This window comes from Natrix helvetica, assembly GCF_964273705.1.
Source record: "Natrix helvetica genome assembly, chromosome: 6".
NCBI lineage: Eukaryota > Metazoa > Chordata > Lepidosauria > Squamata > Natricidae > Natrix > Natrix helvetica.
Genome location: NC_138553.1, coordinates 29,880,008 through 29,952,096, shown reverse-complemented (window position 1 = coordinate 29,952,096; position 72,089 = coordinate 29,880,008). Strand labels below are relative to the sequence as shown.

The window sequence follows — 72,089 nt, the reverse complement described above, 5'->3', positions numbered from 1 at the left end:
CAGACAAATGGAAGTAAGGGATTGGCCTAAATAAAACTAAATATATAAAACATGATGTAATAAACTGCTCAAGCAAGAACTGTTTTTAAAAGGCAGCTGGAATCCATAGAACAGGCAAAGCCATAAATAGAACATAGGTAGGTAGTAAAAAAAAAATCCAAATAACACTTAAGAGTAGAATAGCTAAGAAGGCCTTGAGGCCTTGAACTAAAAGATCAATTGTTGTGATCTGTCTATACCTACAACAGTGACATGCGGTGAGGTTTATGACTGGTGAGGCACTGACACAGTGCTGAGTTTCAAATATTTTTAGACTTGTGGACTTCAACTCCCAGAATGCCACAGCCAGGCATGCTCAGTTCCAATTTAAAGCAACAGCATTTGTTTTTCTCCTTTGCTCCTTCTTTCTTTTTCTTTTTCTTCTCCTTCCCCTCCTTCCTCCCTCTCTCCCTTCCTCCCCCTCTCTCAAACACAGACACACACACACACACACACACACACAGAAGTTGGATTGGACTATCTCTCCTACCCCTTCCCTCTCTCACTCACTCTCAAACAAACACCCCCCCCCCACAAAAGTTGGATTGGACATCTTTTCCAGTGGCTTATTTATTATTATTATTTATTTTATTTTATCAGACTTATTAGTCACCCCCTCTCCCCACAGGGACTCGGGGCGACGTACACAAGCAAAGGTCTACGGACTACAAAGAAGGAGGTAAAAATAAATAAATACAATAATCAGAGAAGTTAAAACCCCAATAAGAATAAAAGTTTAAAAGCTAACATTGACAATTAAAATTAACCAAGGGGTGGAACAGTTGTCGAGATTATGCCAGGCCGGCTAGCCGAAACAGGTGGGTCTTCAGTTTACTGCGGAAGGAGCGGAGATCGGTTGTTGTCCTGATGTCTGGGGGGAGGTCGTTCCAAAGGGTGGGACCCGCCACAGAGAAGGACCTACTCCTGGGCACCGCCCTCTGACAGTCTCTAGAGGACGGCACCCGGAGAAGGCCCTCTCTGTGTGAGCGAATGGGCCGCAGGGATGTATGGGGCAGGACACGATCCCGCAGATAACTAGGCCCTATGCCATGGAGCGCTTTAAAGATGGTGACTAACACCTTGAAGCGCACCCGGTAGGCCACAGGAAGCCAGTGCAGCTCGCGCGGGAGAGGTGTTATATGGGAGAACCTCGATCTCCCCATGATTACCCGCGCGGCTGCATTCTGGACCAACTGCAGTCTCCGGGTGCACCTCAAGGGGAGCCCCATGTAGAGAGCATTACAGTAGTCCAGACGAGACGTCACCAGCGCGTGAGTGACTGTGCGCAGGGCCCCCCGGTCCAAAAGGGGACGCAATTGGCGCACCAGGCGAACCTGGTGGAACGTCCCCCTCGCCACGGCTGCCACATGATCTTCTATAGTCAGCTGGGCATCAAGGAGGACGCCCAAATTGCGTGCCCGTTCCACCGGGGCTAATTGTTCATCCCCGATGGCCAGCGATGGAATGTGCTGGTTGTATCGGGGGGCCGGGAGCCACAGCCACTCTGTCTTGGAGGGGTTGAGCCTGAGCCTGTTGTCACCCATCCAGACCCGCACCGCTTCCAGACAACGGGACATCCCTTCGACGGCCTCGTTGGGATGGTTTGGGGTGGAAATGTACAGCTGGGTATCATCAGCATACAGGTGGTATCCCACCCCAAAACCACGGATGATCTCGCCCAGCGGTTTCATATATGTGTTGAACAGGAGAGGTGAGAGGATCGACCCCTGAGGGACCCCACAAGTAAGGGGCCTCGGGGTCGACCTCTGCTCCCCTGCCAACACACATTGCGTCCGGCCAGAGAGGTAGGAGCGGAACCACTGCAATACAGTGCCTCCGATCCCCAACCCCTCCAGACGGCGCAATAGGATACCATGGTCGATGGTATCGAAAGCCGCCGAGAGATCTAATAGGACAAGGATGGAGGAACAACCCCCATCCTTTGCCCTCCAGAGATCATCCACCAACGCGACCAAGGCCGTCTCAGTACTGTGACCGGGCCGGAAGCCGGACTGGCGCGGGTCTAGATAATCATCTTCCTCCAGGTGACGCGGGAACTGTTGAGCCACCACACTCTCAACAACCTTCGCTAGAAAAGGAAGGTTGGAGACAGGACAATAATTTGCTAGCTCCTCTGGGTCCAGGGAAGGCTTCTTGAGCAGGGGTCTCACCACCGCCTCTTTCAAGGCGGTTGGTAAAAGGCCCTCACCCAACGAAGCGTTCACCAGCCCCAGTAGCCAGCCTCATGTACCCTCCCAGGAAGCCAGTACCAACCAGGAGGGACACGGGTCCAATAAACATGTGGTGGCTCGCAGTCGCCCGCGCAACCTGTCCAAATCTTCGGTGACAACAGGGTCAAACTCCTCCCAGCGTGGAATCTCAAGACTAGCCTCGGACGCCCCCTCTGGAACACTGGGGTGGGTCCACTCCCTCCGGATCCGATCAATTTTATCCTGCAGGTATTCCCCAAACTCCTCTGCCCTGCCCTGCAACGGGGGATCCCGCTGTCCCTGCGACAGCATGGAGCGGGTCACCCGAAACAGGGCGGCAGGGCTGTTCTCTGCGGACGCTATAAGGGTGGCACAATACTGACGTTTGGCCACCCTTATTGCCACAAGGTAGGTCCTTAAGTAGGCTCTTACCTGTGTTCGATCGGATTCGGAGCGGGAGGATCTCCACTTGCTCTCTAGGCGTCTCCTATGGCGTTTCATCGCCCTTAGCTCCCCATTAAACCAGGGGGCCCGGGTCGATCGTTGCCATCGGAGAGGCTGCAAAGGCGCAACCCGGTCCAAGGCTCCGGCGGCCGCACTATTCCACGCGGCCACCAGGTCCTCTGCAGCTTGAAAGCAGCTCCTCTGCCATCCCCCCCCCATTCCCCTGCTGCCTTTCCCAAACACCTCCACCATTGCAAATGCAGCCTGCTGTCTGGGTGGGAAATGCCTGGAACACAATAAAGCCCACCCATCACCTCCTGCTGGCCGGCTGGGGTGAGAGGAGAGGCAGAGAAGCCGGAGGGGAGCCGAGCCGAGCCTTCCAAAAGAAAGAGGCTGGGGGGAAGTGTGTGTACTACAGCATGGCTCTTTGCCTGGCTTCCTGCCTCCTCCTGTGGTCTCCTCAGTGCTCGCTTGTGCTCTCCCTCCCCAAGTGTAGTTTGATTGCAGGTGGAGCCACATTGCCTTTTCAAACTTGTAATCAGTGAAGCTGGGCTAGATTTTTATATAGTTTTATCCAGCTGTGTGTGTGTGAGAGAGAAATGAATGGGGGCCTGGGGAGGAAGTCACTACACTTGGGGAGGGAGAGCACCAGTGAGGTTAAGCAGAGTCATCCACGGTGAGGCAGCAACTAGCTCAGCTTTTTCCTTTTACTTTTTTCATGATGAAAGTGGTGAGGCTCTGCCTCACTTGCCTCACCTGACTGTACGTCACTGACCTACAAAGATCAGAATAATGCAAGTAATGATGTTCCCTGTAATACTTTGTGGATATGAATGTTAGAATTTGAAGAAGCAGGATAGAAAGAAAATTAATACTTTTGGTGTTGGAGAGGCTGCTTAGTGGATCTAGGCAGTGGTAGGATTCAGCCAGTTCGCACCTATTCGGGAAAACAGGTTGTTAATGTTCTAAGCCAGCGATGGCAAACCTTTTTTGGCTCACATGCCATAAGTGGGGGGAGCGAGGGGGGTAGTGCGCGGGCGGGCCCTTAATGCAATGCACGACCCCCCGTGTGCATGCGTGCACTACAGGCACGACCCCCCTTTTTTACATGCTTTTTTGCCCTCCCCAGGCTCTGTAGGCTTTATAGGAGCCTGGGGAGGACGAAAACAGCCTCCCCCGCCCCCCGGAACCCTCCGGAAGCTTCAGCGACCTTCAGGATGCTTTCCTGAAGCCTCCGGAGTAGTCAAAACGAACCTCCGGGCAAACCGGAAGTGACTTCCGGTTCACTTGGAGGGTCGGTTTGAGCGCTCCGAAGGCTTGAGGGACCTTCAGGACGCTTCCCTGAAGCCTTCGGAGCAGTCAAAACGAACCTCCAAGTAAACTGGAAGTCCGTTCCTGAACTTCCGGTTTGCCCATAGGGCCGTTTTTATGCTCTCCGGAGGCTTCAGGGAGCTTTCAGAGGGCCTCTGGGGGGGCGGGGCGGGGAGGCTCTTTTCACCCTCCCCAAGCTCCTATAAAGGCTCTGGAGCCTGGGGAGGGCGAAAAATGGCTTTTAAAAAGGGTGAACTCAGCGACAAATGGCTCCACGTGCCACCTGTGGCACGCGTGCCATAGGTTTGCCATCACTGTTCTAAGCAGTTCGGAGAATCGGTTGTTGGAAGAAATCTCCTTCTGTTTTTTTCTACTTTGCAGGGCTAATCCTGTAAGGAAAGCAGGAAGGAAACATTCTGGTGTTGTTTCTAGCCTAATCTTTATTGCCCTGCTTACAGAAACTGCCTCTCTGGTTAACCCTTATTACATTGTAACATCGATGTGAGTGATGTTGAGTTGGCAACGCCCACTGAGTCACATGACTACCAAACCACAGCCACCCAGCTGGTCATTAGGGCAGAGAACCGGTTGTTACATTATTTGAATCCCACCATTGGATCTAGGTAGTCCTTAGCAGTAGCTTTCCCTAAGAAATTTAGGAGGTTAATGAAGTTCTTCAGAGGAAGGCCTTCTGTGTAATAAGCGTTTTGCTTTTTATCACATTGCTTTCATTTTTTAAAATTACTGTTGTGTTTTTCTTTCCAGGTATGTATTCAGAATTTAAGCTCTCTCACTTATGCTTTTGCCCAGTTGAAGTTGTCCAAATAACACTTTGAGTGTAAGGTCCTTAAGAAAGTGGGTTCGTTAAAAGTTGATTTTTTAACCAATACTAGAGGATTTTCAGCAATAAGAAACATCACTCTATTGGATAAAGTAACAGACAGACTTTGCTTTGCCAAAAGGCTGGTTCTGGTTTCCCACTGGTTTCAGCTGTTCCTAAGTCTGAGTGTTTGCTCTTCTTTCATTTCTCCTATTAAGTCAGAAAGTCAAGATGTTTTCTCTCTGGCCATTTTCTTTGCATCTTCTGCATGTGTTTTGAAAACAAAGTGCTATTCATATAGGTTATTGATTAAATAGCTTGTGTTCATTTTATTTGTTTTCTATTGCTCATGGTCATATTTTTCATGCCCCCAAACTCAAAAACAGTTTTAATCTAAACTTTACTCATCTTTACCACTCTCATTAAAACACTGGAAATAAGGAGCAAAGAATATCAAACTGTTTCTTCCCTATCCCAACTGTTGTAGATCTTGGAGTTTAAAGCAAATATCCTTATCTCTGCGTTGTAGAAGCAGAAAATACTTGTATAAATGCCCCACCTCTGTTTTCCACATTATATGTTCATGGGGGGAAAAATCTAGGCAGTTCCCTTTCCTCATAAAATTAGCCCAAACTCAGTAACTGGGACGCAGGAAATCAACTAGAGGGTCTAAAATACTAGCAGCATCAGCCCTCTAACACTATCGGTTTCTTGGGGTTGAAAACTTACTTTTTTATTTATAGCAATTCTATTTAAAAATTGCAAATAAAAAAGATAAAAAACTAATACTAAAAAATAAAAAATAGAAAAGAAAGAAAAAATAAGAATATACCAAAGGAAAAAAAAAGAACTATATAAAGAAACTACTTCCCCCTTCATCTCAAAAAGTATAAACAATTTATCACCTCTTTTTAAAATATAACAAATGATCTCTTGTTCCTATATACCATTTCTTATCTATAAAGGAATCCTTAAAGCCTTGTTTTGTTCAGTAAAAGTCCATTTGGGTTTACCAGAGATAACAATTATTTAAGCCTTCATCAAATTTAAATTTCTTCCATTTACTTTTAACACTTTGATTTTTAGTCCATTTAAATCAGGGATGTCAAACTCGTGGCCCATATGCCAGATGTGTCATGCACTGGCCACCCCACCCCCATTTTAGCGAAGGGGGGGAAAGTTGTGATATGTCACATGATGACAAGGTGTCGTTGCGAGTTTGACACCCCTGCTTTAAATCATTTAATTTCTTTTCATTGAATTGTTTGTCTCTTCTAACAAAATTCTTCAAAGCTTTAACTTTGGATTTTTCTAAATCCAACATAGGAATGCTATCCTGGTCACTCTTTTGCTTTGTTATTTGTATATCCATTTTAATTATGAAGATTTTAGCTAGTTTCATTTGTATGCTCAGTGTAACATTTTTTCCCATATAATTCTTGTAGCCTTGCGTTTTAAAATCCATTTTCTTATCCAGTAACATTTGCTTCTGTTCCATAACATCTTTTAAACACAGTCTATCCATAGAGGCAAAAACCCTTCAAATTTCTTGGTCCATTGTCCAAAATATCCTTAAATTTGTCTAATGTTATAATGTTGTACTCAATTCTATATTGTTAATTCAAATTTAAGTGCTCTTTAATTGTAATCTGTAGCTCTTTTTGGTTCCCTCTAGTGTTCAACCTTCAAACTCTCAATCTTTGATTTAAAAAAAAAAGAATTCAAAACAAAAGCATTTTTCCATAATCCCCAAATTTTATTTCAAATCCATCTGGTCCCTTAGTTTATTTGGATCTTTTCAAAATCAAAGTTCTAATCACACGTTTGCTGTTTATTTAAAAAAAAGTCTTTAAATTTGTAGTTAAAACTTTTTCACTAAAGACTGAAGGAAACTCACCTAGTGCTGTAACACTTGTCAATCCAAGACTTCCTAATTTTTGAAAAGCAGTGACAAGAAATATCTAAATGTGATTAAAAAAGGAAGTATCTGAACCCAGTGTTCTTTTTGAAACTGCCGACTGCAGTTTCAGCAAGATAGTTATTCCCTCATCTCCCAGATTCTAAATCCACTGTTTGCAATTTTTGCACAAAGAACAACTGTACGGAGACTTGCGAGTGATCTCAAGTATTCTTCTTGTCTGGAGAAGAATTACAATCTACTCACCTGTTCTTCATTCTACCATAGTCATCCCCATTTCTTCCCAGTAATGCCAGGACTGGTAACTTAACAACATGTATATGGGAATTATGTTCCTTTATTCTCTATTTCCCTTTTCCAAACTAAATCAATTTTTAATGTTTTAATATATAATATATGTAATATAATATGCACTATGTAATATTTCTTCCTAAAATGTCACTCCTGTACATGCCTGCATGGTTACACTGCTATCTTTTATAGTGCTAGAATTTTCAAAAGATTAGTTTGTCCTACTGCTTTTGCATTCAGTATTTCTGGAGGGAAAATCTCTCGCTCCTTCTTTCTATCTGCCACCCAATTCAGTTGGGAGGTCCCAAGTGGTTTTTTATTCTTCCTCAAGCCAAAGTTTTTTTTAAAAAAAAAACCATCTGAAAAAGCTAGGATATAAGAAGATTTATCCTGAATTGTGGTAGCCCCTCAGAAAATCCTTGGAAAGAAGTGATCAGTTGGGAGGGAAAGCCATCCCATTTTCTGTAACTTTGACAGACTGGTTCCATTTATTCTAACTGACTTATTCTGCATTCCATTCTTATAGTGAAATTATTCCCATTATTAGGACTAAAAATGTATATTGTTTTCTATGTAAAAGTATCTCAATATTCTGACCTAGGCTTCCAGAGAAAGCATAAATCACAATCTTAGTCCCCAAAACCCTCTTTTATTTATACGGCTGTAAATTATGGTCATTAACAGTACGCAAGGCTTCGCTAACAGTTTGTGACGGTTCCAACAGATGTCTGCTTGAGTTGCCACAGTCTTTCAGGAGAAAGTTGATAATACCCACCTTATCTCCCTTGGAATGCTGCCAGAGACCTAATTGCCAAATGCAGAGCAAGGCTAAACTTAGCACAGAGTCAAACAGAACTTTTCAAAACTTGAATCAACCAGATGAACTAATTGCTTCCTGCAAAAGCTCATGTCTGGTTCACTCTTCTTTTATGTCTTATGGAAGGGGCCAATCATCTCCATGCCTTACTCCCAAGTTGATCCTGTTTTCTTAATTGTTCTTGCTGTCTGGCAGCTCTGCGCATGAACAGGCTCCCACTGCAGACTCCGGAGGCTCCAGAGGCAGCAAATAACTACCAGATGGCCTTGGCCCCCTCTCTACCTCTGATGCAGAGCCCTCATCCAAGCCTTCCCCAGATTCCAGGACTGGGCCATGTTCGTCCCCAACCTCCTCACTGTCCGAATCTGCTGCCAGCTCTGCTGGCTGCTGGTGGCCCACAACACTCAAAATGCCTCCCCACACCCAGTCCATGGAAAAAAAACTGCCCTCTACAGAACCAGTGCCTGGAGCCCAAAAGATTGGAGGCTGCTGGTTTAAATGGTTCTTCTGTCTTGGGAGGAAAGATAATATGAGGCAAATATATACATCAGACTTATATCAGCTTGCCTTTTCTGACTATCCAATGCTCATTCACTCCCTGAAGGTACATTTTGCTTTGAGAAAGGACTCTCTTCAAACTCCATGGGCATACAAGTTGGCTTTAAACATACCGAATCTAAATGGTAATGGTTCATTAATGAAAAAAAGTGTCTAGAGACTAGGTAGCATCACTGAATGCATAAGTTAATTTCAACAATCAGTGCCAGTCTTCCCCAACTTGCTCCCCTCCAAGTATTTTCTGATTTAATTCCAATATCCCTTACTGTTATTATTGAGGAAGCTGTTTTACCATATGCTGAACAGAAGTTAGATTAGTTTTTTTTTAAAAAATACATAAAATCGATTGAAACAGAATACCAACCTTCATGTTCCGTTAATTATACATCAAGTAGCAGTATGTGGCATTCATATTGTCATTTTAGCAGTGGAAGAGATCAATGCGTATTAACTGAAGTTACAGCTATCAACTGCTTAGATGGTGATGTGAATGAATGCTTTATATTTTCCTAGTTGTAATTCTCTAATTCTAATTCCAGTTGAGTCAGCTTAATATTATGGAAAGGTCTTGACAAGGAATAAGGAGAAACTTCAATCATCGCATGACCTTTTAAATGTGAGGGACCACAAAGAAATTGCTAGGAGAAAATGTGTACACCAAAATGCAGGACTTTTAACTGCAGACTTGATGTGGCCTTCAAGGCTCCTCACCAAGCTTCCTGAGACCTGAGCAAAAGTATATTTCTTTCCCCCATTTTCTACTTCATTCCTGGAGCCTTCAGTTTTTCATATTTTCCCTTGCAAGTCAGATTGATTCATATCTTTCTGTTTTTACAGTGTAAAACAGAATTTGACACTGGAGATTTGGGCTTTTTCTAATCATAGTAGTTCCTGAGGGGGGAAATTTGTAGCAAGGAAAGTTTGGAGGAAGAGGGATCGATTTTGATACCAGGTACTCTGGGAAGCAATTTACCCTGAAAATAACCTTCATCCCTACCCTCACTTTAGTCTTTAGAAAAGTAAGTTCTGAAAACTGTCCTTAACACCAATAAGAATTTAGCTACCTATTATCTCAAGCTGGAAAGTGGCATCAACTTCAGCTTGGGACAGGTGGATGAAAAGATCATTTTTCTACTTTTCCAAGGAGCTACTAGTTCTCCATTTCTACACCTCCCCCATCCCCACAACATTAGCAGCAGGAAAGGTTGGCGGAATGGGACTATTTTGGGGAACGTCTCCTTAGCAACGGCTGCTGCCACCGTCTGTGGTGGTTTATCCTTAGGTGTTAAAATATTCTATGCTTCTTAATAAAGAAAGCAGCTGGTAAAAGCAAAGTTGGAGGTAGGAGGGATTGTCTACCCGACCACTTTGCCCAGGAGCTTCAAACCTTGGAGCTTGGAATTCTAACAGAAAACCCTTGCTTAAAAACAAGTATAATGTAGAGTATGAATAATGTTTTAAGATAGAATTTGTTTTGGCAATAGTTTCATTAAGGTCTTCATCAGGAAGCAGACACATAGCCTCCTATTGGTGAAAAGTCTCAGTTTTGTATTTACAATTCAAGTGGTTATAACCCCAATAGCAAGTTACAGGTAAAATATTTTTTTAAAAGCTTCTTTATGTCTGTGGAGAATCTCAGTCATCCAGGTTGACCCAAAGGTGCTTTTTCAAGAGGCAACAGGACTTTCTGATTTTTCTTTCCAAGGAGCTTCTTGAATGGGAAGCAAAACGTCTTCAAAGAAAAATCAGAAAGTCCTGTCGCCTCTTGAAAAAGCACCTTTGGGATAAAACTTCTTTACTTTTTTTGCTTTATCTTCTTTACTTCTGTTGCTTAGTTAGATTTGTAGAAGAATACATTTGTTTTGGAATGGAAGAACTTTATGATGAATTATTTCCTATTGGGGGTTTCTGATTAATTCTTACAGATTAACAATGAAATCCAGCAGATTAGGGACACAGTGGCTGAGGGGCTAAGACGCTGAGCTTGTTGATCAGAAAGGTCGGCAGTTCGGCGGTTCGAATCCCTAGTGCCGCGTAATGGAGTGAGCTCCCGTTACTTGTCCTAGCTTCTGTCAATCTAGCAGTTCGAAAGCATGTAAAAATGCAAGTAGAAAAATAGGGGCTATCTTTTGTGGGAAGGTAACAATGTTCCATGCACCTTCAGCATTTAGTCATGCCGACCACATAACCATGGAGACATCTTTGGACAACGCTGGCTCTTCAGCTTTGAAACGGAGATGAGCACCACCCCTTGAGTCAGGAATGACTAGCACATATGTGCAAGGGGAACCTTTACCTTTACTTTAGCAGATTAAGAAAATCTAAAAAAGAAAATACATACTCAGAAATGTATAGTAAGTGTAATCCTTTTTACATTCTGGATGGAATGTAGAGCAGGAAAGCAAGTCCTTAAATGAGATCTGGAATTACCCTGAGGTAGAAGAAGAAACTTTCCCCACACAAATGATGAAGACAAGAGCCCTTAGGAACTTCAGGATCACACACAACCTCCCTATGCTATCTCAAGTTTGTTAAATAGTCTCTACGTATGTTTGTAGGCAGAGGAGTGTATCCTGATTTCTGGATTGCCTTACTTTTTCTTTTTAATATTCATCCTTCAGCTAAAATAGCTTCTTAAAGCAATTTCCAATATAGTTACAGTAAAATATGACATAGTATCACCATAAAATATGAAAGCTTAGAGAAATAAGAATGCCTTGATCATTCACTTAAAGTTAATAATCCCAACCCATGCTAACTGGTGGATGATAGAAATTGTAATCTAACACATCTGAAAAACAGCAGTCAAGAGGACGTTTATTCTAATGATGAAAAAGAACCAACGACACATCCTGAAAAAGGGAAATATAGTGTTTACCTCACCAATGAAAAGGCCTGGCCCACAACCTAACCAGCTGAGTTTCTGAAATTAAAACATATGGAACAAGATGTTTTATGAGTATTGTATTAAGCTGAGTAAACCCATATAGAAGACAATGTTTCAGGTAGCATGACTTCGGGTTTTAAAGTATATAGATTCTTATGGATAATCACTAGCATCTTGTTTTACATCAGTATGTGGTTAGAGTGGTCCATGCAAGATTCATCCTGAGGCTTTCAACCACATAATGGCATGGAAATTGGAAACTTACAGGTTACTATGCCTCATATATGTAGCTATGCTGGAATTCAATGAGCACTTTACTAGGGAGAAAGTTTTAACTTTCAGTGTACAAGACACTGAGTCTTACTCTCTCAGTGTACAATATGTACAACTTTGAATTTCAAAATTGATTAATTAATGCAGGGGAATTTCTAGTCCTAGAAGCATGATTACAATCGTAGATGGGAGATGTGCTAAAAGTAATTACATTGAATGGGCTTGAAGATCAAACAAATCCGCAATTACTTTTTAGACCTAAGATGAAGATATAGAAGAAAAAGGATTGAAGAACAGAAACCTTAGTGACGGTTAGAGAACAAACAATACACATTGCTCAACATTTCTGAAAAAAAAAAGTCTTTTTTAAGCAGAAGAGAACATATCAGGAAAAAGTTAGGAAACTGTATAATGTAAATTATGCAATGCCGTAGTACTAGTATGCAAATTTTTTTTTTCTAGGGGTGAAATCCAAATGAACATTATCAACTGATCTCTCAGAGGGATTGGAGCTCTTCAAGATTAGTTCATTTTCTTCTGCAAAGGCTCTGGACTGGCCAGTTTATAAGTGCTGATTGGTCTAGTGCAGTGTTTCTCAAACTTGGCGACTTTAAGTCCTGTGGACTTCAACTCCCAGAATTCCCCAGCCAGCTATGCTGGCTGGGGGATTCTGGGAGTTGAAGTCCACAGGACTTAAAGTCGCCAAGTTTGAGAAACACTGGTCTAGTGGTAAGTTGATATTCAGTTTCTTTCCTAAAAATCATATGTAAATATATAAAATATACTAATACTAAAGGGCATTTTAAAACCGTGTACTACATGGCAACTTCTTGTATCCTGTATGAACACTGCCTAGAGCAGTGGTTCTCAACCTGTGGGTCGGGACCCCTTTGGGGGTCGAATGACCTTTTCACGGGGGTCACCTAAGACCATCGGAAAACACATATTTTCAAAAAAATACGGAAAACATAAAATAATTTTATGGTTGGGGGTCCCCACAACATGAGGAATTGTATTAAAGGGTCGCGGCATTAGGAAAGTTGAGACCCACTGGCCTAGAGTCATATCGCATGAGAAAGACAACCATATAAATAAAATCTACCAACTGGTGGCAGAAGCTGATCCATGAAACTGTCTATGTTCCTGCTCCGGCTTCTTTTAAGAAGAGTTGGGCAACCATTTGTCTGAAATGTTATTGATTTCCTGCTTGAGCAGGAGGTTGAAGGCCCCCAAGATCCCTTCCAACTCTGTTATTCTGGTGTAGTTTTAGAGATTGAATGTTGAAATATGGAAATGTTACATCACTAATTGATTCCTCAATTCAACCATATATCACTCCAGCCACTCCTATTGTCTCTAACTGGGCATCATATTGGCAGGACACTGGTATCTGCAGCCTTAACAAATATAGTGGGCATCACATATAAATGAAAAGTATGAATGTGCAAATATTATATTGAAAAAGTATTATTTCAATAATGATACCAAATGCAGTAACTAATAGCTATATCTGAAAGCATATGCTATAGAAATTACTATGTGGATATATACATTTAATGCATGGGTATATGGTATTTGATCACTTACAACGTGCATATGACAGTACCAGTAATGGAGCCAGGTTTGCATGGCTCCATGTTAGTGAAACGTAAGAATTGGGTAGGGAAGGGATAGGAGAAATAGTGAAGAACAAGAAACAAAATTTAAAATTGCAAAAAGAGGAGGATCAAAAGGTCTTCCATCCTTTTCATGATTAGTCAAAAGTTTTCTGACATCTACACATAAATTAATTATAATGTTGGACTACAATCATGTGAGGTTTGCAAGTTGGCTTGCTTAGCCCGTGGTTAGGCAATCAATCCAATCAGGGTTCAGCTTCCAATTCCATGCAGAATTGCTCTGGCCAATCCTGAGTCTTTTTTCACCACTTTACTCTAAAACAGATAATACAATTTACAACATGCCATATTCTGTACAGAACTACTGTATGCAACAAATATTTTCACAAAAGCTGTTTGGTTATGGTTGAGGAAGCTATGAAGAAAAATATCTGCTCTAATAACATCCTTGGGGCCCAATTTGTATTCTATATTATTCATGAGGTAAATTGAATTTTCTGTCACAAATACCAATTGACGGGTTAATTCTGGGTCGTGATGTCACATTAAGGCATCCAGGGAGAAGGTTCTGGAAATGCAGTAGAACTTACTTTTATCTCTGCAGACTCATGTTGCCAGTCAGAAAAAATAGGAAAACACAAGAATGTATCTATACATTTTCTGAAAGAGACACCAAAGTTCTTCAGGCCAGAGCATTCTGTGCTAAGATGCTTGGGGCTTTACACTTGGAGCTCTATGCATTCCCACTACTGCTTTCCACTGCTTTGGATTGTACTCCTATCATTCCCCATAGCTGCATCTGCAGCTTGTATCCATGGTTTTGAGATCACACACAGGGATGGGTTAAAGTAGTGGAAGGCTGTTGGATTCTAGTGGAGTTGCTGACTTCTTAGTTACAGACTGCACAGCAATCAGATAACAGGAAGCAAGCAATTTGAAAAGAAGGAGTGAAAAAGAAAAACAGAGAAAAGCAAGAGGAAGAACAAACCCTGAAAGAAAAGTGTGAATGAAACAGCAGGAGTGTAAAAGAGAAGGCAAAAGGGTAGGCGGTGAGGAGGAAAGGAAAAGAAAAACTAGAAATAGTGTTTGAACAGCCTAAGACTGGGCTGAAAAATTGCAAGTGGGAACTCCTAATAGAGCATGTTAAAATCAGAAACTATCAAACGAAGAAGGGAAGACTGAGAAAACAATGAAGGAAAGTTGGAGGAAGATCAAGGGCAGAAGAAACTATAGTGAGTTACTTGGAAATCTGACAAAAAAGATGGACTTAGAAAGGGAACACTTTTAGGGGATAAAAATGAAACTGAATGGGATACAGACATTGCTCTCTTCTCCTTTCCCTTGTTAGCTGGATTTTGCAGGACTCTGATGGAATAAACTGGCTTCAGAACAGGTAAGAGATAATTCGTGGCACTTATATACCATGTATTTGCTTTATCCTGAAGTTGATGTGATTTCAGTGCCTGTTTGGGTAAAGAAGGGTACACTGTATGTCTGTGTATTTGTTTCAGTGAAAGCACATAATCTATTGTTGGCTGGCATTCTGAGCATCGTTGCTTTTGTTCTAGCAAAAGCTTAATAAGGGGTGGGGGGTGGGGAAGGCTCTGGTCCATTTATAAAAACTTACGTTAATAGAAATCTTGGAGATGCTACACTACTTAGAATGTTATTTTAAGAATATTTGTTTGCTTTATTTGTATGTTTCCAACAAAACAACAGTAAACCATGTTTTAATACAAGTTTGTAAAAAGATGAGTTCTACATCTCTGTTCTTCCTGTCCAATCCTGGACAGTTGTTCTTTGGTACAGCTTTCTAAACAGCCGTTTTCAAGTTATTTTAGAAAGTCTGAAATCATTTTAATAGGATTAGCCGAGATTAAAGGGTGTTGGGTTTTTTTTGGCATGGGGCTCATAGGATTTTCTTGGGAAGACCAGGTCAAAAATGTCGATTTACTCATAGAAGATAGGTACTGTATATCAACATTCTTTCTTGGATTAGAACTAGCCTGAATTCATCTTCTTTCCATCTCTCACACTGTGGTGCCAAACATACAGTCACCCATTTCAATTTTTTTTTTATTTTCTTACTTTAGAGCAACCTTTCCCAACCTGGTATTATCCCAGATGTGCTATGATTGCAACTCTTGAATTGATTCCAGCAATCTGGATGGTACCAGGCTGGAGAAGGCTATTTTGTGCTCTGAAAATCAATTACTGAGCTGTTTTTAGTGGTGGTAAAAGTAATTCCTCACATGTGATATCATCTAAAATAGCATCAACTGCCAGTGTTTCTTTAAAGAATTCAAAGGAGTCTTTTAAAAAAAGACATCTTGAGTGAAGATAGTGGGAGTACAGCATCAGTGGTCTCAGATTAAGTTCTGGACTATATTTCACTAATATAGCAAGAAACGGAGAACTAAATATAATTTGCTAATTTAAAGTATTTATTTTATTTATTTATTGCAACCATAGTTACACCTCCCTTCATCCTTGAATATAACAGAATGTAATGTGAAAGTATGTTTAGAATCATAATAGGATACAGAATTAATAGAAAAACTGATAAAAGGACCCTTAAAACCAAGAAGTAGCAAATGTGATAAAGACACAATCAGAGTAATCCTTTAAAACAGCTAAGCAAGCAAAAAAAAAGTTTTGAGCTGATGTGAAAAAGAATGCAATGCAATGCCACCTTGGGTGTCAAAACTAAGATATTTTTTCACTTATAATTCAGGCTACTTAAACTGGGCAGTCTTATATAGAGACAGACATTCCTTCAGATCTTTGATTCTCAACTCTTTGTGCTTTAAAGGTAAACACTACTTGATCTACAGTAAATAGTTCCAAAAACGCATTATAAAACTACTGTTTTTAATGAGAAGGAATCTAAAAACTAAAAGATGCCTTTGGAATCATCTGCTTGTAACAAAAATAATAGTGGCTGTATTCAGCCACAGATGAAGATTCACAGTGTTGTCAAGGGCAGTCCCAAGAAAATCCATCACAACAATCTAATATGGCCAGATTATTTCTGCCCAAGCTAACTGGGCAAACCAGACAATGCTGGTCAAAGGCAATCCTCACATGTGCTATTTTGTCCTGTGGCACCTTTTTAGATTTGTGTGTGTGTGTGTGTGTGTGTGTGTGTGTGTATTTAATGACCCCGTAATCCCTTAATTTGGAATTAAATTGGATAATTTTTTCTCTTGACAAGACACTTGTTTCTTTGTTGATTGATCTGATTTCCACCCCTTAGCAATGTAAGAGACACTTTTAGCGGCTTTCAAATAAGGTAAAATACAATATATTATCAAAGTCTAAAACAATAGCAATAAAATATAACCTAAACTGTGTCACATAAAACGGGTGTTTGCTAATTGCCTCTTGCTAAATAGCTGGTATGTTGCAGGCATGGTCAGATAATTAGGATTCAGATCTTGGGGCTGGTTATCTTATCTTACATTGCTGGCAAGTAGGAGACTATTTAATCATCTATCTAGTTTTATATAAAGCTGAATAAATTTAATTGTGATTTTTTAAAAAAGTCCTATGGAAACTCATAGTACAGCTTTCCACAATCTGTGCCTTCAAATGTGTTCACTGGCAAGACTTCTACAGTATATGCATGGCTAATGTCTATTGTCTATAGACATGTTTGAATGTATGCATTTTCCTTGTATTATGGAGATGCACACTCTAAATGTTTCATTTTTGGAACTACGCACAACTGAAATGTTTCACAAGTAGACATTCTCAATTTTGAATTTTGCATATACTACAGAGGATTAAATGACCAAATTCTCATAGGTAAAACCATTTAACGTTATTGATCGTGAGGCTCCATTTAAAAATTATTTAAGCTATGAGGCATTTTATACAGTCAAACACTGAATGCATTTGCTTCTGACGTATAATATTAATTATATGTCTAAGAGGGAATTTGGCCTAAATATAATTAGGGTTTCTAATTGTGGCATATTGTGAAAGGAAATGGACAGTATGCCCATTTAACACAATGTTATGTATAATAGCATTAAGTGTTCATAATGCAGACAGAGAAAATAAATGAAAAGTTAATGATATAAAATTGCATGGAGAAGGAGAAGGGGAAAGAGAAGGAGAAAAAAGAGAAGAAGGAGGAGGAGGAGGAGAAGGAGAAGGAGAAGGAGGAGAGTAGTGGTTGTGGAAGTATGTTTTGCTAACAGAACAAAAGAGAAATTAGAGAGAAAACTTATACATGCACTATTTAACCTTATTTGCTATTCAGCAATCTATTTGCTGAAATGCCAATCAATTACATTTTGGCTTGTGACATTAAAAAATGGATTGTGTTATCAACCTGCAACTTGGATTGTTATCCACATAAATTGGTGGCAGCTTCCAAGGGATACTAAAACTGGCATTGAATAGAGTCAGTGGAAGATAGAACTTTCATGTATCATCACAGTGGAGAACTTTAATTCCTCTGTGATACTTCTGTAGTTTTTGAACAACTGCAGTTCTTAATAGCATTTCATATTGCTACGGAGCATGTGTATGTCATAACACTAGGACATCAGGCAATATCCTGCCAAGTTTCATTCTGCTCATCTTCTCCAAACATCAAAGAAGGCCTGCTAAGGATTTTGCCCCAATGAGAAGTGGAGGGGACTTCAAAAAGGACACAGGTGTAATAGCCCCCATGCTATGGAACATGGTGTTGCTAGAACTGGAATTAACAACCATCCTCCTTTAGTTTAAAAAGGCCCTTAAAATTATCATCTTTCAGAGGGTCTTCAGACCCTAGGAAAATTGAGGAGCACATAAATTCTAATAATTGCAATTGTTTGGACTGTTTTTTGATTATTTTAAGTGCTGAAATTATTCTATTTGTTTCATTCATGTGCTTTATTCAGACTCAGTTCAGACTGAAGTAGTTTATACATCAATAAAATAAGATAAAATAAAAGTACAATAGATAGCAATAGCACTTAGTGTTATATACGGATTCATAGTGCTTTTACACTCCTCTCTAAGCATTTACAGAGTCAGCATATTGCCCCCAACAATCTGGGTCCTCATTTTACCCAGCTCAGAAGGATGGAAGGCTGAGTCAACCTTGAGCCTGGTGAGATTTGAACTGCGAACTGCAGCTAACAGTCAGCTGAAGTAGCTTCAGTACTGCATCACCGCAGCCCATGCAAAGGGACTGACCCAAACTATACTCTGAAAGATTGCATAATTATGCACATTGATTTAGGAATAACCCTATTGAATACACTATGGGGTTTACATCAGAATTAATGCACATTGTCAACTATTTTTCTCCCTGTGGAAATAGACTAGAATAACAGAGTTGGAAGAGACCTTGAGGGTCTTTTAGTCCAACCCACTGCCTAGGTAGGAAACCCTATACCATTTCAGACCCTATACCCTATAGTATTTCAGAGAAATAAGTTCTCATTGTTCTGGTCCATAAAGGGGATCATAAATGTATTTTTAAAATAAGCATGTATGTATTTGTGTGGAGGTGTAGATAAAGTTCAGAGACTCTACCATCTATTGATGCACTACTTTATATAAATTCTAGTTCTCCTACATGCATATCTATTGCACATGCTCAACCAATTATTAAGAGGTTCATACAGTCATTAAGTAAATCTGGCTTCCCAAATTGTTCCTTGCTTGTGGGACGTGAAGCTGGAAGTTGCAAATAACAATTGCATGATCCTGGGATGCTACAACTATCATAAATACACGCCTATTGCCAAGCACCCACATTTTGATCACATGACTGTAGGGATGCTGTGATGGTTATAAGTGTAAGGACTGTTCATAAGCCATTCTTTTCAATGCTTTTATAACTCCAGATATTTGCTAAACAAATGGCTGTAAGACAAGGTCTACCTCAGTGGTGGGATTCAAAGTGTTTACTACCGGTTCTCTGGACGTGGTGTGGCTTTGTGGGTGTGGCTTTGTGGGCGTGGCAGGGGAAGGATCCTGCAAAATCCCCATTCCCTCCCCACCCCACTAGCCTGCTTTCCATCTCCATTCTCCTGTTCAGGGCAACATAAGAAGATCAGCTGGGAGGCAGTGGGGGTGGGATCACCCTATTTGCTGGTTCCCCAAACTACTCAAAATTTTTGGTAACAATTCTCCAGAACCTGTCAGAACTGGTTGAATACCACCTCTGGTCTACCAGTATTTCCTCTATTACTCTCCCATGAGAGTAATGCCATGAAACCTTCCTTTCTGTTTAGAAGCATTCCATATCATTTCATATTTATATATTTATTTATTGAATAACTCCATATTTCCCTGGGATCCATCCTCAGAATTATCTTGTGGAAAAAGTTGAAGTAAGAAATAGTGCCAAGCAAAAAAAAATTCCTTAAGAGTTTGCAATTAGTTTCCCCCCTTGAGAATTATCTTTATTTCAGCGACCAGGAAGGAGATGTTGGCCTACAATACAAGGGCAATTTCTAGATGGAGGAACTGTCTGACCCTCCAGAGCTTATGTAAGAGAGGTTGAAATGAAGAAGAAAAAAATCAGGTGCCAAGAGAGGATTTTAAAGGTCCTCTATGTTGGAAATGGTGCCTTCAGAGGAATGAGTCATTGATGCATGAGGCCTTCTCTATAGAGCTTCTGACAATGGTAATAATTACACAGCAGAGAGAGAACAAATATTTTAAAGAGTAATTCTGATGGGGATGGAAAAAGGGAGGTTAGTGAAAGGAGATGAGATGAACACGAGAAGAAAAAATGATAGAAACACAGAAACATAGACAACTGGTGGCAGAAAAGACCCAGTGGTCCATCAAGTTTGTCTTTTAGACTTTTTCGTTCATTTCTGTTTTCTTTTTAATTTATGACGGTAATTTATTCATTATTTTTAATAATAAAGAAATATGTTTATTTATTTATTTTAATTTTTGTCGGATGATAGGCGTGTTTAAACCCAACCATGTTTAAACTCCGTTACTGATTATTACTGACGCACTACCTACATTAGACATTGGTTCCAACTACTTTTTTTGTGAAAAAATACTTTATAACATTACTTTTGAACTTCCCTCCTGCCATTTTGAGATTATGTTCTTAATTTTTGCTTAATATTGAAAATACTGCCTTCTAGAAGCTTATTCATATCCTTAATATATTTAAAGGTTTTAATTGTGTCTCCCCTTTTCCTTCTGTCTTTCACGCTGTATGTGTTCAGTTCAGAGGTGGGCTTCAAAAATTTTAGCAAGGGTTTCTCTGCCTGCTTGCTGAGTCGGTGTGACCATGGTGGGCGTGGCCTAGTCCGCCTCCTGCACCACGGTGGGGGGGTGGGGTGTTTTTGCCCTCTCCAAGCTCCAGAGGTTTTCCTCACCTCTGGGAGAGTAAAAATGGCCTCCCCAGGCTCTGGAGGCCCTCTGGAGGCTGGAAACAGACCCATTTCCAGCCTTCCCGAACATCCGGTAGGCCTGTTTTTCGCCCTCCCGGACCCTCCGTGCGCACCCTGCACTTACCTGCATCCAAAACGGCCTTCGTGGGGACTCCTGGGAGGGGCAGAGTGGGCAGGACCAGTCAGGAGTGGGATTTGGGGGTTCTCCGAACTGCACAGAATCTTAGCTAGAGGTTCTCAGCAGCTCACCCTTGGTTCAGTTCCTCCAATCTTTCTCGATATATTTTGTCCCTCAGAACTTGACTTGCATCATTTTTGTTGTCCATCCCTGGACTCTTTCAATCTTATCAATATCTTTATTTAATTGACGCCTCCAGACCTGGACACCCACACTGGTTATTTTATTTATTTATTTATTTATTTATTTGCATCCACCTCTATTATTTTTATAAATAACTCAAGGTGGACATCCCAACATACTTTCCTCCTCATCTTTTCCCCACAAGAACAGTCATGTGAGATGGCATGGGCTGAGAAAGAGTGACTGGCCCAAAGTCACCCAGCTGGCTTTCATGGTTAGGGCAGGACTTGAACTCGTGGTCTCCTTCTTTCTAGCCTTGTGTCTTAATCACTAGATCAATTTGGCTCTTCATTTGCTACAAAAATAGATACCTTTCACATTGAAACATTAAGCTGCTTAAAGTTCAGGTGAACTCCAGAATGACTTGGCCCTCCATTGTGTATTTGTATAGCCATTATTCTGATTGACATCAACAAAATAAGAGACCACATAAGATGCTCAGGTCTATGTACGTCTTTTGGAATTCACAGAACTTATTAAGGTTTTCTCCACCTCTGTGGAGCACCCATTGTTTTAATGCAGAATAATTCATATTATGGAAACCCAGACATCTGTGAATCACATAGAACAAGTTCATATCCAGATAATACAAAGTGACTAATGATGCTAATGATAAAAGGCTGAGTAGAAGCACAACAAGCATTTATTCCAAACAGTAATTTTTGATCCTCCTGCCCTGTATTTTACCTTATAATTGAAGTGCAACCAATCAAAAATGAAAGGAAAAGGCACAATGACTTTTTATGTTTCCTTCCTCCCATTTCTCTGCTACCACCAACACAGAGAGGGAGAGTCTCTCAATGAAAGATGGTATTCGTGGCATAATTTTTACTTGTTCAGTTTTGCAGGTGAAAACCAAAACTGCAAAATGAACATTTGCTCAAACCTCACACATAGCTGGACATTATCTGGAATATCAGTTTCTCCGGAAATGAATCTTATGTCTGCTACGTTACTAAGGAAGTCATGCTAACTACAAAACAGCTAATAATTACTTTCCTATGCAGGTTCTGAACTGACTGTGTTTTAACTTTGCCTGGTTGTAGCTAATTCAAGCACACAAAACAGGGAATATGACCATTTTTTTTCTTATAAATCAGTTCTTTATTTGTAAATGTTCCCAGAATGCTCCATATATATGTATATGATAAAAATATCTTCGCCAACCCACAAATGTCTGTCACCAGATTATGCTAATAATAGCAAGTGAACTTATTGTTGCTTCTGCTGTATGAAATTGCTTTCAACTGCAGTTGACCAGACTCAATTTAGAAAATCAGATCCAATTTATCTAACAGTAAATCATCCCTGTTTTTGACAAGTTCTTTTACACCAAGGGTGAGAAATCTATTGTTTCTCCAAATGTTTGCAATTTAAATTTCCATTTTTTTATTGGTTAGGTTGGATTGGATTGATAGCAATTAAATTTCAAAACAGAGAATGATAAGTGCTTTGGTGGCCCATCAGCATATTTTGACCTTTGCAAATTTATTTCAGGAATCATACGGTACAACCATTGGAAATTATATGACTTTTTTGCCCTAGCCTAGGAACTTCCACAATGTTAACACTTTCATTCCCCCCAAAGCTTAGAAGCAGTTTGAAGAAAAGCTATCATTGCATTTTCTTCTTCCAGTTTGCAATGTTGAGAAAAAGCAGCAAAAACCATTACCTCACCCCAGACTCCTACCAGTTCTACAGCAATAAAAATCCCCTTATCTTTAATCCCCAATAAAGACAGACAAAGAGATTCACATCCCTGCAGTGCATGCCAACTCCTCTGATGTTGAAAAAGGAGAGAGGAATTGACAAAGGTTTGTCAGTTTCAGACTTGCTTTTTATTTAGGATAAGTAGAAGGAGCTGCAAAGATATCAAACTATTCTTTCTGTGATAGGACCTAAACTGCAGAGGTCCAGAGAAAGGATAAGGCAAGAGTTTCCTCCAGCAAAGAAATGAAGTTACCATGGCTTAAACCAAATCTATGCCACAGGAGAGAAATCAATTTTATGGCTTTTTTTTTTTAACTTTGCCAACATTGTAGGAAGACAGACATCTGGAGCTGCTTTTGAACTGGCTCTGAATTCTGGTGTGAAAGAATCATTACTCACACAATTCTGAATATTCAGAGTGTTAAATATATATGGCACGAAAATGTTCCTTTTTTGCCTGCCTTTTGCTTACCTAGTGTTAAAATCTCAAGTCCAAAAATTTTCTGCCTTTCACTGATATAATCAATTAGTGTGTTAGTCTTCTTGTGATTAGGGTGTGAATAATAATAATAATAATAAATAATAAACTTTAATTTATAAACCGCTCCCTTTCCTAAACAGGACTCGGGGCGGTGTACAGTCATATTAAAACAGTATGAATACAAAATATAGATATACTTAAATATACAAATAGGTAAACGGAGGAGGTAGGATATGCACTGTACAATATTTAAATTAAAAAATACAAATAAACATTAAAATTACCCTTAAAAACTACCCAATAAGATGTTTGCCAGGAGGTTAAAAGTGGGACTATAAATCAGTTAAGCCAGCTAATTGGAACAGGTGGGTCTTAAGCTTCTGTCGGAAGGAGCGGAGGTCGGTAGTAGTTCTAATATCGGGGGGGGGGGGAGGTCATTCCAGAGGGTACATAATACATAATTTTATTTGTGTTTTCCAGCTTTATAATATATTTTTTTAAAAGATGGGGATGAAAGCTGTATTCCAGACTCTGCCAATATGATAATGATTTTAATACTTTATTTTCAATTTTTTTCTATCAGTCATGAACATAGAATCTGTTTTTCCCCCCTTAGCAGCCATACTCTCTATCCTGGTCACCTCATAGTCAACCACAAACCCACACGATCTTTGTTGGTTTGCCACAACCAGTTTAGACTGCATTGCCATGTATATAATATTAGGGTTTTTCTCCCCAATAGGTGTTACACTTTACACTTCTTAACAACTTTACACCATTCCTTCCATGTGAAAAAGCCATTTTCTTTTTGTTTGTTTGCTAGATAATATTTCTCTTGGGTCATGTTCCACCCTGACTGAAGTACCTGGGTATGTTTATGTGGTTTTCTTTTTAAAAAATAGTACAAGAGCAATTTGTGACAGCATTATCTGAAATGTTTTAATATTTCAGTTATATCTTACAGCCTTGAAATTTCCTGGTTGTTTTCAATCTTAGTATCAACTAGATCTGACCTACTTAGCATTTTCTTTTTTCTTTTTAGTTCAGTCAAAATTAGTCAAGTGATACCATCGTGAAATATGGCACTCTTGGTCATCTCACAGTTCATCCCTCTATTCTTCACATCACTTATGAATACTTTTTAAAGCAATGGTTCCAGTTTAAGTCTCTGAAATGCTCTAAATGTCTTCCTTCTCCCACTAGAAGCACAACTGAAATCTTGCTCTCTACTTTCATTAGAGAGTAACAAATTACTGAGTCACTAGACTCAGCCTCTTCTCTTAGCCTAGGTCTTTGTCAAAAGCTTTATGAAAGTCCAGCTAAACTGAGTCAACCATGTACATATGCTTATGTTCATGTTTTAACAAATTTTAAATTGCAGTCATATATTATATTAAACCATCATATTTATGATTTATACATTGATTTATTTAATATATTCTGCCCCATTCATTTCCAACAAAGCCTGCCAATGATGGTTCATAGTATAAATATAAAAACTGCAAATATGTTATAAAGCATCAATGTATTTTAACTATTACAACATTTATAAATAATAATACTATATAAGTAATAAAGTATTCATGGCTTCAATCCTAAAATATCCTAGTAATAATTTTAAAGTAATATATTTTTGATGGGGAGGCTTGTGCTTAAAAATAAGGGTTTTTTTAAAGGAAAAAAAACATGACCTAAATTTCTAGTAGGAAGAGATTCCAGAAATCTACTTCCACCTTTGATAAAACCTCTCCTAATTGATTCTAAAGGAGTCTCCCTTTGGATTAGAAGCTCCAAGAAAGCCATTCCACCAGATATACAGGCCCCAGGTCATAAGAATTGTATATATCAACAGGCATTTTGAATTTTATAGATAGGGAAGCGTGTATGAACTCAGCCAATTATAATTGATTTAATATACCATGTTCTATTAGCATGGATTAGTGAGATGTTCAAGAAAGCAATGTGGTAGTTCCTAATAAAATCCATTTGTAGTTAAAATGTTATATTGCTTACCATTGTTTTTGATTTAGGATGATGGTGGGATGCCATACTGACACAAATACTGTTTAATTACACACACACACACACACACACACACACACACGGTTTAACACATTGTTTAACAAATCTTAGATTAAAGAAGTAATATTTTCCCAATTGCAGTGCCATCTCCAGACTTATAGCACCTTTGGGTAGTTTTTGGAAGCACAATTGGCCAATGGGAAGAAAGTGCTGCGCCTTAGTTCTACCTCAATGGCAAAAAGATACGAGCAATGAAAATTTTACAAGATGAGAATCTAAGGCTACTTCAGTTATGATACAGCCATTACTCAAGATCATTAAATCCAGGGTAAAACACAATCGCAATTGTGCCTATTTGCCTCTCCCTTCTTCACTTCATTGAGCTTTACTTGTTTGTGTGGAGGGAGATGAGTTGGTTTTATAGCTAGTGTTCATCTGTGCTATCCTCAAATTGGTCAGGTGTGGGGTTCCCACTCCTCTTTCATGGGTCCCTCATCCCGTTGCACTCTGAGCTGACAAAATTCATTTCATTTCATTTCATTTAATTGGATTTGTCAACCGCTCCCTGTCCCCTAGGGGACTCGGGGCGGTGTACAGACAGAATAAAAACATTGTAAAAAACACTATATACAGCAATTACAAAGCCCCATAAAAAACAAATTAAACACAAGTCTGTACAATAGTGCAAAGATTAATTAATGATTAAAACCAAATTAAAATACCCCAAAATTTAAAATAACCAGTCAGGAAAGTCAAGGGATTAGATCATGATTGCAATTGGGTCAGGCCAGCTAATTGGAACAGGTGGGTCTTGAGTTCCTTACGGAAGCAGCGGAGATCAGCAGTAATTCTAATATTGGGGGGGAGGTCGTTCCAGAGGGTCGGGCCCATCACAGAGAAGGCCCTACTCCTGGGCGTCGCCCGCTGGCATTGTTTGGCGGACGGCACCCGGAGGAGCCGCTCTCTGTGAGAGCGAATTGGTCGCAGGGATGTATGGGGTAGGATGCGATCCCGCAAATAACTAGGTCCCGCAAATAACTAGGTCCAGAATTCCTTAACAGCATTCTGTCCCTTTGATAGAAAGAAAACAAATGCTTGTCAGGAGTCCACTTTACCATCCTCCTTCATAATCACTCTAGGTTTTTCCTGTGAACCCAGCGCAAGCTGTTTTAAACCTAGGCAGGTGGTGGATTGAAAGGTTAGGTGACTATCATGCCTGAAGGTTGAAAATAAAAAATTCCAGGAAGTAAGGAGAGAAAAAAAGAGAGTTGAGTTTGTAATGTTCTCCTGCACCCAAGGCAAAGAACAAACATCTCTTTGTGTTCATTGCTAAAAGCATAACAGAAATGGTATTGATAAGATTTGGCAAACACGAAAGTGGAAAAACAATTTTTAGGAATTAGGAAACACTCCAAAATAAATTATCCTGGAAAAGTCTATGTAGTTACTAAAAGTTGACTCCAGCTTGATGGCACCTTGATTGATCTGCTATATGGAGGAAAGGGCAATGTTATTTCTACCAATGGGACATATTTTCACCCTCTATGTAATTTGGCAAACATTAGAGATAGTGAGTGTCCTGCCCCTTATTTTGGCTTACTCTGGCTGGCACTGACATCTTTATTTCTGCAGGAGAAACAGAAGAAATAGATCAGGTCTGCAAACTTAGAATAGATTCTCCAGCATGGGGGAGGTATGAGTTGACAACTCAACATTTTAAGTAAGGATAGCCAAAAACTGAGATTTGGGAAATTTAAAATCTAATATAGTTGAACCGCATTGGCTGAAGAAAAGTTGGGACAGACAATTAGCCTTATAGGGAGTCAAACTATTCTCCAAGGCACCTGAGGGTAGAACAAGAAGCAATGGGTGGAAACTAATCAAGGAGAGAAGCAATTTAGAACTGAGGAGAAATTTCCTGACAGAACAATTAATCAGTGGAACAGCTTGCCTCCAGAAGTTGTGAATGCCCCAACACTGGAAGTCTTTAAGAACATGTTGGATAGCCATCTGTCTGAAACGGTATAGGGTTTCCTGTCTAGGCAGGGGGTTGGACTAGAAGGCCTCCAAGGTCCCTTCCAACTCTACTATTGTATTGTATTGTATTGTATTGTATTGTAATACAAATTCCATTCACTTGTAGATTGGGTATTTGCAGCCCCTCTCTCCTGAAGCATCTAGAATTCACACTACTAAAACTGGCAACAAAAAAAGCTCATTTCATATGATTTTTTTAAAATAAAAGGCTGCACAAAAGTTCAAATAGGAAATTGATTTGTAACTAAGCATTGTCCATTTTTTGTTTTAATTCCTCTTTTTTTCTCTCTTCATGTGTAGAGCAGACAATACTCAAATAGGTTGCTGTTTTCTGTTAAACACTTCCTTACTCATTTGATTGCATGACCTCTCAACATTCCTAAGTATGCTAACATTCTCTCTGAAAACAATAAAATAAAACCATTGTGATTAGCCTGTGAACCCTGACTTTTGGTAACACACACACACACACACACACACCTGGAAAAGACAGCATGGGGGGGGGGGGGTGATAGTCCAGTTTTATCTATTTATTGTAGCCATAATCTGCTAACTATTTGTCACAGGTGAGATGACGCAGTGGCTGGGAACATGTGCTAAGCGATTATTTGTTTACTCACAATATATTGAATAAAGGCACATCACATTTAGCCATAAATCCTTATATACAAACCATAACACACCATAGGATACATGTAGCAAGCTAGAGAAAATGTAGTTTGTAAATTCAGACAGTGATTTTCCTTTTTCCACCACATGATATCAAAGGCACGATCAACAAATTCTGCCATTTTGTGAATGATTATGAAATTGTTTGAAGACTGTCCCTGTTTAATGCATTCTTACATGCTGTCCAGAGCTTGGTGTTTATGCTGAGTTGTCTTCCATTTACATGTTGCACTGATGTCTGTTTGTACTTTAACCATTCATTTACTAAACTAAAACTGCATTTCTTTCTAAATTCTTTGCAGCATAATAGATGAAATATGTGAATGTATTGATAAGTATCAAAAAAGGCTTTTCATGTGGGATATAGATATGAAATCAAAGGCTGATCAAAAGCATGAAAGCTAGTCAAAACTTACTGATATTACTTTAACTTACTAACATATTTACTGACATTAGTTATGATAATAGAGATAGCATATTAAATAAGACCAAGATCAAATACCACACTAAGCCATTACTAACTTATAGTTTAGTGAACAAACCACAGCTGGACGTGTTCAGGTAATATGCTAAGCCATAAAACTTAATTTATCAATTCACAGTATCTGGGGCTCATATAATATGCTAAAGCAAAACGAAATAAACCACTTTGTTGCTTAGCGTGAAATGTGATCCCTATTTGAAAACAAGAAGGAGAGAGAGAGTTGTTTACATCTGATCCAGCTGATAGGATTTTGGAAGTAACAGTCTCAATTCTGCTCTGAAGGATGTCAGGGTAGGGAAGACTGCTCCTTCAGCGTTTGTTGTCTGCAAGATGCAAAGCCTTGGAAATGGAAGAGAAAATAGAAAATGGAATTGTGGAGGTGATTGCACATGTAAGCCTGACGATGAAAAATACAAGGAAACAACCACACATTTCAAATTCAGATATCCATTATACCATGGAAGGAGTTGTGAATTTTGTAAGAATTGATCTGAAAGGTTGATCTATCACAGTAAACCCAAGGAAATACAGCACAAGGTGTTTTCCACCCAGTACTCCTACGCCATATTTATTGTAATTTTTCTGTCTTTTCCGGACTTTCTGGTAGTAAGTCCATCTCCTTACTATATACTCCATAGACTTTTGCTTTATTCAGCTTTTTCTAAATATGTTGTTTAGAGATGCTTAAGCAGCTAAATATTGGCAGGAGATTATTGTGGGAAATGTAAATGTACTCATTTGTTACAATTCCATCCCATTGTTCAATTCATCAAGTAACCTGGATCACTTAATTGGAGACAAAGAATATCCAATGCCCCCCAATTCTTACATGCAATTCTTTTACCTCGTCTCCTTTATATCTGTCAACCTTTTCATCTACGATCCCAAGAGGATTTCTAATCCTTAATTTGCCAATAAATACTGTTGTATAAAGTGCTTCGACTTAAGAGTCATATATACAATTACTTTGTCGAATTAAAGAAATTTTACAAAGAGTCTAGGTAATATTGGCTTCCTTTTGTAACTTTCCTGTTTCTGCCCCACATTTTCAATCTTTAAATTTTCAGCGGAGTGGGGGGGGGGGGGAACCAACCATTTTAATCAATCAATCAATCAGAATAGAGTTGGAAGGGACCTTGGAGGTCTTCTAGTCCAGCCCCCTGCTCAAGCAGGAGACCTTATACCATTTCAGACAAGTGACTAGCCAGTATCTTCTTAAAAACCTCCAGTGATGAAGCACCCACAACACCTGAAGGCAAGCTGTTCCACTGGTTAATTGTCCTCACTATTAAGGAAGTTTCTCCTTAGTTCCAGATTGCTTCTCTCCTTGATTAGTTTCCATCCGTTGTTTCTTGTCCTGCCTACAGGTGCTTTGTAAAATAAGTTGACCCCCCCTTTCTTGTGGCAGGCTCTCAAATATTGGAATACTGCTATCATGTCACCCCTAGTGCTTCTTTTCTCTAGACTAGCCAAACCCAAATTGTGCAACCATTCTTCATATCTTCTTTGCACTTTTTCCAAAGTCTCAGCATCTTTTTTGTAGAAAGTGACCAAATATTCTAGGTGCAGCCTCACTAGAGCTTTATAAAACAGTCCTAATACTTCACATGATTTTGATTCTATGCCTCTGTTTATATAATCAAGGATTGTATTAATTTTTTTCAGTTGCTGCCACACACTGCTGGCTATATTTAAGTGAAGGTCCACTAGGACTCCAAGGTCCCTCTCACAGTTATTGTTTTTGAGTCATGTTTTGCCTAATTTCTACCTTTGGTTTTTCCTGCCTAGATTTTTCTGCCTTGCTTTTCTGTACATTAAATTTCAAGTTGTTGGATACAGACCATTGTTCAAGTCTGTTCAAGATCTTTTTGGATCCTGAGCTTGTCTTCTGAGGTATTGGCTATTCCTACCAGCTTAGTGTTATCTTCAAATTTGATGAGTTTCTGTTCTATTCTGTCAACTAAGCCATTTATGAAGATATTGAAGAGAACCGGGTTTAAGACGGAACATGTGGCGTCCCACTGCTTACTTCCCTCAATGTAAATGTACTACTATTAAGGACGACTCGTTGAATATGGTTTGTCAGACAGTTACAAAGCCATCTGGTAGTGATGCTGTCTATCCCTCATTTTTCTAGCATACCAATAAGTAGGTTTTGGTCTACTTTGTCGAACGCCTTGATGAAGTCTAAATATACAGCATTTTGCTGGTCTATTAATTTAGTCACTTTGTCAAAGTATGAAATAAGATTGGTTTGGCGTGATCTCTTTTTAAAAAAATCCATGCTGGCTTTTAATTATAACTTGTATTTGTTTCTAGATGTTTGCAGATCTGTTTTTTAAAATTATCTTTTCCAATATCTTCCCAGGTATTGATGTTAGGCTGTCTGTAGTTTCCTGGGTCTGTTTTTATTTTATTTTTTCCTTTTTTGAAAATGGGAACCAATCAGCTCTTTTCCAATCCTCGGATAATTCCCTGATGTTTCAGGATTTTTGAAAGATACGATTCAGTGGTTCTGAGATAACTTCTGCCAGCTCCTTCAGAACTCTGGGATGTAAACCATCAGGTCCCAGTGATTTCTATTAATCAAGATCAGATAGGTGTTCTCTAATTATTTTCTTGCTTATTTTAATTTTTATTTCTAGTCTGTCTTTTACAGTTAGGTTTTTGGTAGATTGGGCTATAATTTCTTTTTGTGTGAATACTGATGCAAAAAATGAATTAAGCAGCTCTGCTTTCTATCTACTGCCTGTTACTTCCTTGCCATCTTCTCTCTTAAGTGGCCCATTGTTTCCTTGACTTTTTTCTTGTTATTTATATATTGAAAGAAATGGGTTTTTAAAAACTATTTTTGACTTTTATTGCAAATCTTTGTTCATTCTGAGCCTTAGTTTTCCTGACCATTTTTGCAGATTCAGGCTATATGCTGATATTCTCCCTTGGTTATGTGTCCCTCTTTCCATATTTTCTACTTGTCCTTTTTGCTTTTCAATTTATCAGAGAGAGCTTTGTGCAACCCTGCTGGTTTTGTCTTGGATTTCTTGTTTTTCCTTTTAAGTGGTATTGTACTGGACTGGGCTTTTATGATAATATTTTTCAGTTTCCCATGCATTTTCCATCTTATGGAAGGAAATATGCCATAGTTATGAATAGCTTTGGGTTGTACTGTGAAAAAGTTCTCTTGCTTGAAAGACCCCAAATCATCAAGTACCTTTCGTTTTCAAAAGCAGCTTTGCAGCATATCAGTTATGGCCAAGCTTTTTGTGTTGCATAAACAGGCAGTGCAAACATTTGGAAAGACCTGTGCAGTCAAACAACAGTAATTTCACACAAACAATAATTTGTGTGAAGTGCCTCTTGAGAAGTGGGAGTGTTACGCTGGCAGAGAGAGTCATGTGAGGTGGCAAAATGATTGCTCCCAATTTGGTGTCTTGCAAAGTCAAATTGTAGCAGATTGTTCTCTTTTACTCCTGCATGAATGCTGATAAAACAAGGATACATTGCAAACATCATATTGTAATACATGAGTAAAAATGAGCTGTGAAACACATTAATTAAATATATGGTCCTCGAGACTAGCTGTGTCACCCAACATAATGGCAGGCCTGTTCCTCGCTATCATTTTCAGTACATGAAGAGTACAACTATGCAGAGATCTGAATTTGAAGGGGGAAATGTGATTTGGAACATCTAGAGCACTCATGCTGGTAACAACCTGAAGAAGCAGTGCCTGTTCCTGGGCTCCTAGAGCAACGGTTGTGCAATTCTAAGGATATATGCATTTGATTTATAGAGGTGCTTTCAAATGCTACTCGAGGGCCCACCTGTGTTACTTCTATTTCCAAATCTGGATTTCTGCACGTAATAAGTAGAGAGTGACTTGGGCTTCACTTCTCACCACAGCATAATAGGCATAACTATTGTTTGTTGACGCAGTACATCAAGCCATAAACCATACATGTAGGAAGTGAAGGAAAGGAAATGTATTTTGAATGAGTGAGATGAGTGCTCAGGAGCTGTGCATTTGACAGTAGTTTTGCATATCATCCTAAGTCACAGTCTGTTTTAACCATGGCTTAACAAGACATAATGACATGGTTCACATACAAGGCTGAACCATAAACCACAATGACTGGGTTCTAACAAATGCTAAGCCAAAAGCAAAAGAGGCATATTCTAGAGCGGCATAACGCCTCTACCTCGATAAGTGGGAATACCAGATGAAATTTATCAACTCATCCCAGTGAATGGTGGCACTGCAAATTTCCATAATTAGAACAGTCCGATTAAAAAATTAATGAGGGATTCTAGCTAAAATGAAGATTTTTCTATGCCCTCTTATGTGTTCTACAGTTTGATTGACTCAAGAAGACAGACTGTGGATGATCATCTGAAGATTCTGGTGGAGATTTCACTTTTCAACGTATGCTTTCTGTCCCTCTAGCGAAGGAGTGGGTTTCGGCTTTTTCTACTGCCGGTTCGCTGAGGGACGCATTTCGTGCACATGCACAGTAGTAAAAAAAATGTTTCTGCGCATGCGCAGAAGTGAAAAATAATATGGTGGTGCCTATGGCGCCGCCGATAGAACCGGTTGAGGGACGTGGCAGGCTGAATTACTACCTACTCGGCTGAACCAGTCCAAACCAGTAGGAACCCAACTCTGCCAGTATAGCTTCTGCAGTAGAGGTGGTATTCAGCAGGTTTTGAGTAGTTCTGGAGAACCAGTAGCAGAAATTTTGAGTAGTTCAGAGAACCGGTAAATACCACCTCTGACTGGCCCCGCCCCCATCTATTCCCCGCCTCCCGAGTTCCAGCTGATCTGGAGGGAATGGGGATTTTGTGGTAACCTTCCCCAGGAGTGGGGTGGTTGGTAATGGAGATTTTACAGTATCCTTCCCCTGCCATGCCCACCAAGCCATCTCCACAGAACCGGTAGTAAAGAATTCTGAATCCCACCACTGTTCTGCAGCCACAAAATTTGCAGGCTGTGATATTCAGGGAAGAGGTTAGGAGCCCCTCTTATTTCCCCAAGTTGCCACCCAGAATACACCCAGGACGTTGCTTGAAATGTAAGTCGCTAGCCTGCCTTCCTGTTCTGCTAGGGGTGTGCAACTGGGGGAGGCTGTGTCTTTATGAACTTTACCTTTGCCACACGTCAATTGTGTCATTGAGTAGGCCTTGGTGAGCTTCTTTTGCTTGTCTGCCTTTTCTCCCTCCTTCCTTTTACCATGTGGGCTGATCGTGGCTCAAACTTTTAATTCAGATGGTAATTGAAATAATAATACGGGCAGAACCCTTCTGTCTCTGATACTGCAGCTGGCTTTATGGAGCTATGAATAGCTCTGAGTCACGCTCTGAAGATGGTTTTGCTTCCAAACGTTTGTTTTGTTTTGGGGGTGGGCTTTTTTCTGGTACTTTTCTAATGACTATTAACAAAAGGGGGGGGGAATCACACCCTCTTCTTTCCTCAATGTATCCAATTAGAGATGTGTTTATAAAATTGCTTTTTAAGCATAACCGCATGAGATAACCTAAAGAGATCGGTCTATTGATAACGACTGTAAGGACAGATGGAGACTGTTGGCCTAGATTTGGTATATTTATAATTATTTTTAAAAACACACATTTGGTTACATTCCCCTCTATGTACCTTTTATATGCCACTTGGCTGAACAAACCGAGACCCTGATTTAACACATGCTTGGCATTTTTTGATAGTTTCATTTATTTGTATCTTGCCATCTCCCTAGCCTGCTGAAACAGCAGTAGCAATAGCAATAGCACATGTATACCTCTTCCCCGTGCTTTACAGCCTTCTCTAAGTGGTTTACAGAGTCAGCATATTGCCCTCAACAATCTAGGCCCTCATTTTACTGACCTCGGAAGGATGGAAGGCTGAGTCAACCTTGAGCTGCTGAGAATTGAACTGCCAAACTGCTGGCAGTCGGCAGTCAGCAGAATTAGCCTGCAATACTGCATTCTAACCACTGGGCCACCATGTCTGATTTTCCCCAGCTTGTAAAGGAAGCTGGGACTGTGACACCCAGAATTCTTAGCCAACATAAGAATTCTGGGAGATGTAATCCGAACAACAGCTCAAGGAGGCCATGTTGGGCAAGATGGAGATCTGTTCAGTGGTATTCTGTTCATAGACTAACAGAATGTTATTTATACTATAGTGATAACACTGGGCAAACATTGGATTTGGAATTTCTGTGAAAACTGCTTAAAAACTGCATCCCAACCAAATGTAGAATTCACAGATATGAATTATTTTCATTGCTTCTCCCCTCCCCATTGTGTCATTCTTGTACTAATAAAAGTTGATTTAATTACTGCATCTAATTACTGTTCTACAAACTTGCCTCAACCAGTTCTCTTATTATATAACCACTAAAGAATTCTTAGAGATTGTATTACTCTAGGATCTTAATTCTATCCCATTGTTTGAATGCCAGTACCCACTAACATTGAAAAGAGTCATGGTGGTAGTTAAGGTACTGAATTAGAAATTGGCAGATTATGAGTTTTAATCTTCTCATTGGCATGAAAACCAGCTTTGGGGGAAATGTCTATGGAGATTCTCAATCATTCAGATTATGGGTGTCCCAAAGGTGCTTTTCCTTTTCTTGCCCCCCCCCCCCCGCCCGACAAATTGTTATTGGATAAGAAGTGAAATGTTTTCAAGGAGAAAAAACCCCAAGAAAGTCCTGTTGCCTTTTTGGAAAAGCACTTTTGGGACACCTTTGGGAGAGTTATCCCCACTCTGGGTCCTTATTCTGAGGATAATAGAAAATGGGAGTATTTTGTACACTGCCTTGAATTTTACAAAAATAAAAAATAGATCAAATTAATAATAAAAAAACAGAAGCATCATTTTAATGGCATGTGTTTGATTACTGTATTTTGACTCCAAAAAAGGATGAGATTTGATTATCAGAGTCTTGAGAAGGAATGCAACTTAGTGAGGAATAACAACATAAACTGGAAAAAAAAACCAAAGGCACTATTACAGAAAAGCAAGGGAATAGAGAAGAACACTTTGTAAAAACTGTTTCTAGTCAGACAGATTAAACCTAAGCCTCTTCTAACTCAAAAGCAAACTCTTTCAAAGCAGTGATTAAGTTTAACTTCAGCCTGCAGTTGTACCAGCCAAAATTAATATTTGAATATGTATGCCACCTATATACATTAAATTGTTATTTTCAGCTGAACATTTCCAAGGATATGGGTGAAGAGGAAATGATCCACAGTAGTTCAACTCACATAAAAGTGGCATTACAGAGAGGGGGGGGGAAGGAGAGAGAGAGAGAGAGAGAGAGGGAGGGAGGGAGGGAGGGAGGGAGGGAGGGAGAGAGAGAGAGAGAGAGAGAGAGAGAGAGAGAGAGAGAGAGAGAGAGAGAGAGGTTTCTGAAACCTGTATTAAATCAGGTTTCACCTACCTGTCAGTATCAGATATTCTAAATGGGCCAGTATTCTAGGTTATTAGTTCTGGAGAGAGGGAAAGGATGGTGATTTATTCAAGGTTAAAGGAATTGAGGACATGATCATATTACAAGTGCTCTCAGCACTCCACTTCAGCATTTCAGCTAGCAGAAAAATATTGTGAGAGCTATTCTAATTATACATTTCTCTCCACCCTGTGAAGTCACAAAATGAAGCACTGACAGCTGATGACATCATAGATCAAGGTAACTTCTGCTTCCTCCACTGTTAAAGAGACACATACATACAAGGATTAAATTCAGATGCTTCAATAGGCCATTAGATAGTGTTGAAGCCAACACCACTGGCTCTACAGTTGACAGGGCTGGTTTAACCAGTGGAGAAGAACTGGGAGCTATCTTGGGGCTATCTTGGGAAGAATGCAAATGTTCTAGATATCAGTTGTCTGTCCAAAATGCCACGGCCACCTCTTGCCAGCTGCTCACATACCCGAGCCCTAAAGGATGACGAAGAAGAAATCCAGCCCTGTTATCACCATCATATTCCAACTACTCCAGGAGACCATGTCAAGAATCATAGCAGCTCTGGAGACAATCAGATGAAAAATTCAAATGACACACCTGCATCTTCCTTAAAAGGGCTGGTAAAAAACAAAAATCGTGGTACATCAAGACAACATGAAGGAAAAAACAGAAATAATAAGAAGAAATTGTCCAGGCAGAACCTTGTCCTTGAAGAAGTGTCTCTGTCTCCAGAACCATTAGGCTTGAGTTTGGAGTTTCAGGAGCCACTATACAAAGAGGCCACTGTTTCTACTCGTTTATCAGATGATGAAGACGATTGGAGAGAAAAATTCCCACCCTCTTCCTATGATAAAGCACATTTATCCAGGATCTGTAATGTTACCCAGTGTGATCCTTTTGATTACAATTCAGCCATTCTTTCAGGAATGGAAACATTCTCTTTCTGGCCATTCAATGATAATGATCCATGCATTGGGTGCCCTTCTCATGCCAAAGTCACAGAAAGCTATACTTCCCATGAAGAATCCATTGAAGAAGTGGATTTTGTGTCCTCGCAGTTGAGTTATCAAGAACTTAAAGAGGAAAACTCCATGCTGAGGAGAAAGATCAAAAGAATTCAGAACTTCTCGGAAAGTCAGACCCAGATGGTACGAAACCTGGAGAGGACACTGCAAGCCACGATGAACAAGGAGGAGAAAGAGGCTCAAGATTTGGAAGCATTGATGCAGCAGGCTGAGCAGAATCTTCAGTGCATGACCCAAAGAGCTCTGAAGGCAGAAAGCAACATTGACAAGCTGAAGCAAGAAATGTCCTTCCTTCAGGCTGAGTTGACGTGCTACAAAGTAGAGAACGAAAGCCTGCGATCAGGCCAAACTTCTAATATGGGGGCAGTGAAACAGCATGTGGACATTGCTTTGCAAAATCTTCTTAGGGTCACCAACCATGCTCATGCTACGATTCACCAGTTGGTCTTTGGTGCAGAAACACTGACACTGGTTGCCGACCTGCTTAAATCCGTGGGTAGAATGTCAGAAGTTGAAAAGGAAGAAGAAGAAGAAGAAGAAAGTTAGGGGACTCTCTTGCCTATGAGTGTAATGCTCCTGTAGTGCTCTTGGGGCTTAAACCATTTGCTCTCGTAATGTATGGCTTCAAATAAGTAACCTTTCTCTTTCCCCAGAAGTACTTTTATTACATAATGGAATATTAATTTCATACTTTAATGCCTTGGCTACTCTTTCAAAGCTACATTGCACAAAATGATGTAGATCCCAGGACTTCTTTCAGTTGACTGTTCAAAACCTAGAGTTAGCATCAAAATTAATGTGTTTTGAAAATATCTGGGGGGGTTTCTTAATTGAATAGTTGCTGAAAGAAAAAGAGCTGAGATACCCAAATTGGCATTATGGTCCTGGGGGTTCGGCTTTGCAGCCCTAATCTTCAATCCTACCTTCTACTCCTACCTACCATAATTTATGTTTATATAGAGCGTAGTAAGAAAAAGAAGGAAAGACGTTTCTAATGAGAAAGAGCATTCTTTTCAGGATATTGCACTAATGTTAAATGCTGTGGCGGCACAGTGGTTAGAATGCAGTATTGCAGGCCAATTCTGCTGACTGTCAGCAGTTCGATTCTCACCGGCTCAAGGTTGACTCTGCCTTCCATCTTTCGGAAGTCAGTAAAGTGAGGACCCAGATGGTTGGGGGCAATTTGCGGACTCTAAGCTGCTTAGAGAGGGTTGTAAAGCACTGTGAAGTGGTATATACTGTAATTCTAAGTGCTCGTGCTATTACAAATGCAAAATCTACAATGGAGTTCTTTTCTTTTTGGCATGTTTCCATGTCATAATTCAATTTTTTTCAAGGGCAATTGCTGCTACATGGTATCATAATAATGAATACAGGTAGTCCTTGCTTTACAAACCTAATTTTTCCCAGAAATTCCATTCTATAGGCAAAATATAATGTAACTATATTACTTAGCGACAGCAGTCCTGTTAGTCCCTGTTGCAGTCACTAAGCCAGGTGTCAGCGTTCCAAATATCATGCAGAATTAAATCATTGTCCAAGGCAAAGTTATCCTTAAAACTCCAATTTAACAAGACAGACATTTTGGCATTAGGCTGTGAATTTCAACTCTAATGTACAACCTGTGAGTTCACCCAGTTAAAAGTTCATCATCTATCCCCACACCCCATAATTCATCACATGGTCCAATCTTCATCTTCCACGCTGGCATGTACACCCCTCTGCTTCCGGCCAGGTGTCGAGGTGCGGAGACAAAAGACGACCTTGAGCTTCTAAGAAAATCCATAACAATACATTCCACAATCCTACTCCTTTCTATTTCCCCCTCCCAACTACTATACCAATGAAACAGCATAAGAATTTTTTTTAAAAAAAAATGTGGCAGGCCAAAGATCCTAAAAGGAACAGAATTACAGGCCTGACACCAGGACTTCTTGCTTCTGCTTCAACTTGCCTTCACCTCCCCCCATCTATTCCCCCCCAATCTCTGTCCCTTTCACTGCCATATACTCTACTATCCCCATTGTCCTGCATTCTGCTACTCCTGATGCTCCCACCTCCCTGCGCATCCCTGCCCCCGATGCCTGCAGCTGACCTTTGCTGCCTTCTTCCTCCTGCTGCTGCTTCTGAGGCATCCTCGGCCTGGCTCTTTGTAAGGCCTTGGGAAGGTTGTGTGTGGCCAGCAGCTTGCTCTAAAAGGACAAAGCCAAGTCTGCCTCATCAATAGGAGGAGGGAAAAAATAGCACATGTCAACTTGGGCCAGCAGGGTGGCGAGGCAATGGACTGTCGGACAGAAGGGATGGAAGCAGAGTGGAAGGCAGCCAAAACGCAAAGATAAAGGGGAGTTAGTGGGAGTTGGGAATTGAAGTTCATGCTGCAGTCAGAAATGTGGGCAGATTGCTAAGTGCCTGCATTTTGATCATGTGACCAAGGGGCTGTTGCAATGGCCATAATTTTGAGGGGCAGTTATAAATGCCATTTGTTGAATGCTATTGTAACTTTGAATGATTTCTGAACGAATGGTCATTAAGCAAGCACAACCTGTACCATATGGGGATATGGTGGCTCAGTGGCTAAGACACTGACCTTGTCAATCAGAAAGGTTGGCAGTTCGGCGGTTCAAGTCCCTAGCGCTGTGTAATGGAGTGAGCTCCCATTACTTGTCCCAACCTAGCTGTTCGAAAGCATGTAAAAATGCAAGTAGAAAAATAGGAACCACCTTTGGTGGGAAGATAACAACGTTCTGGGTGCCTTCAGTGTTTAGTCATGCCAGCCACATGACCACGGAGACATCTTTGGACAGTTGAGGCTCTTCGGTTTTGAAATGGAGATGAACACCACCCCCTAGAGTTGGGAACGACTAGTACATATGTGCAAGTGGAACCTTTACCTTTTACCTGTACTATGCAATGTACTCTGTATTTATGGTATGATGTCATTATTTATTATTTCTTTCGCAGTTTTTACATACCACTCTAATTAGTAAAGACTGGACAGGGTACAAGGAAAAATCTCTACTAATCCCCCATATAAAACAGAAACAATAATTGTGTAATTAAGTTGTTCAATTACTACTCTTTGTAGGAGGAGAACCAGGCTAATCTGGTAGCAAAATTTCAAATTTTCTGAGTTACCAGACTCCTGCTTCCCACCCTCTAAACTGATCAATATTATTTTACTAGAAATTGTCTGGCAATAATTGCTTCTGTTAGGTCTTCTAACAGAACTAATCAAATGGAACATGTTTTTGTAACAGAACATGGTTGTGTTGCCTATGATAGTACCTAGCCACATTGTCTTCTGTTTCTAATCATTGGTTCTTCACCAGTGATTCTATTCTTCACATTATGTATTTTAAGTCGTGTCTTCATTATTAAGGCTTCCAGTGAGCAGTCTTGTGTTATGCTATCTAGAAGTGAATGATTTGTTGTTCCTGCAACTAAGGCATCCTTAACAATTTTTTCCAATATATAAATGTGATGAGTGCCAAATCCCAAAACATAGTATTCGGACAGGCCCTACTATTAGACAAAGGAAATAGTGGCTTTAAGCAGCAGATGTGATACAAAGTTGTCCACCATGTGACCTGCCCTTGCTCCCTGAAGTGTAACACAGAATGACCCCATCACTACTGGTGAAGTTGCAGCAACTGCCAAGGGGCAGAGGTACTATTTTCTTCATCTCAAGCAACAAACCATCTTGAGACAACTTATATAGTATTGTAACTGCTTGAGAAGGGAAAGTTCACATTTCATTTATGTTCATGAGGGGATCACATATCACAGCCCTTAAGTATTGAGCTGGAAGTGCCATGCAGGTTATTTCAGCCTTTCAGCCTTCCTTCCTTCCTTCCTTCCTTCCTTCCTTCCTTCCTTCCTTCCTTCCTTCCTTCCTTCCTTCCTTCCTTCCTTCCTTCCTTCCTTCCTTCCTTCCTCCCTCCCTCCCTCCCTCCCTCCCTCCCTCCCTCCCTCCCCTGTCCTAAGGTGCATATTTATTTACAATTACAGAGCTGTGTAAGTGTGCAAGGCTTATATAAATTGTTTCCCAATGCCTGGAAAAAAGTGTATATTGGGGAATAAACAATGTTGGAGAAATAATTTGGGAAAGCACTTTGGGCTATACAAGTAACCAGATGTTCCACCATAGCATAAAAAGGTCACCTGAGCATGGATTGGCTTGCAACATGCCTCATCAGGGTCTTTGTTCTATTTTGTCTCCGTATGACATTGCCTTCCTGACTTCAATGCATGAATGAGTCAAAGTTAAGTTGTCCTTAACCGTTCCAGTGTTGCTGTAGCATTTTTCTGCTCAAGCTGGTGGCAACTAAAACAATTTCCATACAGATAAAATCTGATGTACATCTGTAGCAGTGGTGGGTTTCAAAAATTTTTAGAACCTCTTCTATAGATGTGGTCTGCTTTGTGGGAGTGGCTTGCCTGCCATGTGACTGGGTGGGAGTGGCCAACTTGTAAAATGTGGTGAAACTCACTTAACAACGTTCTTGCTTAGCAACCAAAATGTTGGCTCAGGAACTCTGGCATTTGAAGCACGCAAGTCTTAAAGCTGTCAAGTTACAAGACAGCTTTAAGACTTGTGGACTTCAACTCCCAGAATTCCTCCTCCAGTCATGTTGGCTCAGGAACTCTGGCATTGAAGTGTGCAAGTCTTAAAGCTGTCAAGTTTTTTCAAGTATTTTGGGGAAAAGGGTACATAAATGTGGAGAAAAAATTTGACAGCTACATCATAGGGAAGGTGGTACTTCCCTGGGGTCTCTCTCTTATTTTATATATATCAAAATATCATTATTACATACATATTAGCAGTTTAGGTTTACTTCAAATTCTTTAACATCTTCAACCATACTTTATATCACTTCTAACCATTTCATTGTATTAACAATTGCAATGTGTTTTTAAATCATTTCTGTGACCTAAGTCTCATTGCTGTCTCTTCTCCCCTGTCAGTTGGCTGAGCCATGGCTCCTCCCCCCTTCATGTCTTGTGCAGTGTCTCTTGTTTCGTCTAGGAGGTTCTTGTGTTTTTCCATGAAGGCTTCTGCCTCCACTACTGTATTAATTCTCACTCTACCCCCCTCCCAGAAAATCAACAAGCCTTCTGGAATTAACCACCTGAACCAGATATTTTTTTCATATAATTTTTTAGTTAGAAAGAAGAATTTCTTCCTCTTATCTCTTATTCTTTTTGGTATCTGTTGTGTACCGGTGAGCCTGGCCAGCAGAGGGCAGTGAAGAGTTGGACTCCTCTGATTGGTCCAGACGCACCGGCCAGCCGGCGGGAGAAATACTTTGTTCCAATTGGTTCGTCGTCTGACAGCTCTCGGTATAAATAGCTGTCAGACGACTAGTTTGTGTTCCTGTCAGTTCTTATTCAATAAACTACAGTTGTATTATATTCGCCTCAGTCTCCTCATTCGAGGCTTCAACACTGGCGACGAGGACGGGCGACGTGGAACCCTACACAGTGCCGCAAATGGCTTCAAATGCTGCCTTTTCGCCGTTCCGGCCAGAGGCTGAGGCTTGGGAAGCTTTCCTCGAGAGGTTCGACTGCTTCCTCGTAGCCCACGATCTCGTCAGCCTCTCCCAGGAACGAAAGCGCGGAATCTTCCTGAACTACTGCGGGAGGGAGATGTTCGCCACTGCGAGGGCTCTCGCTGCTCCCGATCCTGCCAATTCGCTGCCCTGGGACGAACTTCTGGCTCGCCTCAAGCAACACTACGAGCCCGCCCCGTCTCGTTTTGCCCGGCGGCAATATTTCCGCCGGTGCATTCAAAAGGAGGGCCAAACCATTGCCCAGTACGTGGCCGCTCTCCGCGCTGAGGCAAGTCTCTGTGAATTTAGTGACTTGGAAGACGCGCTGTTAGAACAATTTATCTATGGGCTACGAGACATAAAACTCCATCGCCGCATCCTAGCTCGCCCTGAGTTAACTTTAAAGATCGCGGTCGATGATGCCAGGGCTTATGAAATGGCTGATCAATCCACACCGGATTTCAGCCACCTCAGTCAGCACCCGCATGCCGCTTACTTGCCACCCTCTCCCTACGCGGCACCTTCTTCTGCCTACGCTCCATCTACCGCTTCTTCTTTTCACGCTGAGGTAGACCAAACTGCCGATCGCCTTCAAACCCTCTCCACCCGGGATGGACGTCAGTGCCTCAGTTGTGGCGGCCGCCACCAACGCTCCCAGTGCAGGTTCCGGCAAGCCCTCTGCCACCAATGCGGCAGGAAAGGCCACCTCGCTGCAGTTTGCCGTTCCGGCCAACAGAACCGCCGCAGCCCTCTGCCGCAACCTCCTCCGGCCCGTCAGCCACCTTCTATGTCTTCCCGACGTCAGCACTCCCTCTCCGTGGGGGACCCAGCTGAAGCCTACCCTGAATGGCTTGTAGACTCGGCCTCCTCAACTTTGGAGGGCCGAGGTAAGCTGCACCTCCCAATCTCCATTGAGGGGGTGCCCTGCCCTATGGAAGTGGACACAGGGTCGGCCCGATCCGTTATGTCATGGGCCACCCTTAACTCCTTACTGCCTTGGGTTAAACTTCACCATCTACAACCCCCTGATTGCCGCTTACGCGACTATCAGGGAAATGTCATAGACCTATTGGGCTGCCGACCCTTTAACGTCTCTTTGGGTTCTCGCAAGGCAAAGCTTCCCTTGCTAATTGTAAAAAAACCCCTCGCTTCCCTTCTAGGACTGGACTGGTTTAAGGCCCTCGGCCTTTCTATTGCTGGGGTTCACTCACTTTCACCCCTCCCTCCTGTTACCCCGCCCTCCATCTCCTCCCTCCTTTCCGACTTCTCCGATGTTTTCTCCCCCTCTTTAGGCTGCTATACCGGCTCTCCTATCTCCCTCAACCTCGACCCGTCAGTTTCTCCAATCCGCCTAAAGGCCCGCCGACTTCCCTTTGCGTTAAAAGCAAAAGTCGACGCCGAACTGGACAAACTAATCGGCCAGGGCATTTTGGAACCCGTTGATTTCTCCCCCTGGGAGACTCCCATAGTCGTGCCTTTGAAGTCCGACGGATCTATTAGGATCTGCGCGGACTTCAAATCCACACTTAACAAAGCCCTCCAATCACACCCCTACCCTGTGCCAGTGGTGCAGCACGTCCTGCACACTCTGGGCCAGGGTCGCATCTTCGCAAAGCTGGACCTCGCGCAGGCGTACCAGCAACTGCCTGTCGACGAGTCCACCGCGCTTGCGCAGACGATCGTCACGCACCGCGGCGCTTTCAAATGCCGCCGCCTTCAGTTTGGCGTGAGCGTGGCCCCCGGCATTTTCCAGGGACTCATGGAGCGGTTGCTCCATGGCATTCCCGGGGTCACCCCCTATTTTGATGATGTTCTAATTGCCGCCCCCAACCAATTAGAACTCATCAAAACCCTACGCCTGGTCCTGCAAAAATTCCGTTCCGCCGGCTTGCACCTCAAACCTTCAAAATGCCAGCTCGGCGTTCCCTCTGTCACCTTCCTCGGCTTCCTCATCGATGCCAACGGCATCCACCCTGACCCATCAAAGGTCGAAGCCATTCTCTCCGCCCCCACTCCTTCCAACAAAGTGGAGCTCCAAGCCTTCCTTGGCCTCCTTAATTTCTATTCCTCTTTTATTCCCCACAAAGCTTCCCTGGCCGAACCCCTTCACCGTTTACTAGACTCTTCCACTCCATGGGTCTGGTCCAGCCGCGAAGCGCATGCGCTCGCGGCTGTCAAGCGCTCGCTCACTGCCCCACCAGTCCTCGCCCAGTATGACGAGCGTTTACCTCTAACCCTGGCCTGCGACGCTTCCCCCTTTGGGGTCGGGGCTGTTCTAAACCATTCTTACCCTGATGGCTCTGAAGCGCCCATAGCCTTTTACTCCCGCACCTTATCCAGAACTGAGCGAAATTACAGCCAGCTGGATAAGGAGGCTCTTGCTGCCGTTGCGGGAGTAAAACGTTTTCATTATTACTTATATGGCCGCCCCTTCTCCCTGATCACCGATCACAAGCCCCTCCTAGGCATTATTGCAGGGGACCGTCCCACACCCCCCATTCTCTCCCCCCGCATGTCCCGTTGGGCTGAATTCCTCTCGTCCTATTCCTACACATTGTCCTACAGGCCTGGCGGCCACATCGCTCACGCTGACGCGTTGAGCCGCTGCCCTCTGCCTCTTCCTGTCACGGATCCAGCCCCTGTCCACTCTATTAACCTCCTGGCTGATCTCTCCCTACCGATGTCCGTTTTGGACATCGCTCTGGCCTCCCGAACTGACCCCATCCTTCATCGTGCCATGGCCGCTGTCACTCGGGGCTGGTCTGCAGCCTCCAATGATCCCCAACTCTCCCCCTTTTTCCGCCGCCGCCTGGAGCTCTCCATCATGCAGGATTGCCTCCTGTGGGGCAACCGCGTGGTTGTTCCCTCTTCCCTGCGTCCGGCTGTCCTGTCTCGCCTCCATGACGGTCACCCTGGCATAGTCCGGATGAAAAGCCTCGGCCGCGGCTATGTCTGGTGGCCGTCCATGGATGCGGACATCGCCGCCTACGTCCAACGTTGCACCCCTTGCCAGCAGGTGCGCTCCGCGCCACCTTCTTCCCCACCTAGGGAGTGGGAACTCCCTATGGGCCCATGGAGCCGACTCCACGTCGACTTCATGGGGCCCATTGAGGGCCGCCTCTTCTTCCTCTTGGTGGATGCCTGGTCAAAGTGGGTTGAGCTGTTTCCCATGCCCAGCTCCACCTCTTCGGCCACTATCCGCATCTTGGATTCCCTCTTTAACACCCATGGCCTTCCTGACGTTATCGTTTCCGATAACGGGCCCCAATTTTCCTCCACCGAATTCCAGTCCTACCTTGCCTCCCTGGGCATCCGCCATGCCCCGGTGGCCCCCTACCACCCTGCGGGCAACGGCCTTGCCGAACGTGCGGTTCGCTCCGCTAAAGAAGCTCTGGCCCGTATGGCCTCCCTTCCCTGGCCATCCCGCATCTCCACCTACCTCCGCTCCCAGCGCTCCACCCCTTGCCCCACCACGGGCAAAAGCCCTGCGGAGCTATTGCTTGGCCGCCGCATTCGTTCCCTCCTCGACCGTTTCCACCCTCTCTACCATCCTTCCTTCCCTGCCGTTCCTCCCCCTCCCAGGTCTTTTCTGGTGGGTGAGGGGATATTTGCTCGCAATTACACCGGCGAGCCAAAGTGGCTACCTGGCAGAGTGACTGACATCACGGGGCCCTGTTCTTACAGGGTCCTCCTCGATGATGGCAGACATTGGCGGCGGCACATAAGCCAGTTGCGTCGGCGACTGGAGGGACCTGAGCACAACACACCTGCAGAAAAGCAACCAGGCCCTAACGACGACGCCTGCCGGCTCGACCGTCCACACGCCACTAGCTCCGACCTCGCAACCGCCCCCCCCGGTGCGCTGGCTCACTTACCATTGGCTGTCGGTGCATTGCCGGGAGGAAGACCCATCCAGGACGCTGCCAGGCCTGTTCGCCACAAGAGTGGAGCCGACACTCCACCTCCCCTGGGCGAGGCGCCATCTTCATTGAGACGCTCTCAGCGCGTGCGCAGGCGTCCGTCGTACCTAGACGATTACGCCTGCGCAATCCAGGGGAAAGGGGTGTTGTGTACCGGTGAGCCTGGCCAGCAGAGGGCAGTGAAGAGTTGGACTCCTCTGATTGGTCCAGACGCACCGGCCAGCCGGCGGGAGAAATACTTTGTTCCAATTGGTTCGTCGTCTGACAGCTCTCGGTATAAATAGCTGTCAGACGACTAGTTTGTGTTCCTGTCAGTTCTTATTCAATAAACTACAGTTGTATTATATTCGCCTCAGTCTCCTCATTCGAGGCTTCAACAGTATCTGTTTCAGAATGGTTATTTCTTTGTCCTTATATCTTAAAGGTTCCCCCCTTTGAACTCCTAGAATCTCATCTCTTATAGTCTTTCTAAAAAATTTAACATGAACTTCCCTTGGAACATTGTGTGTTCTAGCATATGCTGAGTTAATTCTATATATCAAATCTATATCCCACCCTAGCTATTGTTTATCTCTTTTAATATAATCTGCTAGCATTGTTATCATAATCTCCCTTAAGTCTTCACCCTCCATTTCAGGTATGTTTTGAAATCTAAGAAAAAGAGACATCCTTTCAAATTCCATTTTTTCCATATCATTCTCAATCCCAGCATTTTTTTTTGTAAAGTCTTCATCTCTTCTCCCACCCCCACAGCACCCTCCTCCAGAGCGTCTATTTTCTGGCTATTTTGTAAAGTCTGTTGTTTATTCTCTCTGAGTTCTTCCCTTAAGTCCACCAACTGTTTTTTTATTTCATCCTGTCCCTTTAAGAGTGTCTGGAACATTTGTTGAAACATTTCTTGAGACTGCTGTTCCCCCTCGGAGGCTTTTGGTTGTAAAAAGGAAGATAGTTGTGTTTGTTGTGGAACAGGACTTGAAACAGAAGAAGATGGAGCCGAGGCTGGTTTAGGAATGGGGGCCTTTTTCGCAGGCATTGTGAAGTTCAGAGGAAGTTTATAAGTCTAGACAGAAAAGATGGCGTCTATAAGAGCACGCTGTCAGGTGAGGTCTACAGGCAGGCAAGGTCCGGTGTGGGATATCAGTCTTCAATACGGCTCCCCTCTAGTTGTAGTCAAGTTTCCCCAATCCAAGGAAGATTGTATAGAGAGATTCCTCTAGGGTTCACCAGGGTTTTATAGTTCCAACCCAGAAGATTTTTCAAAGACAACAGTTCATTTGTAACAGCAGCAAAAACAGGGGAAGAAGCGCCATTTTGGCTCAGCCCTCTCAGGGGATCGGAGAACAATCATTCAAAAAGTTTCCATTCATAGTTTATTAGGTCAGTTCACTTTCTTTCTTTCGCAATTGTTCAAGAGAGTCATTACCCCATTACTTGAAAGAAGTGAATATCAAAGAGTTTTTTTTCCCAATTCTCTCTCTCTCCTCTGAGAGAGAGATTGTTTAAAGCCGCTTTTCCGAGAGGGGGGGAAGAAAGACCCCCCTCTCCAATCTTAACACTTTGCCAAGATCAAAGAGTCTTAAGAAAGCTGCTAATCCTTGTTTATTTAGTTGTTCAAAGAAGTAAGAAAAAGACCCCGGGGGAATTCCCCCCTCACCGCATTTCTGCTGTTGCCTTTCACATGGAGCGTTTTCTTCCGATCTCCTCAGGACGAAGGCGCACATGGCAAGCGCACCCCCCAAAAGCCTCCAAGTGCCTAGGGCAGTGATGGCGAACCTATGGCACGCGTGCCACAGGTGGCACACAGAGCCATTTCTCAGGGCACGCAAGGCGCTACCCTGTCAGCTGGCCAGTGTGCATATGTGTGCTGGCCAGCTGAGTTCACCCTTTTTTAAAGCCATTTTTCTCCCTAGCCGGGCTCCAGAGCCTTTATAGGAGCCCACGGAGGGTGAAAAGAGCCTCCCCTGCCCCCCCAAAAGGCCCTCCGGAGGCTTCATGAGCTTCCCTGAAGCCTCCTGAGCGCAAAAACCGGCCCTATGGGCAAACCGGAAGTTTGGGAACGGACTTCCGGTTTGTTCGGAGGTTCGTTTTGACTGCTCCAGAGGCTTCAGGGAAGCGTCCTGAAGTTCCCTCAAGCCTTCGGAGCACTCACATCGACCCTCCGAGCAAACCGGAAGTCACTTCTGATTTGCTCGGAGGTTCATTTTTACTGCTCCGGAGGCTTCAGGGAAGCGTTCTGAAGGTCCCTCAAGATTTCAGAGTGCTCAAAACGACCCTCTGAGCAAACAGGAAGTCACTTCCGGTTTGCTCGGAGGTTCGTTTTGACTGCCCTGGAGGCTTCAGGGAAGCGTCCTGAAGGTCCCTCAAGCCTCCGGAGGACTTCCGGGGGGGGGAGGCTGTTTTCGCCCTCCCCAGGGTCCTAAAAAGCCTCTGGAGCCTGTAGAGGGCAAAAAAACCATGCAAAAAATGGAGTGGAGCGCCTGTAGTGCATGCATTCACACTGAGGGGTCGTGCATTGCATTATGGGTGCGGCACGCCCATACACTATCCCCCTGCGCTCCTCCCACTTATGGCACACGAGCCAAAAAAGGTTCGCCATCGCTGGCCTAGGGCAAAGCTGGCAGCCCCCCTGCAGCCGCCGCCGCTCCAGGGGGCTCCAGCAAGCCGCCCCCTCGGCAGGACGCCCCTACAAGGCATCCTGTGCCCCCCCGTCTCACTCTTCATCTTGATGATGTGTGGACGGGCGGTGGATGGGAGCTGGAACCAGTTCTAAATGGTACTGTAGATTTGTGGAACCTCTTCTATAGAAGAGGTTTGAACTGGCAGGAACCCACCCCTGATCTGTAGACTAGAGGTGGGTTTCAGCCGGTCCGGTCCAGTACGCGTGTACCGGTGGTGGAAATCCAGTGTCTGTTTGCGTATTGGGGCCTCCGGAGGCCTCGTACTGGAACGGTCCCCCCCTGGCCTGCCCCCCCCGCTGCCCCCGCCTGCATGGTCATCGCTTGCTCAGTCTCTCAACCCACTTGTCTGCACCATGCTTGCCCCGCCCACCCACTTCCTTTGCCGGAGCGGAGGACTCAGCTGTTGGAAGAAGCCCATGCTTCCTCCTCTTTGACAAGCACCTTGCAAAACCGGGACTTTGCAAACCACTTCCCAAAGAGAAGGAAGTGAGTGCGGGGCTTCTTCAGAGGAGCTGAGGTTGCAGCGGACCCTGGGTCAGTCAGCAGCCTGCACACTGCCACCATTTGATCACTCTGGGGGCACAGCGCATGGCTGGAGTGGTGGGGCTGCCCCAGAGGGTCGCTTCTGGCCAGGAAGGATCGCTAGGAGAAAGTCAACTGCAGCTGGCAATGGGATGCGAAGGAGCGGCCATCCAGCAGAGCTGGGAGTGTCCCCAGGTGGGTGGGGTGGTGGGAAGATTGCATGAGGCTGGCCTGGAGGCAGCAGGAAAGCAGGGGTTGAGGCTACACCCCCATATCAGTGAAAAAAGAATATCCTGCTGTCCTGGAACTATGCCACTAGGTAAAGGAAGCAGATCTTGGGAGAGACCTTCCCTCCCCCTTCAGAGAGCCCGTGTGGGGAGGGAGGAGGTCCCCTAGTTTGAATGCAAGCGGGTGGACAGTTTACTGGCCAGCGCCTCCTTTGCTTGTTCAGACAGGCAGAGAAAGAAAGGAGATGTGCGTTAGCCGAGGGCGAAGGTGCTCTCCTTAGTCCTTGGGGGCAGTGACAGGGGACTGCTTTATCACATGCCTCCTTCCCTTGCTCAGCTGCTATCGCTGGGGTGCCACCAGGACAAGCAAGGTCTTGGAAGAGTCCTTCCCCTCCAGAGAGCCCATGCCGGGAGAGAGGAGGTGGGCTGGTTTGAACGCAGGAGGTTTAATAGCCAGTGCCTCCTTCACTTGTTCAGGCAGGCGGAGAAAGAAAAGAGGCACATGATAGCCAAGGGCGAAGGTGCTCCCCTTTGCCCTTGGTGGTGGGGGTGCTTTATCTCATGCCTCCTATCTTTCTCCACCCGCCCCAATGAGCGAAGGAGGCACCGGCCCCAAACCCACTCGTGTTCAAACCAGACTGCCTCCTCTCTCCCGGCATATGGTTGCCAGTGATGCTCTCAGCGATGGCAAAAGCCCCGCCACCACGCCGGATTCACCAAAAGCTGCACCAGCAGCAACGGGACATGCTTGGGGAAGGGAGAGTCAGAACTGACTGCCTGGGATTGTGCTTCATCCGCCGCTGTGAAAATGTCTGTTTTGCCAGCTGGGAGGCTGACAAAGAAGCCTCCATTTCCCCGTCATCGCAGAACGGTCTGTGCCCTCCCCCTACGGATTGACGCTGCAGGAGGGAAGGCAAGAAGCTGGTCTTGGGAGGGACCTTCCCTCCCCCTCCAGAGAGCCCATGTCAGGAGAGAGGAGGCGGGCTGGTTTGAATGTGAGCAAGCGGGCAGTTTATTGGCCAGTGCCTCCTTCACTCATTCGGGCAGGCGGAGAAAGAAAGGAGGCATACGGTAAAGCACCTCTGCCACCAAGGGCCAAGAGAAGTGCCTCCGCCCTTGGCTATCAAACGCCTCCTTTCTTTCTCTGCCTGCCTGAACAAGTGAAGGAGGCACTGGCCACTAAACCGCCCGCTTGCCCACATTCAAACCAGGCCACCTCCTCTCTCCCAGCATGGGCTCTCTGGAGGGGGAGGGAAGGTCCCTCCCAAGACCTCGCTTGTCCTGGTGGCACTCCGGCTATAGCAGCTGAATGAGGGAAGGAGGAATTCTAGGAGTTGAAGTCCACAAATCTTAAAGCTGTCAAGTTTGAACTCTCCTGGGTTTTTTTCTAAAGGGTTAGGGGTGCAAGGGTCTTGTAACTTGACAGCTTTAAGACTTGCACACTTCAGTGCCAGAGTTCCTGATCCAACATGACTGGAGGAGGAATTCTGGGAGGTGAAGTCCACAAGTCTTAAAGCTGTCAAGTTTGAATACCCCTGGGGTTTTTTTCTAAAGGGTTAGGGGTGCAAGGGTCTTGTAACTTGACAGCTTTAAGACTTGCGTACTTCAAATGCTAGAGTTTCGGACCCAACTCTTGCTAAGCAAGAGCGTTATTAAGTGAGTCTCACCACATTTTACAAGTTGGCCATGCCTACCTGGTCACATGACCGCCAAGCCACACCCACAAAACAGGCCACGCCCACAGAATAGGTCAAAAATTATTTTAATTTTTGCCATTCACATTTCATGTTTGTCCCTCCTTTTGTATCCTTCAATTATTGTGATATTTTACTATACTAAGCAGTCTCCCAATTTTTGTTTTGAGAATTCTAAACCGTACTCAAAGTAAGCCGCTCCAAGGAGCTCTGGGCTATGGGGGGAAGATAGATGCAAACAATAAAAACATGGCTCTAGTTTTACAATACAATACAATACAATAGCAGAGTTGGAAGGGACCTTGGAGGTCTTCTAGTCCAACCCCCTGCCTAGGCAGGAAACCCTATCCCGTTTCAGACAGATGGCTATTTTGTTCAGAAGAATCTGATTTGGGCCATTTAGGAGGTTCTAAAGGTGATTATGATACATAAATAACAGCTGTGTGTCTTTTCCCAGCCTTTTTATAATGAGTTTTGATTTTAAATGCCCGCATGACAGTGGAATAACGACTTTTGTGTAACACTTTTTCCTGTGTAGTCTACCTTATAAAATCATTTTTGTTGTTTTAGTTTTTCAGTGTTTTGTCTCACTTTGTAATCTATCCATAGAACTCCATTTATTGGGTGGATTAAAAAACAAACTTTTATTAAATAGACCTTTTGAAAGCAGACTTTTAACAAGAACTAAATTTGCATTCACTCTTTATCCCCCAAAGAATGCACAAGTTCATTGTTTCTAATGACATAATTAATGCTTTTACATCATTTATGTCAATGTACGTCATGATGTAAGAACATCAATTATTTCATTATGCAAATGGTGCAATTATATAAATGTGGATTCGGTTTAACAGAATTCCCCTCCCCAAAAAAAGTTTTATTAAAACTTTTGTCTTGATGTAATGTACAATCCGACTCATTATAAGTAAAGCATGCAAATTAGGCCATAATGTCTCATTCTGTTAATCGTAGTTATAAAATCCTGGCATTGTGGTATCTTAGAATGTTGCATTGCCTTCCTTTATCTAGAATGGAATGAAATATAGTCCCAGTGGGAATGTCAGGTCAGAAAAACTAATCAGGTCCAATTTGCCTCTTGTCACTGTTTGTGGTTCTACTTCCCTTCTCAAGCAGGAAACCCTATACCATTTCAGGCAAATGGTTGTCCAATCTATTAAAATATTTTTTAACTTGCTTTTAAATAAAAGTAAATATGATAAAGACAATCCAGTTCATCATACTTCGATAGTTTCCACATTTTTGGATTACACATTCACTTTTTAACTTTCATTTTCCTTGACTCCATATTAATATTATGAATATTAAATCAAAATGGTAACTATGCAACAAGTATTTATGAGTCATCATTCCCTCCAAAATGTTACACTTCTAAAATAAAGTTTGAAAACTTTTATTACATCTCCTCTATGGTGACCTCTAAGCACCCAAAATATTAACTGATATTAATTAATGTGTAGTTACATTTTCGATTACAGGATACCTATAAACATGCAAATTTTTTTGCTGTGTTACTTATATTAGGAACCAAATCCATGCTGAGAAATAAAGAAAATTATGAAAAGATAGTACCCTTCTTATAAGAAAAGAAAAGGAAATATAGTTAAATCTAGCATTAATCTTCTCCATAACTTTCTTTCCTTGGAGACCAAAGCTTTTACAAAGTCCATTCATCTCTTTTGCTCTTGAAGCTTCTCCCTCTGTTTGAAAATCTCATCAACTCTATCCAATAATGACTTTCTCAGTTTCTTTCTTTCCCTTGACTCCTTCATTCCTCCTATATTTGCTTTTGGATTCAATCTTAATTTTCATTCCTTTCAATAAACATTTGTTCCTTGCAATAAACTACATATAACCTATTATTATTTTTCTACCATAAGCATGCATTAAAATGTCTCAGTCCATTTTCCCATTAAACAGTCCATTAAATTCTCAAATGCATCTACTTGTACGATAGCCTATCAATCCTATATAACTTGATGCAGTTTAATTCAGTTTCCAAGACTATTTTGGTTTTTAATCTTCAAATCTGTAAATCCTTATTGCATCATACGATTTCTCTAGATTCACTGCAAGTAATTCAGATTCTTGTCACTTTTATTTTTAGGTCAGCTTTTGCTTTTATATAAAAAAAAATCTGGAGGCAGATTCTTCAAACATCTTCACCCACTTTCAAAACAATTTTTAAACATTTCCATTAAAATCATTCTGTATTTTCTTTGCATTTTTTAAAACAAAACTATTCCTTGAACTTTTTGATTATATTCTTTGCAAATCTTTTTTTTTTGCTTTATAATATTATACAGTATTTTCCCTAATCCTCATTTTTGAAAGCAGTTTTTTTTTTATTATGTGACAGTTTCTCAACCATAGGCTCTTTCATTGCTTCTTTCACATCTTTTTCATACATCTCATTAATGTAGCTTCACATACTGTTCTGGCATTCTGTAAAATAATCCTTTTTATTCTACTCTAAGCATTATTGGAATTCAATTTCTTACATTCATTTTACATGCATTTTGTTGGAAGATTAATGTAATGTCTGCTTACCATCTATCTATCTATCATCTATCTATCTATCTATCTATCTATCTATCTATCTATCTATCTATCTATCTATCTATCCATCCATCCATCCATCCATCCATCCATCCATCCATCCATCTTCTGTCTCCTGTTATCTATCTATTCATTTATAGATGCATACATGTTCCTTACTATTTCTTACTGTAGTTGTCCTACTTTTACTCTTATTTCTTTCATTTTTTCGTTCAGAGATCCACTTTGATTCTACAAAAAAATGATCCATCCCAGAATCTTTTATCACTATTATATTATTTACCAGTCTCTCACCCTTCCCACATAATCAAATCAATCCCGTTCATTTTTTTCTTTTTCCATGTAGACATATGGATAGCTTTATGTTCATACCAAGTAGTATAAGCATATGCTATTGGAATAGTCAGCCACTATTCAACAAAAGTCACCAACAATCTCTGAATGGCCAAATCATTTTCAGAAGTCACATCTCACTTCCATCTATCCATTCACATTACCTACTGGCATATATTCCTCCCCCAACTATGTTCATTCAGAATATTTCAGAATTTCCCCCTAAAACGAATTATTGGTTCTTCCAGTATCACTCTCACTGGATTATACCGTGCAACTATTATCAGTTGATATGTATTCCGACTTTTACATGTACCCTCAACCTAAATAACCACAAGAACCTAGATGTCAACAATTCATACTTGTTGATCACCTTTGAGCTCTTTCATTCATAATTAAACCATCACTTAAACTTCCCCGCATGTATTTATACAATATATTCCATAACCCAGAGTCAGATTACCTTCATTCATTTTTTCATTAATTCATCATCTTTACTTCACATACATTCCAAATTAGTCTTTTATGTTCCATAGTCATCATCAGATAAAACCATGGATACTAATGTCTGTGGTCAACCAACATTTCACATGGGGGTGGGATCCTACTGGTTTAACAACCAGTTCGCTTCGCGCACATGTGCCTGATGTGCCTGACATGTGCTGTGCCTGACAGGAAAACAGCTGAGGTGCAGCAATCCACTCTGTCATGCCTATCAGCTGGGCCTAAAAACAAGGAAATATAGGTGAATGTAGCCCAGGGGCAGGTGGGTGGGCTCCACCTGAAGGTCGGAGCGATCTGGTTCACTCACAGCTGAACTTCAGACCTATGAGTTTGCCCGAACCACTCTGAACTGGTAGAACCCCACCCCTGATTTCACATAACAATATAAAGTATATTGTAATATATTGCTCGAAAGCAAAATCACAAAATTCTGCCTTACTTATTTCAGCCATATCATGTGACCAAACTCAGTGGAAAAGACAGTTATGTTTGGAATGGTCAGCAGTAAAAGGAAACAAGGCCACCAAAAAGCATGTTGGCTGGACATCATCACTAGCCAGAGCATAAAACAACTGAAAGAAGCCACACAAGATCAGAAAATGTGGGAATAGCTGGTCCATAGAATCACTAAGAACTGGACATGATTGAATGGATAGCATCATGTTGGCAGGTTACCAACATGCTTGTGATTTATTTATTTATTTATTTATTTATTTATTTATTTATTTATTTATTTATTTATTTATTTATTTATTTATATTTATTTATATTTATTTATTTATTTATTTATTTATTTATTTATTTATTTATTTATTTACTGTATGGTAAATACATGGACTAATAGTAGTGCAAATGTTAATGTCCAGTCCACATTATTTGTGACAGTTTCCCTGGTAACAAAAAGGACTGTATGAATGATTTAGGATCATTTTGGTCAGTTTGCATTAAATACAATTAAAAACCTTGTTTCACCCCATATTTACACACACGTTATTGCATAGGCTAGAATCCTAATCTAGAACTACCTTCTAAGGCAAACTACTGTTACCTTCATCCCATTAATTAGGAGGAATTTGCAACATTCATTTAAAACACTATTCCCAATCATTAAAAAAAAATTAAATTTGGATTGTGAAGCAGTTGAGATGAAACAATTTTATTTAAGTCAAAATGCCTAAACGTCTAGTCATAGGTCAGGGAAGCACAAGATGTAATAAACTCTGAAGCCAAGAGGGTCAAGATCTGATATGCTTGGATGTGAGACTGTTGGGGGAAAATGGCTTTCAAGATTTGAGGTGAATCTGTGCTTTTCTGCCCTAATTGTTTTCTCCCATACTATTTATTTCGCCACCTCTGTCCTAGTTTCTTATCATCCTGGTTTCTTTGCCTCTCTCTCCTCTCCCCTTCATTCCCACATGATGTTCATTGCATTAAAGAAAAGCTTGGAAGCAGGAAGCTTATTATTATGGTTTCTTGTGAGTCAGCCAGACTGGATTTGGTATTTTGTTCATCTATAGCAGGGGTGTCAAACTCAAGGCCTGTGGGCTGGATCCGGCCCACGGGGTGCTTAGATCGGGCTCGTGGAGCCGCCTTAGAAACAGGGAAGGATTGGCCAGCAGTGCCTCTGCCAGCAAAAATGGAGCTCGGGGAGGCTGTGGGCAGCCCTGCCGAGCTCCTTTTTTGCTGGCAGAGGGTTGCAGGAGTCCGGCGCAGCTGAAAATGGAGCTTGGGAACCCGTTTTCACTGGCAGAGTGCTCAGGCCCACACAGGCACCCCTGACAAGAGTGATGTCAAGCTAGCCACACCCAGCCTGGCCATGCCCAACCCAGCCCCCCTGAAGTCAGACACAACCCTGATGTGGCCCTCAATAAAATCGAGTTTGACATCCCTAATCTACAGAGTCCATCCCGAGATCCTGGGATAAGCAGAAGTTGTTGTTTAATAATATTAAAGATATCATTGCAGAGTGTAAACTGTTCCAAGTAAATCTGCCTTTTGTAAGGCAGCTAGTGATTTTGTCAATGTCAATGATGGTGATTTTGTCAATGTCATTATTATTTTTAGCTAGAAATTGATATTGTTCAGGTAAGCAGACACTACAGAAGTTCCCACCTTCTTCAACAGTCTGTTCAACGTGGTTTTGATTGGCAACATACCAAATGTGAGGGGGAGGACATACATGCACATCCCATAGCAATAGCTATTACACAGTATAGAGCTGCTCACTTGCAGTTCTTCCCTTATCGGCTATTGCTACTTGTTCTTTTCATTAAACAGTTCTTTGAATCCATTTCTGACCTTGTGTTTCCAGAATTGGCTCTGAAGTCCAACCCAGGAGAGCCTCTGCCTGATAAATTCCATGGCTGCGTTACCACTGGTTTTATATGTGGAAATGGGGGCGGTGGCTTGTCTCCCAGTGTCCACTCATTGGCATCACATATTGTGTGAGCTAAATCATCACATTAAATCTATAACATGGATTATCTGTTTGGGTGATGCATGTTATGTAACGCTGCAAATGTGTTTTGTTTATCCAGGTTTGAGGTTTAACAAGTTGTAGGAAGATAGCTTATGTATTCCTTTCTGAATTCTGTGCTAGAAGAAAGATGAAAAATTAATAAATAGAGAGAAGACTACAGCTGGGATTTTATTGATTAGGGCTTTTTTTTAGCTGCTGTGATTTTTCTTCTGAATTTTTTGTTCTAATTTAGGTAACTATTCCCTCATGAAAGGAACCGAAGCTTTTACAGCCCTGGAACACCATTTGTGGGTGTCCGGTGTGTGATACTCCCAATCACACACAACATCGGAAGCTGTTCAGCTTTTTAATAAGAAGTACCTCATGATAAAACGAGTCATGGGCAGCATCCGGGTAAACAGGTGAGTAGCATCTCCCATCCAATTTTTACTACTCTGTAGCCTCCTTAATTTTCTGTGGGCTGTATGGCTCCCCACTCCTACTGTACCATTAGGTATTTAAAATGTCTACAAGTGATATGCTGAGGGACAGTCATGGAACTCACAATATAGGTTCTAGCCGTATGAATTGTAGGCCAGGGAATCTTGTATTTAGGACTTAAATCCAAAGTACCATTTCTCTCTCTATCTGTCTCTCTCTCTCTCTGGAACACAGATGCACACAATCATTTATATGTTATTTTTAAAATTGTAGAAGCGTGAGATTGGGGGGGATTTCTACTACTAACATGGGAGCTACCAAAATTTTCTATGTACCCTATTACCTTTTCCCCATAAATGTTTTAAAACCAATAAAAAAATTTTACAAAAGAAAAGGCTTTTGCCACTCAATAGAATGGAAACTAAGATGGAGCTGATCAGGTGGTGAGAGGTTGTGGGAAGGTGGTGGTGGGGATGAGATATTTGAAGGTTCAGGGTTGTTGTCAAGCCTAGTTGGTAACACAAATCTCCAGTTATCGTCATTTAATTAAGATAGAGTGCCTTTGAAACACCCCCCCCCCCGGTATAATCTGACCAGAGTTGCCTCTTGTGCCTCATCTCCTGCTTTCCCACAGCCTCTCATAGTAGGTTGCCTTTGGTAGGGAACTCCAGAACCTTTGAATAGCTGTAGGATTTAGGTATGAATATTTTTTTTCTTAAACTACTTTTAATATTTGACTAACCAAATGGTAATCAAATCAATTTTAGGAAATGATTCTAGAAAGTAATCATGGGAAGACTGGATTTGCTCAACAAGCGTAACTATGTTATATAACGAACCCATTTTCTTAGTTTGCTTATACCATACAAGCCATAAAAACCTAATGATGATTCATATTCTGCTACATCTGAGCCGGTGATTTACCTTGTATAACCAAAGCCAGTAAATTTGCAGAGGTTTAGGACTAATTGAGCTTGGTTTGCATTTTAATAATCCCATTGTTTCATGGGAATGATCTGCAATCAGTTCAGGGGATATACAGTATCTGAATTAGGTTTAACGATAATATTTTGACCATTCTGTGCTGGATTCTCTCTACCTCAGTAGCTGGATGTAAACAATCTCTTTTGCTAGGAGAGTTTTCATTGGAGTAGTACACATTGTGCATATATTCTTATTATTTGTTATAGCTGCCCTACTCAAAAAAAGAGAGTCCTCAATAGATCTGTCTTCTATGAATTTCTCTAATCTCCTTTTTAATATATTCAAGTTAGTGGTCGTTACCATGTCATATGTAATCAATTCTGTATAGGTTTAAGTGTAAAGGTGCATTTTACTACACACTGCACAGTGCAATGATTACTTTCTTTTGTTTACTCTAAATCTCCTTTCAATTAATGTCATGGGATGACCCCATTCCAGGTGTTTTGAAAATGAGAGAAAGCCTTCATTCTGTCCACTTTCTCCATGCCTTCCATAATTCCATGCATCTCAATTATGTCCCCATTTTGTTAAACTTTTTCTAAGCTCAACATTCCTAAACTTTAAACTTTTTCTCATAAGGAAGATCTTTTGAGTTTTTTAGTTTCAACATTAAAGGCTCATGGTCATGAAAATGCTCAATAGAGATAATTACATACCTGTTTGAATGGAAGTAGCTTCCTATAGCTCAGTGTTTCTCAAACTTGGTGACTTTAAGTCCTGTGGACTTCAACTCCCAGAATCCCCCAGCCAGCTGTGCTGGCTGGGGGATTCTGGGAGTTTAAGTCCACAGGACTTAAAGTCACCAAGTTTGAGAAACACTGCTATAGCTGAATCTAGAAAGCAAGAACCCTAAATAAAGGCACAGGCTGATAGTTGAACAACATGGGAATGGCAGGGAAAGCAGAACTGGTGGATCATATACCCAACCACCTTCTCCACTTTTACGAAAAGCACCGCCCACCATGCTAGATCTCCCATGGAAGCTTATCCAGATCAAGTTCATCTAGAAATGAATCTTCTTTCAACCTTGCAGGATTTATGTCTCAGCAAAAATAGTCTGTTAATCTGCTATCAAGAGACACAGCATTGAAAAAAGACAGCAAGATCAAGGGCTCACATCTCACTAAGCTCTAGTTTATATAAATAGTATAATGAATAAATAGAGACTGCAATATACTGTCAACTTCAAACGGATCATAGAATGAATCACAGTAATACAATACATGAACGATTGAAACTTGCTGATATATGAGTCTGGCTTTGTCCCTGGCCTGCCCTAACCCAAGCCCAAGAAGCACTGTTTTAAATTTATGGCATTATATATTTGATCTGAGGAAAGAGTAATTCTATAACAACTTGATATAAGCACTTCTTATATCATTGAAAATTCAGTCAAGTTTGCAAAGTGTTCTGTTGAAACAAACAGCAAGTAAAACAGATTAGAAATAGTTTGATAGTTGGCATTACAAAAAGAAAAGTTTTGGCAATTAATCTCTTATATATTGTCTCTCTTGTCTCTTCTCTGTCTCTCTGCCACAGTACTTTAAGATCTCAATGATAGATATTTGCTATGACAACATCTTATGTTCAAATGATGTCAGGCAGAACTTTCTGTGATGAAACCACTTAGCAGCTCTTCCCAGCTGTGGGAAAAAATGAATACAGAGAGAGTGAAAATTTTTGAAGAAGGAGATAAACGCTAGTCACAGCTCTTGAGGAGAGGGAGTTTCTTTCAGGATATCTGGCAACCCGTTGTCTCTTGATCTCTAATTACACCTTAGGTTTTAGATATGGGATGCTGGGAAACGTACTTGTTGCTGTAGCAACAGAATTGTCTAGAACTCTGGAAGTGTATAAACATTGTCACAGATGCACGATTAGATCAACAAATGCAAACCGAACAGAAAATAGAAACTTCCAGCCTTATGCAATTCTAAGCTAAAATGTTACAAAACTGTATTCATATGGCTTCTTCTATCCAAACTTTGTGTCCTCAGATATGTTGGAATATAACTCCCATCAACTATAGCCACTGTGACAATGATATTGGTTGGGTACAATGGAAATTGTAGTCTAGTACACCTGAAGTCTTCTCTAGTAGGTCCTGCCAATTACAGTTTAACTTGTTGGAGAATGGTATCAAGATCACGTGAAATGTTAATAACACTTTATAATGCCTTGGTAAGACCACACTTGGAATATTGCATTCAGTTTTGGTCGCCACAATGTAAAAAAGATGTTGAGACTCTAGAAAGAGTGCAGAGAAGAGCAACAAAGATGATTGGGGGACTGGTGGCTAAAATGTATAAAGAATGGTTGCTGGAATTGGGTGTGTCTAGTTTAATGAAAAGAAGGACTAGGGGTGACATGATAGCAGTGTTCCAATATCTCAGGGGCTGCCACAAAGAAGAGGGAGTCAAACTATTTTGCAAGGCACCTGAGGGTAGAACATGAAGCAATGGGTGGAAACTAATCAAGGAGAGAAGCAACTTAGAAGCGAGGAGAAATTTCCTGACAGAACAATTGATCAGTGGAACAACTTGCCTCCAAAAGTTGTAAATGCTCCAACACTGGAAGTTTTTAAGAAGAAATTGGATAACCATTTGTCTAAAATGGTTTATGGTTTCCTGCCTAAACAGGGGGTTGGACTAGAAGGCCTCCAACTCTGTTATTCCATTATTATTACAATCCCAGAAATCAAATGTCTTGAACAGCTAAATGGACCTCTTAATACAGCATTATTCTTCATTGCTTTAACAAAGACTTTTGATTCGGACAATATGGAGATTATTGTTTTAACTCTTGTAATCAAATATACTGTAATACTGCAGAGAGAATAACTCATACGTCTTAAAGGCTTATATGGGGGTGAGTCCTAAAACTCCTATTTTTAAGACTATTTTAATGACTTTTTTCTTTCTCTCATTCCAAATATAATATCTGCAGTAATTTTTTTAAGACAATCATCAAAAACTGCACAGAATAGAACATTATTTTAATTGCAGGTATTCTGAAATTGGAGTGATTCACCCTTCTGAATGTTTGCACAGTACACATGAATGCCAGTGCTATATGATTTTCTTAGCAATCTACAGTGTGCTTGCCACCTCTGTAAAGGGTCATATATACAAGCATCAGACATCTGGGGTGGTTGAAAAAAATGAGATACAGGAAGTCCTCGACTTACAACCACAATTGGGCCCAAAATTTCTGTTGCTGAGTGAGACATTTGTTAAATGAATTTTGCCTCATTTTGCAACCTTTCTTGTCACCGTTGTTAAAGTGAATCACTGCATTTGTTAAGTTAGTAACATAGTTGTTAAGTGAATCTGGTTTCCCCATTGACTTTGCTTGACAGAAGGTCGCAAAAGGTGATCACATGACTCAAGGATACCGAAACCATCATAAATATGAACCAATTGCCAGGAATCTGAATTTTGATCACGTGACCATATGACCATTCACGCAATGGTCATAAGCGTGAAAAATGGCCGTAAATAATTTTTTCAGTGACGCTGTAACTTCAATCCATTACTAAATGAACTTGTTGTAAGTTGAGGAGTTCACCTGTACTAGATTTGGGTGTATGAGCGCTTAAAATGATTTTCTGAGAAATCACAACTTGTCTTCCACCTTTAACTATCACTTTTCCCCCTGTTCACAAGGTACAGCATTGTTTCCACTGAAGAGGATGGGCACAAAGTCTCCTCCCTTGGCAGCCTTAACGAGCACAGTCGTAATGGGAAAGGCCATGCCCCTCGGCGGAAACGACGTAACCGTTTTGTCAAAAAGAATGGCCAGTGCAATGTCTACTTTGCTAACCTAAGCAACAAATCTCAACGTTATATGGCTGACATCTTCACTACCTGCGTGGACACTCGTTGGCGCTACATGCTCATGATCTTTTCAGCAGCCTTCTTGGTCTCGTGGCTATTCTTTGGTCTGCTGTTTTGGATCATTGCCTTCTTCCATGGTGACTTAGATGTCCCAGGTGCAGGAAGTGGTTCTGTTGCTACAAAATTCTGCATCAAACATGTCAACGGGTTCTTGGGAGCTTTCCTCTTCTCAGTGGAGACCCAGACAACCATTGGTTATGGTTTTAGATATGTGACTGAGGAATGCCCACTAGCTATCATGGTGGTTGTGGTGCAATCCATTGTAGGCTGTGTTATTGATTCTTTCATGATTGGCACCATCATGGCAAAAATGGCACGCCCCAAGAAAAGGGCCCAAACCCTACTCTTCAGCCATCATGCTGTCATCTCTCTGCGGGATGGCAAACTCTGCCTCATGTGGCGGGTGGGGAATCTAAGGAGGAGCCATATTGTGGAAGCTCATGTTCGGGCCCAGCTTATAAAGCCCTATATGACAGCAGAAGGTGAGTATCTTCCATTAGACCAGAGAGATCTGAATGTGGGCTATGACATTGGCCTTGATCGTATCTTCTTAGTGTCTCCCATTATTATTGTTCATGAGATCGATGAGGAAAGTCCACTCTATGGGATGGGCAAGGAAGAACTGGAGAGAGAGGACTTTGAGATTGTTGTTATCCTTGAGGGTATGGTGGAAGCAACAGCCATGACCACTCAGGCTCGTAGCTCCTACTTGGCTAGTGAGATCCTTTGGGGCCATCGTTTTGAGCCTGTTGTCTTTGAGGAGAAGAAACATTATAAGGTGGACTACTCACGTTTCCACAAGACTTATGAGGTGGCTGGAACTCCTTATTGTTCTGCTCGGGAATTGCAGGAGAGCAAAATTACCATCCTGCCTTCACCTCCTCCACCTCCTAGTGCCTTCTGCTATGAGAATGAATTGGCTCTTGTCAGCCAGGATGAAGATGAGGAGGATGACTTGGATGTTGGAGTAGATTTGGGAGGAGGTCCAAAGGAGGATGCTGGAGTCATACCAATGATGGAGTTTGGGAGCCATATGGATCTGGACCGATTGCAAGTCTCCATTCCTCTGGATGCACTCTCATACCGTAGGGAATCAGCCATCTGAACTGCCATCTTGATTTTCATCCCACTTATATTCCCTAAATGTCTCCTTATTGCTCTAGCATAAGCTTTTGGTTGGAAAATCCCTACTGTACTTCTACCAACTATTGAATATATATAGACATGACACTTGCCTGGTGTTTGACAATTCACGCTTCCTGCCATGCAGTTATCAATTGGTTTTAAATATCCTGAATTTAGAACAGAACCAAGGTTATTTCTCCTCATTTTCACATTTCTCTTTTCTGTGGCTTAAAACTGTGACAAAGCAGCAACAGATGTGACACACTAAGATAAGATGGGACATGTTTTGCTAAGCTGCCAGCAGTAGCAGAGAGGCCAATAATGTTGCTGCAGGACAAGGAAGCTGCAAATATTAGCAAGCTGAATGAAACTGGTGTTTCTCAGTGTCATAGAGAGATCTGGCAGTGGCATAGAATTTGCATGTATATTATTTGTTGCATACAAAATCTTCAGGAGAAAATAGCTCTAGCTTTCTCCATCTTCAAACATGTACAGTTAATCTCAGTCTCATCCTGGTTCTTGGTATCCATGATTCCCTAAGTAAGTTAATACCAAGTGTTCTGATCCATTTAAAATTTCTGTTCCTTCCCATATAAATGCAAACAGGGCAAATCGGAAATATTTGCAAGAGGAGATGTTACAAATTGGGTCAGAATTCAAATGACTTTTATCTGGTCCTTTCTAAGCAATGCAATCTATATGCCCACTTCACCTTCCAATGTTCTCCTCTGGAAAAATTGATTTGGAACTGTTTATTTTTAAATAAAGTATACAATTTAATAAAATATAAAAGACTGGAAATAAAGTGGGGAGGGGCTTTTACTGCATAATGCTTAATCTACTATTTGCTTAATCATGGTGAGTTACCTGTCACCTACTATGTGCCCTCCAGCTGCATTGAACTGCAAGTTTCACCATCCTCAGTCAGCATGGCCAATGACCTAGAAAGAGAGAGAGGCAAAAGTTCAATAATTTATGTCTGGATTAGCATCTGCTTGATGGTTACATAATTCAACCTTAATTGAATAACCATGCATGCAGTTGGAGGAAGCATCTGTGGCTTTTCAAGTGTTAATGAAGTACTACTTGCAATATTCTTTTAGCCCTGGTTGGCTGATGGCAGTTGGCTTCCAACATGACTTGGAAAGCTACAGGCCTCCCTATGATAAAGGTTGAAAACATGAAACAGTGTTGACTCTAGCAAACACAAACTTGAAGCACTGCAAGACTCAAACTCTAAACATGAATAACATAATATACATTGAACTGAGGTAAAATGAGGATAGGAATAATTCATTTTACACATACCACACACAAGTGAATGTTAAAAACACAAGAATTAAATTAGCTTGGCAAGCTTAAAAATCAAAACAAACATTATGGATGTGGTTTTTTTTTAGAATTGAATGAACTGAAAAGTTGAGGTGAACCAGAATTTAGAGCAGAAGAAAATGAATAATGAATAAACAAAAATAGAATGATATTCTAACCATCTTTTATCTAAGCGACTAATTAGAAAAAAGTAAGTTTGTGAGCCAAGGTCAACCCTGTGTTTTTCTTGACAACCATACAAAAGTGTTTTGTCTTCTTTGAGAATGTTCTCTAGACTTCTTAGTCTGACCTACAGCCTTGGGCCTTCCTAGTGATCTCTCACACAAGTCCTAACCAGATCTAATTCTGCATAATATTTTGAAATAAGATTAGCTGGGTCATCACCCAAAATTTTCATTAATTAGGCAATAAACATGCACAGGTGCACATTTAAAAATAATTGCTATGTTTTAAAATGTAACAGCTTTTTTTTTAAAAAAAATTAATACTCCTGGTCATTGTGGGAAAGAATGAGACCAGTAGGAATAGATGACCTTAAAGCTTTTGATACGTCTCCCAATTGATCTCTATGCTGAAAGTGGCCTTGAAACGCTTTCATGCAGAAAATTGTTCTCTGGCAGCCTTTTATAGAGAAAACAATAGTATCTACTCACACTCATCAAAGATCACTTGGTCATACTGTTTTGGTTACACGTTGTTGGAAATCCGCTGTGTTTACTGCCCTAAAAGTGCCCATTTTTAAATCAGATTTGGCTCTGTACTTTTAATAACACTAGTTTGAATTAAAGCATTCCTTAAAAAAAGAAAACAAAGATTCCAAAATACCAAATTTCCAAGCATTCAATAAGTCCTCCTATCATAATATGCTCCATTTTTGTAATAATGAATGAATATATTAGTGTCATTAAAGAGGTTAGCTTAGAACAGTTTAATACCTGGAAGAACTGTCGCCTGTAGCAAGATTTGGACATTATCTGCCAAAACTTTGATTACTCCTGTTTGTACGTCTTTCCCCCTTTCCAAATCAACACTTACATTGGTATACAGGGCTTTCTTTTAGAATGCTAATCTGAATTGTACAAACGCTATTCTTTCTATTCTGAAATAAGAATTTGAAAGAAGGTTGTACAGTATGGACAGGCAATAATCAGATTAATTCTCTTTGCTCAGATAAGCATTTTCCATGACATGGACCTGATCTTTGAGACAGGAATCTACTGGAAGTTATTATTGGAAGCTTTGGTTTCCTTCAAAATACATCTGTTCTTAGGGCATGCCATATACATTTTGATTCAGGCTTTTAGAGCATTAAAAATCATATCCCTGTCTAGATAGACAAATTTCTATGTTCTTTTCAGCTGCTGCAGGTTTTTTTGCTCATCTTTCTGACTAGGCAACAGCAATCTAGCCATTTTGTTCAGAAAGCCTGCATTCCCGTTATAATTTTTACTATCAATTGTCATTTCAACAACTGAGTAGCAGTCTATCATTGTTCAATTCAACTATTTAAAAAGTCTCAATTTGAACACAAAAACAGCCAGGCTTCTTCATACTTCACAATTTATTCTCTTCATCAAATGTTTGTGTAGTTGGTAGTATATTTAGGAGGATGACACAAAGTCTCTCTCTCTCTCTCTCTCTCTCTCTCTCTCTCTCTCTCTCTCTCTCTCTCTCACTCACTCACTCACTCACTCACTCACTCACACACTCATATACACATATAAACACACAGTTAGCAACCAGTGGTGCGTTCCTATTGGTTTGGACCGGTTCAGCTGAACCGGTAGTGATTTGGTGGTTTAGATCGCTGGAACCAGCAGCGACCCAGGCCTACCACATCCCCAAACCAGTTCTTCAGGTGGCGCCACAGGTGGCGCCATCTTGGTTTTTTTTCTTTGCATGTGCAGAAAAATTTTAATCACACTGCGCATGTGCGTACACGTGAGGGGCACACACAGTGAACCGGCAGTAGTGCCGGCCGGAACCCAGCCCTGACAGAGACATAGAGATACAGTTCTTTCAATGAAAGTTTAAAACTATTTAAAAGTTTTATTTTCTGTTTCTTTTTTTCCTCAGAAATGATTTCTCAAAGAGATGCGAATCAATATGTTCAGTTCAAATTTCTAACCTTTTAGAAATGCACAAGTTCCTTTCTATTGCAAACAAAAAAGTGCATGCTTTCCTACAGAGGTAGGAAACTTCTCCAAAATGTCATTATCAATTACATATCCAGTACTAAAATTTCAAGAATCAAGCTGAAAACTGGGAATAGTAATCATCTGTTACTACTTCCAGAACTGCACCAAACAAAAATGTGGTAAAATTCATGAGCTTAGTCTGTGATGAACTGGGAAGCAAGCTTTAGTGCCTGCTCTGAATGCAAAGATTAAAAAGGTACAAAGAAATGAAGCACAAAGTTCACGTCTGTTAATTTCTAATATTTTCAAACCTAAGTATTCTACATTTCTAAGATCCCAAAATTATTATTTCATAAGAACTGGAATATCTGGAAAAGTTTGCTGGGGTGGGGTGGGGAGAATGAGGAGTGGGGACCCCAATGGCTGACATTGAAACCAAACATTTCCTGGAGCAAACTTCCCTCACAAATGTCTGCTTTTACTTTAGGTGCTTCACAGGTTTGAAAAAATGTATGAAAGGGAAATAAAACATAGATTGATAAGTAAAGGTTGATGTCTTCATCTGGATATCATGAAATTATTGCAATGAGATTGGAACTTGTATTAAGAATCAATTTGAACAAAAGCTGAGAAAATTAACAATAACTATTCCGTCTTTAGGGGTTAGTTTGCCAACATAGACTGGAAGAGATTATGATGCCTCTTGGAAGCAATGTAAAGGTGTCTTACAAAGACTAAACTGTGACATACTTGACTATGACGAGGTAACCGAAAACAGGCCCTGTTTCTGATAAATCATGACAGAGGATATGAGCCACAACAAAGATGGGAATCCTACAATCATCCAAATATTGTGAGACTACAACTTCCATCAACTTAAACTTGACTAATAGTCAAAGATGATGGGAATTGTACCATAACAGCAATTGGAGGGCCAAAAGACTGGAGGATGTAAATATATCAGCTAACGATTCATCCACAATTGACTCAGATGGTAAGTAAATCCCAATGGCCATAGAACAAATCCTCCTTTATCAACAGTTGATTGAACTCTGTGCCACCAGGCTCCCCTGAACTGATTCTCACTCCTTCCTTTTCAATAATAATTTTGTTGTCTACCTGAGGCCCTTTTTACAAAGACCGGCAGTTGCCCTGTTTCTAGGCATTGTACTGCAAAGTAAAATAATGGATTGAGAAGCAAAGGATCTGTAAGTGAATCAGAAGTTCAGGACCCATCTGAGAAAGGTGAGGAACGGAGAAAGATGGATGGCCGAAGAGAGAAAGATGAGTCTCAAAAGAAGCACTAGGATGGATTTGCCCTTGAATATCAGGCAACATTCTTATCAACTGCAAATATTCTGGACAGAGATTGAACCAGCTTTCCACATTTGGTCTCTTCCACCTAGTACTATGATTCTCATAATTCCTTCCTAATGGAAATTATTTTTCAGACAGCTAAAGGATTCTTGGGTAGGAGAAGCTTTGCTGATCTACATTAATAATATTCCCAGATCAAATTGTTCAGCTCCCAGAACCTGTCATCCAAACTCTGTTATTTTAATATGACAAATGAGGAAAATATAAAATAAACAGAAAGACAAAAAGCCTCCTACGAACTGCCCAAATTATTGGATCTTCCATTCCTCCTTTTTAGTAGCATACTGCATCACTATTGTTAGATTGGGTAATGGATAGGCACACACAGGCTTAACGGTAACAAAAGCTCTTTATTAAGTACAAGTCAGAACAATCCAGCGAAGGTTGAGTCTGGCAGCAGCCCTTTTATAGAGAGCTGTCAGACCCTTCATCCAATAGGATTAAACCTCTATTCCCGCCGGAACAGAGGACCTTGGTGGAAACCACTGTAGTTAGAGCAAGTATCTAACAACTATCATACCCTCTAATGCTTTTGGAAGACAGAAAAAATATCCCCCTCCCCAATATGCAGCAATTAAATTAGCCCCAGCCCTGATATAGGAGGAATGATGAAATTTATCTTGGCTGCTTGTGTTTCAAAATTCAGCTCATGCAAAGAAAAAGAACATTATGGTGCAAATGAACACATTGAACAAGGAAGGAATGAACAAGGTACAAGGGGGTGGTATTTATGCTTAGTTAATTAAGAGCTTGAGCTTGTAAATACTTTCCTGACTGGAAGCTTGTTGCTGTACATGGAGGTCTGCAACTTCCTTCCTCCAGGCTGCTCCTACAAACAGAGGTTGATGGGAACATCGTGTAAGCCAAGGTTTAGTTATGTTTATTCAATAAGCCATAATTGAATGGATTTGCATAACGTGATGACCATGGTATTCTAATCTCAGTGAACAGATTTGGCCTACATGCTAAACAAAAACCAAATAAGCCACATAATCACTTAGCCTAATGTAAAACAGGCTAACTCACTGCTCACTGCCAGAGTTCGATCCTGACTGGCTCAAGGTTGACTCAGCTTTCTATCTTTCCGAGGTCAGTAAAATGAGGACCCAGATTGTTGGGGGCAATATGCTGACTCTGTAAACTGCTTAGAGACGGCTGTAAAGCACTGTAAAGTGGTACATAAATCGAAGTGCTATTGCTGTTGCTGTAGCTTGAAAACGTAGAAAAGGGCCAGTCTGAGAAAGAAGTACTACTTTACCCCCAAACTGTACTCAGTTAACCATTGCATGACTCAGAAATGAAGAGAGATTATTGCCAATTGCTAGCATTCTTTGATCCCTCCCCAGCTTTGCCCCTCTACCAGTATAACCTAATTCTCTGACCTGAACAAGAGACAGTAATAGACACCAGAAGAATGATCTAATTTAATTATGTTGCTCTCTTACTCTGGTTGGTTGCCTAGAAGAAGCTGAGTAATTAGGCAACAAACACAGAACTAATGAGAAAACAGTTCATTTAGAGAGGTGAAGCAGCAGATGGTATCTTGGTCAATGTTTCCAGGTCTTGGAACAGAGTCTATGAAGCTGATAAAGAAGCCTATGCTAAAATGTATGAAATGGATTCCTGAAGCTTCAGTGTTGCTTTGAACTGCCACGTTGGAAGAACTATAATATATTCTGTAAATAAAATTCTAGGTTTGGTTTTATCAAAATTTTGAATAGAAGAATTTATACGTTCCCACATTGCATTGCCATAGCATGATTTATTTGGTCCTGGATTAATTTGGTGTGTGAATTTAGCCATCTTGTATAACAATGCAGTGTATTGCTTTAACTTACTGATTGGGGTTTATTTAAAAACATAGTTAAGCATAAGGGTGGTATGGTATGTGCACCTCACTAATGTCCTCGTATGCAATACAAGGGATTATCTTTTTTTCTGACAGGATGTGACATATTTCCTCATATCCCTGGATTAGAATTGAAATGATTTGTTACCATATGAAAAAAATTCAATCTGCAAAGAATTTTCATTTCTTCAGTGATTCTCACATTTGTCTAAAACTATTGCTCTAGAGCAGTGATGGCGAACCTATGGCACGCATGCCACAGGTTGCACGCGGAGCCATTTGTCAGGGCACACGAGGCGCTGCCCTGTCAGCTGGCCAGCGTGCATATGCGCGCTGGCCAGCTGAGTTCACCCTTTTTAAAAGCCATTTTTTGCCCTCCTCAGGCTCCAGAGGCTTTATAGGAGCCTGGGGAGGGCAAAAAGAGCTCCCCTGCCCCCCCGAGACCCTCCGGAGACTTCATGAGCTTCCCTGAAGCCTCTGGAGCGCAAAAAAAATGGCCCTACGGGCAAACCGGAAGTTCGGGGACAGACTTCCTGTTTGCTCGGAGGGTCGTTTTGACTGCTCCGGAGGCTTCAGGGAAGCCTCTTGAAGGTCCCTGAAGCCTTCAGAGCGCTTAAAATGACCCTCCAAGCAAACCGTTTGCTCGGAGGGTCATTTTGACTGCTTCGGAGGCTTCAGGGAAGCCTCCTGAAGGTCCCTGAAGCCTCCGGAGGGCTTCTGGGGGGACAGGGGGAGGCTGTTTTCGCCCTCCCCATGCTCCTATAAAGCCTCTGGAGCCTGGGGAGGCCGAAAAAAGCATGCAAAAATGGGGGGGTCGCGCCTGTAGTGCACGCATGCGCAGTGGGAGGGGTCACGCATTGTATTATGGGTGCGGTACGCCTGCACATGACCCCCCCTGAGCTCCCCCCACTTTTGAGCCAAAAAAGGTTCGACATTGCTGCTCTAGAGAAAACTGATGTTGCATTAAACATCTAGACTACTGCATCCAGTTCTAGAATATATTTTGGGGGAAACTGGAAGTATGTCTAGAAAAGCAAACTGGAGCATGCCTAGAAAAGAAACAACGATAATATGGAACCTCAAAGGGAAAAAAATGAGGATGTCAAACTGGACCATCTCTGGAAAAGCAACAATGATAAAATGGAGCCTGGAAGGAGGGAAAATGATGAATAGTTGGAAATATTGCAATGATCCAATGATTGTCTTCAAGGATGTGAAAGTTTGTAATGTATAAGATTTAAGGTCATCCAAAAACAAAAAGAAAGAAGCAATAGGTTTAGATTACAATCTTAACTAGATTTAGAAATAATGTCCTAAAAGTAAGAGCTGTTCGTTAATGGAAAAGAAATTCAATGGCTTTTGGGGATGCTCTCGTAACAGTGGATGCCTGCACTGGATTCCTTTCTAACTCTTAGATTGTATGATGCTATTAAACCAGAGAAGGAGAGCACTTGAATGATACTAATTGTTGAAAGAAGTATGTTCATAAGTACCTGCAATCAAACACAGACGTGCATGAAACAATACAGTTAGCAATTTAAAAACCCTGGATTTTTAAGCAGTCATTAAAAGTAGAAAAACACTAACTCAATTCCCTCAGGTTATCTTACAGATGGTATTTTTTCTACTACTGCTGCTGCTGCTCCTGCTCCTAGCTTTTGGAAGTCTGGATG

At 41.6% G+C, this 72,089-nt stretch overlaps 2 protein-coding genes across 3 annotated transcripts; both read left to right on the top strand.

The window, feature by feature from the left end:
• Positions 1-14,228: 14,228 nt before the first annotated feature.
• KCNJ4 (potassium inwardly rectifying channel subfamily J member 4) lies at positions 14,229-64,560 on the top strand. 2 transcript variants are annotated; one of them, XM_081958518.1, is made up of 3 exons: positions 14,229-14,580; positions 57,528-57,696; positions 62,365-64,560. In XM_081958518.1, the coding sequence occupies exons 2-3, from the start codon at positions 57,659-57,661 to the stop codon at positions 63,698-63,700; spliced, it is 1,374 nt and encodes a 457-aa protein (XP_081814644.1). In that variant the 5' UTR covers positions 14,229-14,580; positions 57,528-57,658; the 3' UTR covers positions 63,701-64,560. The 2 variants fall into 2 exon arrangements, with proteins under 2 accessions (XP_081814644.1, XP_081814643.1); XM_081958517.1 differs by lacking the exon at positions 14,229-14,580 and adding an exon at positions 28,584-28,709.
• Positions 36,219-37,358, top strand: LOC309394987 (endosome-associated-trafficking regulator 1-like; the record flags this gene model as incomplete). The annotated part of the gene is made up of 1 exon (XM_081958706.1): positions 36,219-37,358. The coding sequence occupies one exon, from the start codon at positions 36,219-36,221 to the stop codon at positions 37,356-37,358; it is 1,140 nt and encodes a 379-aa protein (XP_081814832.1).
• Positions 64,561-72,089: the final 7,529 nt, after the last annotated feature.

Bases quoted from the DNA above. Each gene is read 5' to 3' on its own strand.
- KCNJ4 (XM_081958518.1), top strand. From the start codon at position 57,659: ATGATAAAACGAGTCATGGGCAGCATCCGGGTAAACAG. The intron at 57,697-62,364 runs GTGAGTAGCATC...CCTGTTCACAAG, and splicing joins GGCAGCATCCGGGTAAACAG to GTACAGCATTGTTTCCACTG.